The sequence below is a fragment of the Drosophila hydei genome, unplaced genomic scaffold (genome assembly GCF_003285905.1).
Source record: "Drosophila hydei strain 15085-1641.00,03,60 unplaced genomic scaffold, DhydRS2 tig00008119-arrow-pilon, whole genome shotgun sequence".
Taxonomy (NCBI): Eukaryota; Metazoa; Arthropoda; class Insecta; order Diptera; family Drosophilidae; genus Drosophila; species Drosophila hydei.
Genome location: NW_022045830.1, coordinates 5,709,319 through 5,781,407, shown reverse-complemented (window position 1 = coordinate 5,781,407; position 72,089 = coordinate 5,709,319). Strand labels below are relative to the sequence as shown.

The 72,089-nt window shown below is 42.9% G+C and overlaps 2 protein-coding genes across 3 annotated transcripts; both read left to right on the top strand.

The window, feature by feature from the left end:
- Positions 1 to 51,391: 51,391 nt before the first annotated feature.
- Positions 51,392 to 59,350, top strand: LOC111597888. Its single transcript, XM_030224872.1, has 7 exons — positions 51,392 to 51,777; positions 52,514 to 52,674; positions 53,297 to 53,498; positions 54,361 to 54,612; positions 54,671 to 55,614; positions 55,708 to 55,926; positions 59,079 to 59,350. The coding sequence occupies exons 1-7, from the start codon at positions 51,392 to 51,394 to the stop codon at positions 59,348 to 59,350; spliced, it is 2,436 nt and encodes an 811-aa protein (XP_030080732.1).
- A 7,853-nt stretch (positions 59,351 to 67,203) lies between these two features.
- Positions 67,204 to 70,313, top strand: LOC111596172 (tetraspanin-13). Of its 2 annotated transcripts, none has more exons than XM_023310270.2 (4): positions 67,204 to 67,478; positions 67,594 to 67,761; positions 68,155 to 68,532; positions 68,615 to 68,924. In XM_023310270.2, the coding sequence occupies exons 1-4, from the start codon at positions 67,419 to 67,421 to the stop codon at positions 68,687 to 68,689; spliced, it is 681 nt and encodes a 226-aa protein (XP_023166038.1). In that variant the 5' UTR covers positions 67,204 to 67,418; the 3' UTR covers positions 68,690 to 68,924. The 2 variants fall into 2 exon arrangements, with proteins under 2 accessions (XP_023166038.1, XP_023166036.1); XM_023310268.2 differs by lacking the exon at positions 68,615 to 68,924 and adding an exon at positions 69,705 to 70,313 and having other exon boundaries at positions 67,215 to 67,478.
- The last annotated feature ends 1,776 nt before the right edge of the window (positions 70,314 to 72,089 follow it).

Below are 72,089 nucleotides of genomic sequence, written 5' to 3'. Positions count from 1 at the left end.
GGCGTTCCAGATACCCACACGTAAAGCCATTATTTGTAGGCAAGCTTGGTTATGATGGCCATTAAACTGTTTAGCATGGTTGCTTGTTGGGATTGTACTTCTCGCATCGCTTTGAGCTCGGCATTAATTGCGTCAAACTGACGTTGTTGTTGCTGAAGCATTTCAGTGAACAAAGTGTCACTTGTGGTATTCTTATTTGACGGTCCACCTCTAGCGGCCTGTGCGTAAGAAACACCACTAATAGGCGTTGCAAAGCTCGTGGCTTGGGTAATGCTCCGGGGCCTTGTAATTTCGGAAGCAGTACTCGGACCCGTAGACGGTGTTTGTGTGGGACTCCTTTTTTGTGCTGGGGATTGCAATTTGCGCAACCGCTTGTATACTTGGCAGCCCTTATAGTTGGCTGGGTGCTGTAACTCACAGTGCACACAAGTTGGTGCCTGGTCCTTTTCGCGGGTGCAGTCTTTGGATGCGTGTTTCCCGGCGCAACGCACACATCTGGGAGCTTTGTGGCAGTAGCGTTGTGTGTGTCCAAATTCTTGACAGCGATGGCATTGTGTCAGGTCGTTGTATCTTCTTGGCAGTTCCACTGTGCAGCGTTGCCTGCAGACAACTCGAATGTCCAAAATTTCTTTGTTGTTGGGGGCCTGAGCCACGTCAACAAAAAATATATTTAGCGGTGTTTTGTCCATACGGCTCAGTGGGTTGTGCACATTTGTAATTGTGTGGCCTTTGGTTTCCAATTCCTTTTTAATTAGTGTTGTATCAGTGCTGGAGTGAAGCCCTTTGAACACGACTCTATATGGTTTGTCCTCCTTAAGCTGGTAGCAGTGGAACTCCAATTCCAGCTTAGTAAAGTGGTCTATAACTCTGCGATAGTCCTCACTGCATTGGGTTAATACACCTATGTTATTCTTCTTTGGCTTAATTACGTATGATTTAGCATCAATTACTTTATCTATTATCTGTTGAAGTAGGGCCACAGACTTGATGTTTGGACACCATATGGGGGGCGGACGAGGTTTCGGTGTAGTTTGCTGGTCGGTCAATACTGGGGCTTCTGGAGCTACAGGTGATTCGCTGTAGTCTTCATCTTCTTCTACGAGCAGTGAAAATCGATTTTCTGATATTAATGCTGCATTGCTGGTGCTTGGTTCGTCGAAGATGAGCCTTTTCTTGATGGTTTTTGGTGAATTTGGCTGTTTACGTTTCGTGTTTTTGTTGTTAGTGATGCCTTGCACGGAGGCGATATCTATTTTTGAGTTTATTGGCATGATGGAGGCTTGCCTATTTGCCATCACAACGTTAAGCTGGGCTTGCATTTCTGCATTTACCTTTACAGCTGTAGCGAGGTTATTGACATTAGATGTCATCGCGGATTGTGCTTTTGAGTGCAGGCGCACTCGCGCCAAGCGACGAAATTTCGTAAATTGCAATTAAAGCAATTGAGTTACGCGGAAGCAAGCGATAAGAAAACGCTGCGTGTGCGGTTTTTGTTGCTGTTGCGTTGAAGAATGCACCGCAAAGTTCTATTTTTAGAACTCTGCAGCAGTAGAGCTTAAGCGAAGGCTGTTCGAATTCACGTCTTTACAGGTCGAACGACTGATCGCGATTGTGTCATGCATTTTAGTTACACTTGCAATTGCATTCAGTTACTCCCATTCGTCGGTTCGACACTTCGATTCTCTGGCGATAAATGACGATGACGATGAGGATGAAGATGACGACGATGGCGATGGCGATGGCGATGGGGATGGCGACGTCATCAGCTTTTGTCGCATTGTGCGGATAATTGACGCCTCGGCCGTTCAATCATCGCTGTGAAGAGAATTATACAATTTGCTCAACAATAAGCGATGAACCTGATAAAGAAATTACATAAATTTTGTCTTTCGGAAAAGCTTTTGGAGCAGGAAGTCTGCGATCGCCATCCGTTTGCCGTGTGAATGAAAATTCCTCTAGTTCTGTTTCGGCTTCCAATCCCCATTCCGCAATCCCAATTCTATCTTCTCTGTTCTGTATTCTGAATTATGGGCTGGGCAATGAATGGTTGTAGATTGATTAAGCAATAGAAAGCCAGACACGAAGCTTTGTGCCTCTGTCTCTGAGTCTGTCTCTGTCCATGACTGTGTCTGTGTCTACGTCTATTTCTTATTCTTCGTGATTGAGTAATTGCTGTTCGCAAAAGCTGTGCTCTAATTGTAATCTGTTCCCCGATCGCTGCCAAAATTATGTTGTTCCCAAGAATTAATTAAGTCTAGTCCCAAACATTTGCCAAATTATGTTGGGCATATTTCGCGCTATCACAATTCCCAGGTCGTGTGGGTCAACTGACGAGTTTATTGCACTTTCTTATCGGTCTGAAGCGCCAGACCGTTATGAGGAAGTCAATAAGTGATTTCAATAGGCCAACGTTGGCGCTGCCTTTGGCTTTGTCTATGGCTTTTTGGTGTCATTTCGATATTCAAATATTTGTTGCCATTCTAAAACTCGGGAACTGGGCCAAGCTTTTCGCTGAAAGTGACGCCAACAACAATATCTTCGACTCGTTTGTAGTGCAAACAGACCCCAAAACTCTCCAGATAGATTTGTGTCGCTCTGTTCTCGTTGATTTGGTCAATTGAGTGACATGCAAATTTCCTTTCGATTTTCACACATTCTCCGCCGGCTTCACGCTGATTGCCGCCCCTGAGAAGGTCGAGCGGGAGCAGCGGGAGCGGGGACAAAAAAGAGTCGAAGGAGGAGGAGTTATGTGCAGGTTGTTCACTGTTTATATTTCCGGCAATCAATCGGCTCAACTGAAACTCTCGTTCATTGTTGCAATTGTTTGCAAATTGATCGACTCCGTCTGTTTGTTTGCCTCGCTTCGGGCTCGTTTGGATCGTTTCTGGATTGTTGCTGATTTGTTCATTAGAAGTATAACGAACCACGGCGGCGACGAACGACAGACAACAGACGACACTGGCACGGGCGGCTGACAGAGTACTTTCGCTTGGAATACATCGGAAGAATTTCCAGAGAAAGGAAGCAAGCTGGTATAAGTCACTGCAGGCACTGAGTCAAGAGAAGATTTCGCCTTAATGGATGCGTGGTTGGATTTGGATTTGGGATACATGTAAAAGGAATCTCCGACACAAATCGAGGCCTAATTGCTGATAAGCATCGCACACATGATGAAAGTTGCCATCAAAGGCGCCAACACAGTTGAAAGTGCAGCGCAGACTTGACCCACTTCCGAGGGACGAACTAACAATGAAAGACTGAGGCGACGAACTTGATTACTAGAACTGTAACAACCTTTCGCTTGATTGCACCGCTTTTGATTTGTTTTATTTCACTTTTCGATGGGCCCCTTTCCCCAAGGGCCACCACTAATTGCAGCAAAGGCATTTCTTAGATTCAGCTTTCCATGCAAAACAAAAACTCATTCTAGCCACGGCAACAAGAATTTTCACTCTTAATAAGTTTCTCGTTTGGTGTGTGCCACTGACTGACTATCGTCAACGCTTTGTGGTCTGTCGTGGCCCTGCCGCAGGTTGACGTCTCTTGTCTCAGCATAAAACTGTCAACGAGCGTTTAACCCAGTTAACGCCCTTACCCAAAGACAGCGGCTACACCACTGCGTACTCGCCTCTCGATTCTCAGCTTTGAGTACTCGATGTATTCGACATGGGCGTTGCAAGCCCAAACAACAGCAAAAAGCGAGCAAGGTGTAAGAACCACAACCAGCTGAAGACTCGAACGAGCTACAGCTACACATGAGCAATGAGTAGATAAGAAAAGCCACAAGCCAAAATGCCAGTAAGGTGCACTCGCGCAGCCGCCGCTGCGGAGGCTGCTGCTGAAGCTGAGTGATGGCTCCAGCTTATAGGAAAGAGGTGGGTGGCGCAGAGCTGTTGGATGCGACCAGCGGATATTGAAGCTGCTCAAAGGGGGAGACAGCTTAGCAGATTGACCGATGTCTGAGTGAGACCACGCTTGCAGAAAAGAATTCTGAGCGCGGTGAAAGTAGTCATCTCCATCTCCATCTCCATCTCCAACCTCAACTCCAACTCCAACACCAACACCAACAGCATCTCGAGCTTCATCTTCATTCGAAGGCACGACAACGGCAGCGACTTGTTGAGATTCTGGTCCCAATAATGACACTTAAACGATGCAGTTTTTTCGTAATATGAATTTTCCTGTTTGTTGTCTGTTGCTCGCTGCAGAGGAGCGTCTCGCCATCAATTAGAACCGGGACCGCGGACTAGAGCCACCTGAGCTGCAACTCAATCACCAGCCAACGGCCATCGGCAGCTTCTTCTTCGTCTTCGCCTTCATCTTCTAATTGCCGCTGTTTTTGCAGTGCCTGCGTCTTTCCTTAGTCCGATTCGCGGTCCTGGCCCGAGAGGAACCTTATGAGTTATGAGTATGCAAGGTGTCGTGTGCAATGGATGTCGCCTAAGTCGTTTGATCCAAACGTAGATAGAGTAGAAAGCTTCTCTCCTTTTAGGGTGCCTCGATTCGAATGTGCTCCTTTCTTTCATAACCGCATTAAAGCAGGCAAATTGGCACTCATCACCAATTGGCCATCATCCGAATGCAATGCCGGACATATTCGCAAATTGGTGCCATTGCATTGCCAGCTTCGGTGATGCAATCTCTTTATCATCCACTCTTTTACTCTTCCTATTACAAATTTGCAAGACAAGACCCTGCTATTAGCAGCATCGTCGCAGCGATTTATGCTCGAGATGGGGTCTCAGAGGGAGGGACAGGGATAAATCAAGCAATGTTTGCTTTGGGCGTTGGCAGACTGAGTCGACAACGCGACGATTCCTTTGCCACAGCCAGTGCCCAAAATGCAGTTGTCTTCTTGAAAGGGGCGTGTCCGCTACATGTTGCCGCCAGGTAGAGAACTCTTTGGCCACTTGGAAAGCGGGCATACGACTTGCCGCATACCACACAAGCCAATCGTCAACAGCAAACACCTGCAGCAAGTGTGTTCTTCCACTCTATTCTCGGCAGGTGCGACCTTGAGTCCCAGATAGTTCTAACAATAACTTAAGTTTTCATTACTTTTAGATCAAGCTTCATGTGAACTGCGCTGCGCCCTTATTAGGATCTGTGTGGATCTGTGTCTTGGCTGTTAACAGGTTCGTTCCATCTGATTCTACCCATCTTAACCCCGTTAAAAATCTGCTCCAATTTGCTGCAACATAAAAGGGGTATTGGCTGTTTAATTTATGTTCTCCTCGCGTTCAGCATGCAGTGCAAATGGAACGAGGAAGAGAATACAAACACCACACAACAAACGAACTATTATTGGAAACTTTTGCACTGAACTAATTGATTTATGGGCAAATGGTATATGAGGTATTTGTAGAAACGCGAAACGCGATCGAAATAGAATTTGGATAGTTCAGGCGAGGCCACTTCGATGGAGCCAGCGACTACTTGTGGTGGGTGCAGCCTTCATGGAGAGCAGCCATAAAATGGCCAGGCAACATGACGTGGAACATGGCCACTGCAGCGGAGCAACTGAGCAACTGAGCAACTAAGCAACAGAGCAACTGAACAACTGAGCAACTGAACTGAAATGCATCTAGAATGAAACAACTTTTCAAGTAGTTCCCACAGGAAGTGTTCGCTGCCGAACGCATGCCAAAAATGGCTCCCCGAGGACAGGACAACCTCGGACGGACGACTGACCAATGCGCAAAGCGCGAGGCCCGAAAACGATCACGATTATGATGATCATTTCGGCGATTATGGCTGCGGCAGTGCCAGGCTCTGGACGGTGGCAATGTCCCCACACAGTTCTCTACAACCCACTCAGTGCATGCCTCAAAAACATTTGCCGAATACAGCTTCAGGTTCAGCTCCAGCTCCAGCTCCAACTTTAACTTCGACTTCGACTACGATTCTGAGTCTTAGTTGGTGGCGATCAGTGCGATCGTAGCTTGATCGTAGCCGGCATTAGCAGCTGTTGTATATTGTTTCTGCATTGTAACTGTCACCTGGTGGCACTTGGCAAAGCTGCCAGAAATAATAGAAATTATATGAAATGGGCATTTGGGGAGTGTGCTTCGACTTCCGTGTTTGGTTCTGGCTGGACAATGGGCCATTTGGAGCGAAGGCAAACAGGAATGTCACCGGTCACGCTATGATGCAATCTCCCGCGCCTTCAACAGCCTAATTTGGCAAGTTATTACAACATTTCGTTGAATTCTCCACACATTAGCACCGCTCAACCACCTCCCCCACAGGAAGAACTCCCATTTAAAATGATGGACACGTGCCAAGTTCATTTTTACATTCTGTAGAGTAGAGTAAAGATATCTTCTATGCAATGATGGATCACTGAGGATGACAAGACACTTAATAGTCGCTTTGTTGTTGTTGGTTCTTTTGTTGACGATATTGCTGTTGTACGTAGCTCTGCCAGCTGTTCGTGCCCTGCAATTTAACTGGAGAGTACGAGTATTTAATGCCTCTGCCACTGCCATTGCCTCTGCCTCTGCCTTACCTTTCGCAAGTTGAAGCAACTTGAGGGAACTCGAAGCTGGCGACTGATTTATGACAGCGCGAAAGATTCCACTGAGGATCGCTGGAGCACTGCATGCATCCGAGGGCAATTTGGCACTGCCAACTGACCAAAGACGGGCGTGGCGCCGATGCTGATGCTATGGCTGAGATTGAGGTAGAGACGAGGCCTATTACGTGATGATGTAATAATTCTTTAAGACGATGGCATTTTTATTGCGGAAAATGTTGCATAAATCAAGGCAGCAATAAAACGGAGCCCCCGTCGATCGGCCCAATGCAAACAGGATGCTCCCAATACGAGACTATTTCATTCCTATTCAACGCTAATAATTTGCACCAAGAAAATCGACGTTGACTGAGGCTGGCTTACAAAGCTTTTCGAGGTTCGCGAATTCGACGGCGTCATGCGCTACAATGGGGATAGCGGCATAATTTGGAGTAGTTCTGGCCAAAGATCATTTCCGAGGCTGCTCTAATCAAGCACTCTCAGAGATAATCAGCGACTTGTTGCCACAACATTGTTGCATCAACACTCAACAGCCCACGCGATCTCTGAGTGTGCTTCGCACATTAGCAAGCGATCCGCTCGCCAGGTCGCACAACACAGCTTAGATCGCAGCGGCAGATGCACCACAGGCGTGAGAGATGATGGCGAGATCTGAGAGCGTCTGCTGGAGGAACGTGTTTGCCATTGCAATTGGAAGTAGATTTGCGCTGAGCCTACGCAAATGCGGATCACATCAAAAGACAGGGATCATAAAAGGACTTTCGTCAGTTTGTCAGCAGGAGAGGAACGTTTAAAATACGCTCCTTAACGAGAGAAAGGAAATATATTTGATATTTGATTTGATTTACATGACATGTGTTTTATGGATCAGTGGGATATCGTTAATAGCAGAAATACATAATTGACTTGACTCGATCTAACATTCATTTGCTGCTCATTATCACTACAAATGTGTCATAATAATAACAATCGAGTATTATTGAACAAACGGTTTGCCTCCATCAGCAAGCAGCAAACACATTCTTCCCTCGATTATATATGCAGAGGAATATTTAGTCACTTACTTCACATCACTTAATATTATGACTACATTGTCTCATTTCCAATTGTCGACCAAACCGACACCACCTATCTGTCACGCTTTGTTGTTCTGCTGATTCGGGAAGAAGAATAGCCGAACACCTCGTAAATAGGCCACTGACTGACGTGATTACAATGTCAAAGTGGCCCTGGGAGGGGAGCGTGTTGTGTAACTCTCTTTATTTATTATACCCAATATAATTAAATTAATTTCGGTTCATAACGTACCTTTCCAACCAATTCTGGTAAGGGGCGTGGCACTTGGCCGAAACAGTATCGAAGCGTGAGCCACGAAAGATCTTGAAGAGCATTTGCATTTCCTTCACTCAGACCGCGGACCTGAGACATTGCGTGATTCGGCAAAAGATTCTTAACATTTCGAACACCTTTTTGGGTGTCCAATGGGTCTGCCGATCGGTCGTTAGAACAAAGGGTTCGAGGGGCTGGCAGACTTCTAAAAGTACAAACAAAGTCACACAAAGTCAGAGAGCAAATTATTAGGCAGGCAAACCGGGCAGACCAGCTGAGGGAAACTGCTTTTTGATGTTCGGTAATTGGCGGTTTGGCAGCACGCGAGGCGGCCACCACAGTAACTGGACTAGGGACTAGGTATAGGTATAGGTATAGGGGATTGGGAGTTGAGCACTGGGAAACAGACAAACTAACAGAACAGCGCCCAAAAGACACAGACTATTCTTCCGATTGCCGGCGCTCAGAATTCGGAATGGTAACGAGCCAGCGGATTTCGGCGTGACGCGTTTTTCGATTTCGAAGCACAGAGCTCAGAAATGAGATTTGAGACCTAAGAGCTAAGAGAAAAAGCAGAGTTCTGCTCAGTCACAGTCTCAGTCTCAGTCTCATACTGAGACTTTTGCAGTTCTGGGCTCGAATGTCGCTGTTGTTGCTTTTGCTGCCGTTGCTGCTGTCTGTTCGTTTCATAATAATTGGCAGCTTACAAATGTTCTTTCGGTTTTGATTTTGCTTCCATTTCCACTTATAATGTCTCGTATCTGAATTGTCGCGGTTTTCCAAAAGGAAAGGCAATGGGAAAGCAAGGGGAGTTCATAGCGGTACTTTGTTCCGTTGAACTTTTGAGCTACGCCTGGCAGACGAAACAGTTCCGACATTTTTGTGGCTGATCTCTGGGTGTTGGGAGAGGAGTTCAGAGCTGGCATCCGCTGCACCGCAAATATAGTTGGCACTTTATAGGCGTGAACATTAATTAGACAGCCAAACAGCAAAGGCAGGCTGCCTGAGTACCGTCACAAGTTGGACAGGAGCCGCATCACACAATAAATAAAACACCATGAAGGGCACGTTACGCTGGCTCTGTTCCCAGTTGGACAATTCTTTGGGCTGAAACACTTTTCGGTAGATATTCCTACAACTAATGAGCAAATGAGCTTGCTTCTATATGCAGCTTCTTTCGTCGCCCTCTAACCAGCTTGCATAGTATCCACCCTCACTTGGAGCGACTTCGTAGCCAAGTCAGGGCGGAGTTGTTTGCGCATGCGCCGCGGCTGTATGCGCCAACCGCCGACCGCCGACCGCCAACAGATGCCAGATTAGCATTTAAATTGTAGTTACATTTGGCCAAACTCAAAGTAAAGCCAAACACAAGCACAAACTCAAGCTCTGCGCTAACTTTAGATTATTTTTCATTCCGTTTAATTTTTTTCTTCCGCAGAAAACTTCTTGGCGTTGTATTTTCCCGCCCTCTTCTGTGGCGCTGTTCAAAGCAAACGTTTACCAAATGGAATTGTTGTCTTTGTTCTGTTTGGTTGGTCTGTAGTGGGAGCTGGAATTCCCCGCTTGCACCCCGTCACTCAAGCACTTCAACTGATGTTATCAAAGCCTGGCCTCGGGCAGAAGCTTTCCTCAGAGTTGGGTGTTTGAAGTTTTGTGTGTGTTGTGCTCTGCTGTGCTGTGCTCTGCTGTGCTATGCCAAGGTAGCAATTTCAATATCAAAATTCGCCTGGCCTTTGGTCCGCTGCGGAAACCACGGTTCGCTCAGGTGAGTCCAGAAAACGGTAAACCGCCAACGCCTTCTTCGGCATATCAGGCAACTCCCTTACCTTTTCGTAACATTTTAATCCAAATTAATTAAAATCCAACTTCAACTGACCCATTTTCAGAAACTCCTATTGACATCTGTATCTGACTTTATATTTCTCTCACTCTCCTCCTTCTGTTCTCCTAGTTGACGATCAGAAAAATTGCTCGAATAGAACGCGATGATAAATAGTGAAACATTTAAAAAGAGACTTTAAAAGTGTGGCAGCCCCACGGCCACGGACTGCCAACCGGCTAACTCGCAATCGCAGTCTTAGTCTCAGTCTCAGTCTTAGTCTCAGTCTTAGCCGCAGTTTGTTCTCTCTGGTTCGGAACTGTCATTATTCCGAGACGCTGCACAGGCCGATTAATTTGCGGCCGCCGTCTTAGTCGAGGAACCGAGAAAGTACCGTAAGCGTAGGTGGCTTGATGAGCTCTGCTGCCGTTTGGTGGATAGCTCGTTGGGTCACTTGGCGGCTTCTCCTCGCTTCAGCAGCCCACAGACTGCCCCTCGGCCAGGGCCACTAATTAATTGCGTGCTTTGACTCGGTCACACTCCAAGCGCCCCACCGCCAGTCGGGAAGAAGGCTGGCCCCTGGGCAGGCCTTCAGATTGGAGTTGGCCATGGTCTCAGTTGTTGCTCTGATTGACAGGAAATTGTTATGAAGCCAGCCAATCGCCATCTAACTGTTCGCAGACAGTTCTTTAGTTCTTCTATTTTTAGCCAAATTCGATTAAGAGCTCGAAATTTGACAACGAACTCAGTTTGCGCAGTTGTTGGATGGGTTCAATGGTTTGCTTGGCTTACAACATCCCTTTTCATGCTGTTGACCTGAAACCCGATGCATATCTCGAGTATAATCGAAAGTTTGCTTGTCTCGCTGCAGGCCTGAGTCACTCTGCCACGTGCAAATGTTTTGTGTCTAATCATCTGACACTCGAGACATTCGAGAGTGTGCAGAATCCAAGAAAATCAAATCGAGTCAAACTCTCACTACAGTCATCCGTGAATTCGATGCGGGGGCGGTTGTATACTGTGGACTGTGGTCCATGGACAGGCGAGAGCAGATGCCAGTGATAGCACTCGAGACTATGTCGACTAATTGCGGTTATAATATCAAAGTCGACATAACGCCTAACGCCTAACGCCTCGACTTGCCTTCATCGTCTCAAGTGGAGGCCGTTAGCGGCCAGTGGATGCAATTGGAGGCCACTGGAAGCCCCAACACGAAACCGAAATGAGCCGAGAAATATGAAGCACACGCAAGCGCATTGGCCGATGGTCAAGTGCCTCTTGTGCGTTCACTACGAACCAAACGACCGAAGTGAACCTGGCCGGACTGGACCGGACCGGGTGTCAGGATAATTTGCAGCCGCCGACGCCGATGCCGATGCCGACGCCGACGCCACGCAAATGATCCGCATGAAAAGATCGGTAGACTTAATAAACTTTCTCGCTTTTGGGGCGCATTTGCAGTGGCTTTTGCTTGCAGTGCGATATGTTTGGTCTGGTGGGTCTCGTGGATCTGGTGGGAAAGAGGCAATCAGAACTAAGTGGACCAAGAAAACTGCAGCCGCAGCCATCGTAGAAACAATTATGCAGAATTTGGGTCATCTCTCGAGCATCTGAAGGGGGAAATTCGTCTGTGTTCTGCGGCTCAGTTGTAGATGCGATGAGATCTCTATTTTTAAATTTTTAGTTTCTCAGCAGAAACAAAGCGAACCACTTGCGGAGGGGTCAGAATAAATGCGAATTAAGTTCTGATTTCATTTATGATTCAGTTTCGTATTCTGATTTCATGCTGTGGGACTGCAAAGTGCTGAAAATCGTTTCGTTTTAACGGCATTTAAGAAAAATGCAGGAATTTGTTGATGCTCCAGAAGTGGGTAACAACTGAGGAACGGGACACTCATCACGATCCAAAGAATTCAGTGGCACTCTTCCCTCCTCTCCTCTTGACTGTTTACCAATAAGGCACCGTCGTGCTCATCTCCATCACCATCACCGTCCAAGTGTCACGCTCTTAACCAGGCAGATGCGACTACTCTGGTTGCCGTCGCTTCCCCATCCTTGTCAGCTAATTGATCGTGCGCCATCGTCTTCAGCTACTGATATAAGGTTTGAGAAACAGTTTTGTGGAGATTATGTCGCAGTCCTTTGGGACTGTGCTGATCTTTGATCAATGATCACAGATCGCTCATCGCTCATCGTTCATCTTTGATGTGTCCACGTTTTTATCTTTTTGTCTCCTGCTTTGGTTGTCAAATGCCACGCAAGGTTAAGTCGTTCACTGCGCGTTCCAATGCGCGTGACTATTTTGAGTCTCTGTCTCTCTCTAATGGTGATTATTCCCATAGTGCAAATTTCTGATGACAGAAACCGTTAGGCAGGGCATTATAATGATCATACATATCCCCAATGGGTGGCCACAGGCAAGTGTGAAGGAGGATCACATTAAGGCTGAAGAGAGGCTTCATCAGATTCGCTTGACTCGAACCTAATAGCCCACTCATCTGCATTGCTATAAAGGAGAGGAGTGTAGTGCAGCCAGTTTGTTACCTTAAGCACCCCATTGCGGAGCTGGAACCCCGGCTCAGCTCGTGTGGAACACATTCCTATTTGCTGAGTCCGGCTCCTGGACCACCTAGCTGGATTATGAGGGGCCTGCCTGAATTGAAGGCATACCAAGCACTCCACGGCTGCTGTAAATTTGCGTTAACCAAATCGCAAACAAATCGAGGCACATTGTGTTGCCAGCGCTACCTTATAAGCCTTGAGATTGTAGGCAGGCCTCTAAGTCGAAGTCCAGTTCCAGATCTGCCTCGTTTTCCCCTGGCGAGTGCGTGAGCCGAGTGCCTCCCACTGGCTGCCTTGTATTTTCTTGGCTGCCAATGCGTCGCGCATGTCCGATTGGCTTCCATTGATACCGTCCTGCACTTGGATAGTCTCCAGTTCGTTAGCGGCTGCCTCACCTACTTTTCGCTGCTGCCATGTCGCATATCTCCCAACTTGGCCCCTGTGCGTACTCCGTCACCGCTTTGCCCCGCGCCGTGGTTTTCAATTTCCAATTTCGAGGCGCTGTCATCGCCTACATTGTCGTCGTGTTACTGCTACTCAGATGTTGAGATGTTGAGATGTTCGGCTGTTCGGCTGTTCTCCTGTTGGAGATCTCTTGCCAACGCCCATTAGAGCCAAGAGACGGTAATGCGTTTCAATTACAAGCCCGAATTTCAATGGGCTGCTCTGATCTTTACGAGATAAGGAAAACTGCGCTAGCAACGTGTACTTTGTGGTTTTCTTTTGTCTGGGGCAGGGAAAGTGTTGGAAATTGCTCCACAAAGTAATTGCACATCCAGACCGAAAACGATCAAATGCAATCCTTCTAAGTAGTTGCTTGACTGGCACACATTTGCATTTCCACATACATGAGAGAAGCTCAATTAAAAGACCAGGGATCAGAGACAATAGCAAGAACACTGACAACAACAGCAACTGTTGCTGCTGTTGCTGCTGTTCCATGGCCATGTTTCACTTGACTTTAATTGGATTTTGTTTATTTTTGGGCACATTTCGGGGCCCGCAACTGGCGACGGCTCGCGGAATGCAACACGGCACACGATGACAAATGTTGATATTCAAATGACACCGTTGGGGGCGGTGGATGCGGTATATGTGGCAAATGCGGGCTGGCTGTAGGGAGTGGAGAGTGGGCGGCCGCCACTTGTTGCAATTTTGTCACAGCTTTGGCCAAAGTTAAAGCAGCCACAGCTACAGCTACAGCTACAGCCCGATCCCAACGACACCCGCTACTGACATTCCAATCGATTGTTGGCCATGTTGCTGGATGACTGTGGTCGACTCTTGTCGTGGTTGGGTGAGAAAAGTAAACCGTTTGAGCTGTTGCAGCCGTCTGAGCTGTTCTTGCTACTGCTGCCTCAATCTATTCCTTCAGCTTTCAACGCTACCAGGCAGCAGATGTTTGAAATGTTTGCGCGACTTTGTCAACGTTCCAGTGCCCCCTCTGCGGCTTCCCAATCGCTTCAATTGAATAGAGTGAAAAATGTCCATGGCACCTGTCAGCTGATGCGAATGCGTGTTTGAATGGGGAAGCCAAACACTTCTGGTACCGTTACAAATAAGACAGAGGGATCCACTATAGCATCTTAACAGATTAATCTCCCCACATAATTAGCTATCCGAAGCGTCTGGTAAGAGTCTTACCGCATGCAACTCACTCCTAGCTGGGATGCAGCTCATGTGTAAAGCGGCTGAAGACTTTTTCGATCTTCTCTGTATGTCAGTGGGTGAATATATTCCACAAATTGGGTTAAAATTTCAATTTCCATAACATTAGCAAAGTTGTAGGAGCAGCTGCTGCGCCTTAGAAAGTGCATTTCCATATGCATTGCAGCTCAGCTATCCTGAGCCCACCAAATTTGCTCTGCTCCAAACGTTGCTCACGTTTTCGGTTATCTTTGGGCAAGCTCCGAACTGAGCTCAGAGCACGCTTGGAATGAATTCCAACGAAATGTGTCAATAATTAATTGTATTCAATTAAAACACGTTGCCCACCCCTGATCCTGTTCAGGATCCCCTGATCCGGTTGCTGGGTTAATTAAGATGCATCCGTGTCGCTGACTGACAACGAGAGGTCGCAGAGCAACTGGCTCTATCCGACTGAAAGACATGTTATACCCATTAGTGGAGTGGAGTTGTTGTTTTCTTCGAACCCTTGGATATGGATCTACAGAAGTCTCATTTGCTGCAGTTGGCAGTTGTGTAAACGGTTTTGGGTAAAAGTGCAACTAAACATCAATTAGCCCAATTCCCAGGCCGTTGCCACTTTGGCTCTGCCCCACACTCGCTCGGTTTCTGTTTCCAACTCGCTTTCATGTTGCATGTGGCTCACGTTGCATTTTGGCAATGTTTTCAGTTGCTGTTGTCTTCAGCCAGTTGCCAGTTGCCAGTTGCCAGTTGCCCTTGCCTTGGCTAGAGTCTCTGATTAGAGCCGCTCGTCTTCACACAAGAGTGAAATTTATTGCAATTTCATTTTATTTATTTGCGTTGTCTTTGCTTTGCTGCCCGCCAATTGCCAACTTGCAACTTGCAGCTGCCTCATCTCGACCCCTGTCCAAGGGCCTTTCCCATATTATTTCATTGTTCGGCAATAAAATGTTCCACATCGTTCCATCGCCGGCGATTCTTTCAGTGGTTCATGTGAGTCCGGTCATCTGGTCATCTTCTTTGATCTGCTCACCTCCTGCCCGACTCTCGGTGCTTCTTTTCAGTGCAGTCTCACGTGCCATCGAGAGTGCGTTTTCACTGCGCAGCCAACTCGAAAGTGATTCTAATCACCTGAATTTAATGAAATAATGGCAATCGAAAAGGAGAATGTAACCAGAATCTCTCAGCATGCTCGCTGTCGGTGTCTCGATGGCGACTTGGCCATGCCATGCGCCATCCGAGTAAACATTTCACTCATGTCCAGTGTCAATCGGACGAGGCTCTGAGGTAAATCAAATGCCAACATCTACACACTAAATGTGTGTCAGTCTCCAAGGCCTCTCCTCTATGGCAACATCCAACAGTGGCAACATCCTTGGCACTCGCCACTGATTCCAATGTTCCCATTCTGCGCATTCACGTCACGATTTTGACCAGAGAGTCAGCGGATGAAAGATTTACCTCGTCAGCTTCAACAATGCATCATCTGCAAGTAAATTCGATGATATTGGTGAAACATCGCATCTCTTTAAATAAAGTCACAAATAAATTCGATCAATCCGAGTCTTTTGTTCAAAGTGAAACCGCAAAAAGGCCACTATCATCTACAGCTTAATGAATTTTTGTGGCACGAGTTTCAGCCAAAGATCATGAGCAGCGCATCGCATCGCATCGAAGAGCATCATTAACACCCCAAATTGTCATTTACTATTGGCCACTTTCGACCCGGCGCTTTCAACAGGTTAAGAGTGTTTCTCCGCACAGCTGCCAACAAATTCCAGTTCACGCACCAAGTTGATGCTCTCCACTGGCTGTCAAGATCTATGCAAATATTCATAAAATTTCCGCGAAACGGCAGCAGTTCAAATTGCTTTGGCCTACAATGACCCACAGTTACGGGGTGAAAGAAACATTTTGGCCGAGAACTTTTGCTTTCTTTTTGCACAAATCGCTCGCTTCAATTAGCTGCATAATGATTTATGACAAACGAAGTAAATAATAAGTGAGTGGCACGATACGCATCGATCTCAGCTAAATGAAAGTGGAACTCTGTCAAAGGGAATCGCATCGAATGGCAGCAAACGGGGCGTATGCGCAACGCAGCCTCAAATTAACTTCCAACTGGGTCTTTACTGCAGCGGCCAACAATTAAATAAACGAAAGGTCTCGTTCGTTTGTTGCAAGATTAATGATGTGTACACCAAGAATGCTCACAATCAGCTTACACAAATTTGCTAATCTTGCATCTTCCAGCAAGAGAACATCATACAAGCACAATTTACAACAAAGCTGCTTCACTCGGACACGCAGACGGAGACGGAGACGGACAGAAAAGTGTCGTGAACTATGTGCCCCGTTGGGAGCTGCCTGGTTGACTGTCTGACTGTCTGGCTGTCTAGTTGACTGGCTGGTTGCACAATGTCAATACCGCCAACGCTGCATGACCCAAGCGCAGAATCCAGAACCCAGAATCCCGGCAAGCGTCAGCTATCAGTGCTGACATCGTCTAAACAGAAACAGGCAACAACATGCAACAAATGATGGAGAGCAGTAACAAGACTTGATCCTGGTGCTCCTGTTAGATGTGCCCATGCCCCATTGCTGCTTTACACTACTGGCACAATTTCCAAAGCACAGACGGCAGGCGTATAGAGAGACAGATATACAGCAACGGTGTTCCCGTTGCTTTTGCTGTTTTTAGTGCAGTTGTCTTCATAGTTGCGCATTTAAATGGACGGCAGGCCACGCGCAGCCGCCCAAATGCTAGACCCTAGTCTGAGTACATCAGATTTTTGTTTTGGGTGTTATTCAACTCTTACGAACCAGTTGCAACGGGCGTAAGATGCACACTTTCGATAACATTTAGCAAATTTATGCAAGTCAAGGAACGAAACAAAATATTCGGTGAAGATTTGGCAAGACAACATCAATTGGAGCGCGGGTGGGGAGGTGGACAAAATGCAAATCGCATTGGGCATGGCCAACGGCTTAAAGGGCCACCGATGATTTAGCAATTTGTAGTTTTTTTTTTTTGGTTAGCTTTGTAGCTTTGCTGACAATACAAGCAACGAATTTAATGCGATTCGTTGAATTTTTTTGTGCACATAACTTCCTAAGCGGATTTTGGTAATTGCCAGGTCTGGGCTTAAGAATAACTTCAGTTGTCGGACCACCCGTGTGGCTCTAACGACAAAATGAATGTCAGGGGCATGGTAAAGGGTCAGCAATTAAGCAATTCACAATGTTCTACCCACACAGCAACTAACGGTGCTCCCAAGAACATGCAAAACAGTCATAGAATGGCCAACAATTTATGTCCGACTGTGGACTATCTGTGAGCCAGCCAACTGGCAAGCAATTAAAGCCTCGCCAATTGCTTTACATTCAGCGACCATTTGCGCGACTAAGTAGCCATGTGCTTTGCTAGCAATAAAAGAAACGCCGCTGCTCTTTGGCTTAGATATGAATTGCATTTGTTTGTCCAATTAGAACTGCCAACATGCTAATTGAATCTGTGACAGTCCGAGGCCAAATGACTTAGCTGTAAATTTAACAGGCGAAAAGCTGGCCAACATATGTCTCCCCATGTATTTATAAACTCAGGCATGTTACCAAGTGAAAAAATTTCACCATTTTGTCAGCACTAAATTGTAGTTAAATTATAGAGAATAAACAATCGTATAACGAGCTCAGTGGCATGATAATAAAACAAAAGAAAACTACGTGATATAGATTCTATAAAAAAGATATTTTTAATAATGCTTAACAAATGTTTTTAAAATATTGCAAAACTTGTTTCTGCATTAGCTTTTATTTATAATAGCTCGGATATAAATAATAGCTATTTCAATTAGTTCTAAAATTGTAAATATTTTATACATTCTTTTTTCTGCAAGAAACTCGATTAAGCGATTTATTTTGTCATAATAATTTTCACCATATCTACAAATCGAAATCTTTAGCTAAAAAATCCCATTAATGTCTCATTGTAATTTTTTAGTAAAATAATTATATTTTGTTTTTGGCTTTAATATTCGCTCATACAAAATAATTCTTTTAGCATTTACTCAGAATTTCTTTCAGACAATTCCTAATCGCTTTATACGAGTATTAATTTACAGAGGCCCAGCCATCTAAAGTGGCAACAACATGTTTTCATGTTCGCCGCCTGCGCAGAGCTCTATGCGGGCTTTTGTCTCCTCATTAGAAGTCACTCGGGGTGGTCGAATGGAGAAACACACAAAAGCCCAGTAATTAAAATTGCATTTGTAATAGTTGCCAAAAATAAAAAATAAGAAGACAAAAAGTATGACTAAAATTAAATAATTCGTGTGAAGTTCCCGAAGCTGCCTGTGTAGAATTCGTAACGCTAGCCTAGCCAACTCCATTGAGGTGGCAAAGTGCTTGACGACTTGTCTGGGTCCTCGGTTTCAGTAAGCGCGTAAAAATTGTGCCATAAACTTGAGTAGGATGCTGGAAGACGATCGCTTAAAGTCAGGCAGCGACTATAAATGGCATTGAATCGATCTTTACTGTCCATCTGGGCAATGAAGTTGCCGTTGCCGTTGCTGTTGCCGTTCTTGTTGTTGTTGTTTTTGTTGTTGCCAGCAATCGACAAGACCTGCGAGATGCCGCCGTAGCCGTTGCTCACCGATAAGACTTGAAATATGTATTTGATGATGTTGACAATCGATCAATAGATCTTCAGTTGGGAGCACATAAAGAAGTACTGCTCTGCACGTGTACTGGGCCATCAATTTGAAAGGCGGTCGTTCAGTCAGATGAGAATCAATAACAATTTGTTTAATGCGGCTTTGGGGCCTGAAGACCTACTTAAGTGTGTTGCGCCCCAAACGGAAGTGAGCCTCATTTAAATGAGTTGCACAAATAACTAAATCAGTGAACGACATGTTTACAGTTAGGCGATCGAATGAAAATATCACTCACCGCTCATTACTCCAAAAGTCCTCAGCCAACTGTGAAATAAGAGATAAGTGCGTAGAACATTAGCGAGGTGATGACACTAATGAGTCTTATTTGAGTTTTAGCTTTCATTTTCATAATTAAATGTTAAAAATAGTTAACTGTGGGAAAGGCTACAAAACACTTTCCAACTTTCAATTTTTGGCAAGAAATTATTCTAGTTTTCTAATAGAAAACCGGAAAAAAAAATATTCTTATGAGTCTACGCATAAAATGAGAATATTAGAGTAGGTTGAGCCGAGTCGCTTGACAAGTCACAACTGGTAACTTGTCCACTAAGACTAGATACGATGCGAGTAGTGACCTTCAGTGACTTCTTGTTGGCCAAAATATGAAAAATGAAAGTTTTCTAAGGCTAAGCATTTGTAGATACGAAACGTTAAGTTATGCAATGAAAGAAAAGTGTAAGCAAGTTATATTATTCTAAGGGAACAAAGCTCGATGCTAACCGTACAAATGAAAGTTACGCTGCCAGTTGAAAGTCTTCGACTATACAAACTGCCTAACCAGCTGCATTCATATTCAAATCAATGCGCATTTATAGCATTTCAAAGCTGGCGGCTATCTTGGCTGCTTTTGTTAATTTCTCGAACTCTCACTTTCATCGATGTGCACCAGCATTGAACTCTCGTCGAACTAATATGAGTGCTTGTTAATGTGGCGGCTTGTAGCAGCTTCGGTTGCACATTTTCCCGCAACCAGCTGTTAACGGGTTCAAATTATTTTGTTCAAAAGCAAAGCTCACAACTTTGAAAGACCATGGCTCTTTTCTTCAATGATTGATGAGTTATGATAAACAAATTGGAATACATGCTGTCAAAATGCCAAGTACATCAAGTGGAGGCAAAAGCCCCAGTCAGCTATTTAGCTGAACATCTATGAGTTAATCAAGATGCAGCAGACAAATGGACATCAATTGCATCACTCAACACTCTCAAAAGCGAGGTATTTACTGTTGATTACTTCTTCTGACTATTGACACATATTGTCGGAGACAAGGCATCGATTGATTAACCGATAAGTGGATACTCTGCAAATAGTTGAATAATTTAGTCTATACAGCTTTTACAATAAGCTATATGAGCTGCTCACGATTCTGACTGCTGCTCTTTCGAAAGTCAATAATAACAACAATTCTAAGCATCCAGCAATCTACTTATAGGCAAATAGTCAGCTTAAATAGTTTCAGATTCTTTATTGTGTTGTTAGGCTTGTCCATAAAGCTCTGGAAAGTGGCATGGCTTTATTTTCTAATTACTTGGCTAAGTACACATTGTCAACAGGCTGCATAACAAAACTATTATGCTCTATAGTTGGCAAAACTGCAAAAATAATATGCAAAGTCATGAAGTGCTCATCTGCAACGTGTGCGAAGATGAGTTGCACTCGAGAAATTGGCGTAGGCAACACTGCCAGCACCACCAGCCCCAACGACAATAACAACATTATGAACAACCAACTAGCATCTGGTATTGGGCATTGGGCAGAATCGTGAGTGGCAATGCTCGTACAGTTATGCAAATGAATTGTATATTGACAAGAGTGTCACTTGCAGCATGTTGCATAAACATTGCACAATAATTTTGACTAATTGCAAGACAAATTGGCAAAGCAACACAGCAAAGCAAAATAAATAAAAGAAATACCAGCACAGGCACAGAATCAAGCTGAGCACCCGGCTGGACAACGCCGAAAGACCGAACAAACTGGCCAACGAGTTCGAACCGCTATACGGTTGCAGGCTGCACTTCTTTTATGGTGGGCGTTGTGGACTGCAAAATTTGTTGGCTACTTTTTTATTTGAATTATTGAACGTATCAATGCCTGCGGTTACAGCTAACTGTGCGCAGTGCTCTGAACTGCTTGCAAAATATTATAATCTTAATGCATAAATTCACACACCGACTGGGGCAAGTTCGCTGCTTGAGTCTTTTGTTTGCGCTCAACGGCTATAAATAGCCATGGACCATTGAATTTGGTGCACCAGAAACCCAATTTTTCGTAATGCTCAAATAGCTTTAATGGACCGTTTAATTAACCATAGATTTCAGTCTCTTTCATTTACGCAAAAATCTATATAAAGCCGGGCAAACTCTGCCTGCATGTGGCCCAAAGATCCAACACAACATGCTGTGAATGGAGGTGTTTTATAAAAATAACTTCAAATATGCTCCAGATTGCTCAGCCAAACATCCAGTTAAATTTAGCGAATGTTTCTGATTGACCTAAAAAGCTGAAAGATATGCAGACTACAAAATGTGACTCTCTAATCAAAACTAAAGACCTTAAACATTTGCTTTCATTCATTCATACAATATTATGTCAAGCGATCGATTATTATACTAACCATCATTAAAGCAAGATATCACGAAAGATTGGACACGGCTGAAGCGCATTGCATACATTTGAGTTTGTTGACTCCACTTAAGTGTAATACAGTTTGCATTCGACTTGGAATTACTCCGCAATCGCCATTGGGCGATTCTATTGCGAATTATCTAAAACTGGATTAAAGATCATTAATAAAATAGCGATAACCTCTAGCTGCAGCAGCGCTTCCGCTGGCTGATGCACTTTTGCTGTCCTGATCTCTAAGCTGACCTACTTGCTGTAGATATACAGAGCGAAATCTGTGGGCGGGCTGTGCCTGTAAATATGACAAACATCCGTTAATATGGTAGCGATCTAGCGCCTTATAAGCAGCAGCACAAGGTGACAGAGCCCACTCAGAGTATGGAAATTTCGGGTTTTCCTTTTAACTGACCACGTTCAAGTTTCAATTTTGGCCAAAAGAAGATTTGCCTCTAAAATGGTTGGGCGGTTTGGCCAGAAAGGCAAAAACAGGCACGAAATTCAAATGACAAACCAAATGGCAGCAGCTCAAGAGATCGCAACTGGTATGGAACGGGGATTGGAGATGGGACTGGGGCTGGGACTTGTGCTGGTGCTGGTGCTGGGGCTGCGACTTGCAGACATTTAGACACTGGGCGATCTCACCCAAATACGCGACAGCTCAATCAGTTGGCCATGACTGCGTGCTGGATCTGGGAGCATTTTGGCCAATTTGATTTATGGCCAGCAAGTTTTCTTCCTTGTTGCATTTTCATGTTGGAATTCATGCATAAACATAAAAGCAGCCGAAATTTTTCCAGCCATTGCCATAGTCATTGAACAATAGAACAGCGACATTTGTTGGCCTGCCCCAAGTCGCAACGCTCCATTGTATTTTATGGTATCCAGAACGTGAGGTTCAACTCGGGAACATCTTCTCGCTCAGCGCACGGGCCGGTAAATATATTGTAATAAACATAGTTACTTATGTATATCCCATCGATTCTTCAAGTTGTCACTCGCTGATTATTTTAGATACTCTGGCTGCCAAACAAATCGAATTCCTAAAGCGCAGCTCGTAATCTCTTCGGCCCATGAAATTCTTAGCGAATCTTCCGCTTTCATTTTGACTGTCTTAAACTATTCTTTAATAGTTGGCGGTGCGTAGAACTCGCGTATTTTGCCAGGCAGTTGTGAAAGCTGTCACAGCAAAAGCGAAAGATTTTATTTATTGACAATGCGAATGACTGACTGGGAGACGCCGGGACTGACAGACTGAGCGAAAGAGCGTGTGCCTCTAGGTATGGCTCTGATTAGTTAAGGTGCTCGCATTGACCCAAAGAACTACATTTCTCCAGCTATGGGCTGAAGTGCGAGACAGACTTTTAATAGCTCTTTGAGTGTGAGATCCGCTCTCCAATGCTAAATGAGTAATTAAAGTGGGGGAGGCAGGCAGCACCGGAGTCTGGATGCTGTAGAATCCGTTAGTTATTCAGTCAGTCAGTCAGTCAGTCAGTCGACGAACGGTTAACTTGCCCAGAGACGAGACACGAGCAGCTCGCGTTTGTCTAGTTGATAAATAGCCCTTTGTCGTCGTCTTGGCCTCTCCTCGCAACTTCCATCTTTCAGCTGCGACTAATCGCCGCTACTTGGCCACAGATTCCGCCACAGTCGGACTGGTCTTGTCCGTCTTAGTCAGTGTCTTAGTTGGCTAAATAGTCTCACACCTCGACAAGGCGGTTGCTAATATTTTGGCCTTTTCGCTGCCAGTTGCCAGTTGCCAGCTGCCAGCCGCAGTCAACTCAATTAGGATGCTTGCAAATGATTCATTCTAATCTAAAGTCGGGTATCTGTAGTCATGAGCGGACCTCAATCCGTCGAAGTCAGACTCCGACTCAGTCCGAGCTTGAGTCTGGCCATTAGTCCGATTTACCGTTGCGCCGTGCGGCGGCAGCCCCCGCGGCGGCTTGTAACCGTTTGTTGTGTCTAGAATTTTGCATGGCCATTTCTTTATTGATTCGCATCTGGGCAGCTCGCAAATGTCTTCATTTTGTTGCTCTTTCGGACAATATATTTTAAAAAATCCGCAGAAATTTATGACAATTTAAAGGGCCTGGGGTCAGGACGTTTCAGATAAGCAGATTATATATAATAGCATACGCTCTGCTCTGTATACGCAAAGTGAGAGCTGTCCCGTATTATTGTATGTACTCGAGTGAACGACTAATTGATGAGTTCAACGAGTGACCTGTGTGTGCCTGGGATGGCATCATTAAGCAGGTCCAATCTCGAATCACTTGGCTAACAATGTGCGATGAAAGTGAAAAGTAAAGTAGGTAAAGAAATCAAGGCAACTCTCTGCACTTTCTTTGCATTTGCAGCATCTGCTGAGAGACGGATAAATTTGAAATGTTTTTTCAGCTGATAGCTTAACGAAGAGCTTATCGGGTTCATCGATTGTTAATTGAGTTTTTATTGCGAATTAGTGCAAACTATTGAAACCAGTCTCAGCTAGACGTTTTAGTGTTGCAATTAATTTACTCATTAGACCATTTGTGGCGCACTCATGAGCTACAAACGGCACCTGGCCAAAGTAGTCAAGAGCGCGGCACGTAGCCTTTATGTCCAATGCAGGCGATTCTAGGAAATACTCAGAAACTCGTTGCAATAAGACGACCCAGAATCCGCAGCGAAATTCCCAGGAGTTTGTTTGCCTCTCTAAAGGTTTGGTCATTCAAATGGTCTACAGTGAACATGCAAGTCTCATAACTCAATTAAAACTTGAGCCGACCATGACAAATATACATAAGTCTAACTGTATCTGCCTCGCCGGGCTCATCTTTCTCATCCTCGCAGTGTCTGTATGTCACCTGTTTGCTGTTGATCTGCCGCTAAACGCCAATATCCAATCCCCGCTACCCCTGCTTCCGCTGGCAGTTAACTCAAATGCAGTCGGACACTGCGCTAATGAACAAGTGGACAGTGGCACATCGTCAGTTGGGCGGTGCAACAGATAGCCGCATTTCGCACCACATACCCAAGTAAGTCGCCGCCATATCCATGTCCATGTACATGTCCATATCTGCGCTCATGAGTGTGCAATTGATTGCGCGACAACATGTGTTAATTACGCTGTTAAATGGCGTTGATGCAACGTCAAACGGTAGCAGCTCGCTTCACTCGACTGGTTATCAAATGGAAATGCTTATGAAATAGGAGATGGGTGGAGTGTGTCTGTGCGTGTGCTTTAATCTATTGAAAGGAATCAGTGACGTTATGTGAACTGACAGCACAACGACAAGTATCCTTAGCAATCTTTAAAGTTATGCCAGTTGACTATATAGAAATGTATGCAAACTACAAGACGAAATATATAGATATTGTACCACTTCAAACACCACTGTCACATAAATTTTATATTTTCATAAATCCAAATAATTTGAGAGCTACAAAAAAATATGTCACCTCATGTTGAACATTTGGTCTAACCTTGAAAATCGACACACGAAACCTGGCACAGTTTATGGTGTGGACAGTGCGCCAAAAAGGTCCAATAAAAATAAATCAAGCAATTCGCATTGCTTTTGGCACACGAAAGAGAAACTTGGGCGCATTTTGTTGTTTATTTGGCAAAAGCCACCAAAAGCGAAAAGAAAGCCACAACAACAAATTAGTTACAATTTCTGGCTTAGGCTTTGCTTTAGTTCTACGCTACTTTAATTTCGCGTCGTGTACTCTACGACAATTTCAGTGCCAACAGAAAATTTGAAAATAATTGTGCTATCGAGTGTCATTTGTAAGGGAAAAATCATGTCGCACATATCACACATATCCATTATGGCCTTTAGCGAAATGCGCTGAATCATCGTCGCTGCGCTCGGTAGCCAGAGATCTTCATGAATACCAAACTGAAATCATATTAGACGAAGAGCTGCCGAAAGTAAAATATCCATTAGTTCGAACAAAAGAATTTTAATTGCGATAGTCGAGAGAAGACGCTATTCTAAACGGCTTACAAGCTGATCTGTTGATGGCTATGATATGTGATATGCTACAGTTTCACGAATCGGCTAATTTCGCATGCGCTGATAACTTTCATTTCATTCACTTTCGTTCACACTTTGTTATTTTTGGCATTAGTAAAAATCTTATTTATTACCGTTAAACAGCGCCATTAATTATTCATGACGTTTACTACAGTTGCGGAGCTGCCAATCTGATGAGATCACATGAAAAATGTCTTTCACACATGCTACGCTAGCTTTGCATGACGATCACTTTTGGAAGTTCAGAACTACCACGAAAATAAATGCGAGTCAACATACTCATTTTCATGTTCAGATCTAACAAATTGTCCGCTTCGGTTGTATTACGCTTGTGCTGCTCTCAGCATTCTATTCAAATTGAATTTCCGGTCTTGTTCTGTTAACATGTGTAAAACATTTTCACTTTTGCTTCATTGCTGGCCACTTGAGCTCCTAACGAGATACCCTACAATGATGCTTCAGAACCTTACAGTTGCAGCGGTAAATTGTGTTTGCCTTTGACAGCTGTCAAGTTGTATTGTAATGTAATTTACATATGCATTATAAATACTTTCATTTACATAAGCACATGCATGCGTACGACTATATGAGACTTCTTCTACTTTTTGGATACGTGAGAGAATTTTCGAAAATAAATTTGGCTTAATTGTTATAGAGTGCCCCTTGCTGGCACCCGATTGGGACTGGCCTCGCTGCATATTACAATGTGTTAACGGATATCTGACCACAGGTCTCACCTGACTACAATAATTACAACAACTACAATCTATGCTTTGCAGCTCCTCTGTCAATAAAACAGTTCACTTTCTGATTTGGCGTTAGGTTAGCAGCATTGCTGAAAACCACTGAGCTACACATGTTACAAATTTACTTAATCTCTGAATATTCTATAAGCAGCTAACTCACGGGTATAACAAGTTTGATTACCAGATCAACATAACAACTTGACTGATTGCCCACAATGGTAACAGCTCATTTGGATGCGAGTATCTATTTAAATTGGCCTTATAATTTAAGTGGGCACTTATATTCCGAAATGCGCCAAAATGATTCAGCGATTCCTTTGAGTTACTAGTGTGCGCAGAGATTTGATGAACGTAAGAAATATTTGAAGCTATTAAAAGAAATTAAGACATCATTCAATTGAAGCTCAAAGCTCAATTTCCGAAATCGACACAAATTAAGTGCTTGAAAAATGTTTACTATTAACACGTTTAAAATACTTTTCGCAGTTGCACAACAATTTTTACATGGCTTACATAACCGCAAGTCTAAAATATAAAAAGTTTAGCTTTTTCACAATAATAAATTTAATGCTCAGCAAAAGTAAAAGACAAAAACAATAAGTAAGTGAAACATATTTTCTACAAAATGAGTTTAGTTTCATTGCTTTACGAGATGGTTGAACGGTCGGTCCGACGTATTTAAGCCAAATTGCGTGTGCAGGCCAACGGCTGTCTTTAAATCTTTTATGGCAAAGCGACATGGCCAACCGAGTCGGGCTAATTGCAGCTGCCATTTCGTTTAGTTTTGTTTTAGCGATTGACGCAGCGCTCGAGAAGAAAGTGCACAATTTCGACTAAAGCAAATAATGTCAGCCAATGACCATATAAACAAGTGTCTAAAACCTCTCCATATGCATGTGTATGCGTTAACAGTTCACAGTTATACTACTATGGATTCGAAACCCTTTTTGCCATGGTCTTTGCATTTGGCCGCGTGCCATGACGCGCCGGCGTTTAATAATCGTAAATAAATTTTGTGTATTATTTTGTTTACTTTCTTTTGACTGACGTGAGAAATGGCCCCGACTTTGAACGATCGTGTGCATGTCTGTGTGACTCTCGTTGCTCTTTAATAATTTCACAGATATCCAACAGCTACAGGGACAAAGGCAAAGGCAACAGCATTCGCTGCAGCGTGAAATCTCTTTAATCATTGACCAAACATTTAGCTTGTAAACTTTTGGTACTGATGAAACATATAGATTTCGATGTGAAAGTTTAATGACAGGCCTACAAAATCCCCACACACACACACACACACACAAACACGCATCTGTACACACTTGGTGAGATTATGATTATCGCCTTGATGTCTGGCCAAGGCAGCAGCTAAAATGCAGCATCTAATCCAGATGCAGCTGTGAGCTGCCAACTTGTTAGCTGTTAATGCTCTACCTTTTGATGAGGTCCATACAGTATCTGACTACGCACTGACATCTATTCAAATAACAAAAGAGTCTCCATTATGTTAGCTTAAAGAATCGGTAAATATATTTATAGTTGATGCTCGATTTTTCAGCCTGAATTCTAAGTGCAAATGATTAAATTACATTTATGGAATAATTTCCATGTTTTCATATTTACAGCTACTTAATGTTGTTCAAAAGAATATTTTAAATTGGTTACTTTGCTCGGCTGCTGGGTATCAGAAAGTCGATCACATTTAAATTTAGCCTCCATAGTTTCATACTTGCTTTTTAATTGAAAAATGTTAGCGGCTGTTGGCCACTTTGCACATAACTGACAAAACACCGCGGGTCTGGTGCGAGTCTGGCATGGGGTATGAGGAGGTCTGGATGTTGTTGCTGCGCTGTGGCTCCTGCTTCTAATCTTAATCGCTGCTAATCACAGGCGATCAATTTTTTCTAGTTTGTGTTTCTTCTGTTTTGCCAAGGCATGTCGAGATGTGTTTGTAATTTGAAAAACGATAGAATAGTGCCTTCTGCTCCATTTCGAGGTGAGAAGCATTCAATTCGGAGGCTGCCGCCGCTGTTGCCGCCGTTGCATGTTGCAGTTGCAAGCATCATGTCTGGGGCGAGGCACCTTGCAGTTGTTCGCTGGCTGCTGCGGCAGTTGTTCTTGATTGCTGCTAGTTGATTTGATGCATGCGAGGCACAAACTGACCTTGACTATGACTGCCATTGACTTTGGCCATGGCTGAGGTGGCATGTAATGCCACTGTCTTTCATTTAACCATGCCCAGAAGCCACACACGACACGCCAAAATTCTGACATTTGCATGGCACGCAGAGCAATCTACCGCTTGGCCAATCAGATTTGCTGCAGCGCTCTACGACTTTTTGATTTATGTGCCACAAGTGTGACTGCCGTTAGCTGGGGCGTTGCACTGCTGCTGTTGCTGTTACTGTTGCTGTTGCTGCACCGCCCAGATTATGCAATATTGATTGCACAATAATTGGCGAAAGGGCGCAATCGCATACCCCTACAAGGTGTTGATGCACTAACGAGCTGTGAGCCAAATATCGGCAAACAAATGCTGCCATAAACATCATAGGAATCGCTGGCGATTATGCACAACTACTCGACTCAATACTTTTATAACTTCCGCCATTGTGAGCTGAAAAAAGAATAAAAATAAAAATCGGACCGCACTGCAACTGTAACTGTGACTGTGACTGTGACGGTGATGGTGACTCTGGACTCGATCTCTTCCTGTTGCACTTTAATATGATAACAAATTATGGACAGAAACACTGCACTATGTAGTAGAGTGTGCGGCGCTTTTAATACTCATACTCATGTAGTCGCATGTGTCCAGTTGGCTGCAGATGGTCCCGAACCAGCCACATATGGGGAGAGCCAACAAGCTGCTTGGCTTTTATGATTATCATGATATACGAGTGCCCATTGTTTTCGGGAGCAGGCTACTAAGAAAGACTCACCAAAAATGGCCAGGCGAAGCGCTGCTCTGCTGTGTAAAATTTAAATGAGCAGCAAGCAGTAAGCAGTAACAGTTTCACACAACTTGGCAGCCAATAATTTGTTGCCTGCCACATGCAGCGCTCAGCGCTTAGCGCTCAGCTCTGCGCCAATAAGCCGAATAGACAGACCATTGCACATTCCATTACACTGCGCTTATCAGACCACATTAGGTGAGAATTGTGTCACCTAATTAGCGTAAATGAATCAAAATGGCAGCAGCTCTAGTACCAGCTACAGTAGGCTGGCACTTTGCCAGCCAGAGCGCCTAATCCACCAATCTCTGGTGGCGAAAACGTGACGATCCGTTCACAAAACTGAACCACAAATGTTGCAAGCTGCCTCTTTTGGGCTAATTTCGTGCGTCACTTGTGCTGCACAGCGAATTGTTACCAGGCAGCTGAATAAACGTGATTTGAGTCAAAATCAAGTTGACAGCCAATGCTCGGACATGAATCGCCGCCATGAATGCCCAACTCATAGACTTAAATGCCTCTTCTTTGCATCAAAAAAAGGCCTAAGACACGCTGCCGCTGTCAGAACTTACAAGTGATTTATAGAATAATTCTATCAAAAGTTGCCTAAAAAACTTGACACTTACGCACTGTGAAAAATTGCTCGGAAATGGCGAATATTTTAATATGAACAAGAACATGCTAACTGCTCGCTCATAGATCTTCGAGAAGAGCCTGTCCAAGATACTGCCAAGCGAGCTGAAACTACAAGCAAAACTGTGTAACTTAGCTTAGAGCCCAAAAGAAAACAAATAATAGTATCTGTGGCTAGCTGAAATCTTAAATACTCTTCTATATAAATGAAGTATTATTTTTTTTTAATAAAAAGGTTATGTGGCTAATTTATGATGATTAGTATGATTATAAAGTTTGTTTCATAATATATTCAAAAACAATTTCCAATTAGGGTATAAGTGTAGAATATTTCAACATCAAATTCTTTTTGTATGCGAACTTTTTTGGCATAGCTAAAGTGCCCGAAGTATGTGTATAAAGAGTGCAGAAATTATTTTATTTTTATTGTCATTCTTGGATTTTTCTTCTTTATAAGTGCCGAAGTACCGATTATTGTCTATTATTATTATTATCATTTCTGTGTTAAGCTATGCTGCGCTGCGGCAAGTCTCGCACATGCCACACTGTACTTAAATACACGTGCGATGCTCAACGAAGCTAATGATGATTCCCGAGCTGATCATGATGATCGTGATGATCAGCGATGAAGTGCTATGGACCAGTAGCATTTGTCGCAGCATTGAGCACAAAAGTTCTTGTCATTGGCAAAACGACTTTCACCGAGCTTAGAATGCTGTGCTGTGACATCTTTTAGCCGCAAAAGTTTCTTTTATGAATAGTTATGGTTTGTGCAGCCCAAAATATGTACGCTAGTGTGGCAAAGGGCAGCGAAAGAATTTCTAATTTAAGTTTGTTCAAATTGAGTGGCTCGTTTAGAGGCCCTCGGGCCAAGAATCTGGCTATATCTTCAGCTTAAGCAAACCGAAATTAGACAATTAAGAGACCCTGCCCCAACGATCCGACAGTTAACAAAATTGCATCATTTATCTGGATAAAATTTCACTTGAAAAACGGGCCAACTTGCATGTATTTCCGGGTCACACTCGCGTCAAGCAGGAAAAAAGCAAAGCATTCATACGCCCCGCACACACACTAGCACAACAAATATGTACGTATTCAATTTCACGTCGGCCACGACAATAATATTTTGCAGCGCTGCCAAAGGCAAAGAATGCAGCAACACTTAAAGGGCCGCACTGGCCCGTAGGACACAAACAAATTACATACAATAATCAGCTTTAATTAACGCATCGTTTTATCTCTGGCATATAAACCCGAAAGGGCCCAGCTTCACCATCATTGCTGCCTCTTCTGCTTCAACTTGTTTTAAACGGTTTTGCCAGGGGCGTTGAACTTATTTGGCAAAAGGCGTTGCGATTGCCACACCATCCAAATGGAATCTCCACACTTTAGAGAATTTATGAACGACCCAAAGATTCCAATCTTCAATTATGAATACAACGGCAACAACAAATGCTGGCGGCCTTTGATGGTTAAAGGCCATCTCAGACAAAATATTTGTGCTAAATGCTTAAACAATTATAAATGCTCTCAATTATTATTAGATGCTCAGACCGCCACACAATGCACATTGTCCATAAGTATGTGAAGTATAGCAAATATTTGATATGGTATAGTCAACGCAGAGTCTATAGCAAAACGATTTCATGCCTCTCAAACAAGTGATATAGGCAACAATTGTTAATCAAGATCAAATGATCTTTCACAAAATTATAACAAAGCTCTATCATCCTATATGCTTTGATAAATGCCGGCCAAAATGAAAATGAAAAATATGAATTTGCAAGAGATATAAACGAAAAATAATATATAAAATTGTAAAGTATGAATTGAATTGAACGGATCTTACTCGAAATTCTAAGTCTAAATAGATTTCGCATTACCTTGGACTTAGTTTACGAGTGAACCAAACGTGAACGTGTTGAAAGAACCAAAAAAGAATAAACTAAAAAAAAAAATAAAAAAAACCTGGTTTACATACACGGCCATAACACTTAAGAATCAGGCTCTCAGGGTTCGCGCTGCACATTTAAAATTCAATGGTGGCACACAAAACAAAGCAGAAATAAAATTTTCTCAGCTCATATTTCACCCAGCCTGGGCATAATATTACGCCCAATTTGGCGCTGGCAACGGTGCTGGACCTAGAACACGTCTTGGGCTGGGGCCCCTTGTTAACAACAGGCAGTTACAATGGGACAACGTTAGCTGTTTTTGTTTGTTATACCCTACAATGATGCATAAGCGGGTTTTATTAACTATTACATTCAATATAACGGTAAACAGTGGACGAAACATACAAGTTATGCAAAACTAATCATTTAAAATATTGATTAAATTTGATAATTAATATATTATTTTTGAAAGGGAGAGTAAGGCAGACAGAGAGAGAGAGACTAATCTTTGAATAAACATGCTCATTATATATGATAGCAGACTAGGCTAATGTCAGTAAACAAAATTCTTTATCAAAATATTTTGTAAATATATGATATTTATTAAAAAAAAATAAAATTATAGCTTGAAAAAATTAAACATTTTTTAGCCTTTAGGATAAATCATAACATATATCAAAATTCTCACAAATAAAGGGTACCGATTGGTCGATGCTAAGAGGCTAAGCAGGCTGTCTCAGTTTGTATGTTTTTGGCAACTTAATCAGCAGGCAAAGGTAAACGTTAACGGATGCTTTTAGAATTCACAGACTCGGCCAGAAGAAGCACAGGCATGGAAACACGACGCTGCTCAACGCTTGCGGTCCACGATCCGACCACAGCCAGTTAGGCAGTTAGGCAGGCTGTCAGGCAGGCAATCGGGGAGGAAGGAAGTCAACAATTCACATCTTGCAGCCAGAGAGTTATTGGAAGCTTTTCTTTTTTTGCGGCTTTATTTTTGGCAGAACGTTAATTGCATAAAGCAAAAACAAGCAAATTTAACATAATTAAATCTATTTTTGTGGTTCATTAATTTGCAAAGCGTAGAAGAAAACAAATGACTTAGGCAACAAACTCACATCAAATGAGCACACTTATCGACCATGCAATTTGCAGCTGCTAACGAAAGCATCGCAATTTTCATTTTCACCCCAAATGGAAAGTGGGCAGCGATTCTTTTTTGGAAATAACAAACAGCCAAATAATGCACCTGCCGTTGGCAAATCGCTTGTCAAATCTTTAAAGCTCATCAACGGAATCGTCGTTGCCTTTTTGTCATTGTCACAGAAATGGCGGTGAAATGCAAATTGCCTTTCCCAAACACAAGCTCAAGCACAGTCAAATATTTGTAAATGAATTCGGACATGTTTGATGCTTAGTATTTCCGCTAGCACTAAATATTGGAGTGCCAATACTTAGGCAACATTTGCACTTCCTTGCGCGACATTTTCATTTTGATTTCCACTGCCAGAGCCATTCTCATTTCTGTTTCATTCAGCAATTCTCGCCTTTACGCTGCTGCTGCTTTCACCAAATCGTGATGATCATCTGGGCTATACCTGAGCGGACCAGCTCATCAGTATGCGGGGGCCATTGTCGCCGTCATTCATTGAAAGCGAAAGGTCGTCGTGTGATGGCAGCAGCAGCAACAGATCTCGCATCAAATTCAAATTGATTCATTTGGACTTTATGATGAGGGTTCTCTTGATTTGATGCTTTTGATGTTTGTTTACATTTGAAATAGACGAGTTTGTTGCATTAAGCGCTTAATCGTTAAATTTATTAGCTGAATATGCTAATGTGTAAATTGAATTGTTCAATAAAAAATAAATAAACTGCTATCCCACACAATTGAACTTTCGTTTTCACACAGGAACCAATGTATATCAACTTTCTTCAGCATTGGCATCTCACTTAGCATCCCCATTTAGAATGCATTGTGAACCAATTTATGTGTTTGCGTTTCAGCCGTTACCTTTCTCCCCAAGCAACTGACTTCGTTTTGGGCTCCTAATTCAGTTAAACTGTACATTACTACAGCCGGACAGTATCTTTATGCAGTTTTGTAACTTTGTGGAGCATAAAACGCACGACAACCAACGCCGCCTTTGGCAGACCACAACTTCATGGAGACCAACAGAATATGTGCAAAAAATACACACAGAAATATGGAAAATGTGTAACAAAAAAAATGCATAATTATAATTTTCATGTACCAATAACTCAGCTAAGTGCACGGTGTCCAACTTGAGAAATTGATTTTCTTCTACAAGTTCTCGATTCTCGGTTCTCAAGCCGACCATGCACTGGTCTCAATTTAATTAATGATTTTGAACGTCGTGTGCCCGTTTTGAACTTTTCCAAAGTGGATTTTGTAATAGTTAGATGGGCTCTGAAATTATGAATGAAATCAGGCATATGAAAAAAAGAGAGAGTACTCCCAGCAAACACACATATGCTCAAGCTAGATAGAGAGAGAGCTAGAGAGAGAGAGTGGGAGAGCGCGCACGCGAGCTCAAAAGAACGAAGCAAACAGCTTTTTCTGCCCGCGAAGATGAGTGAAAAGCTGCACGGAGCAAAGGCAAAGGCAAACGCAAAGGCCGACTTTTCCTCACTCACTCGAAACGTAAAAGCAAACTCAAACTCGAAAGCAAACACAAAATGCAGCTCAAACTCAAAGCAATTGAGTGGTTTGCGTGTGCGCGCGCTCATTTCTTTGGCTTTCTTTGTTTGGTTTGTTTTGTGGCTTTCTTTCGCTGCGGCCAAAAGCAACGATCGCCGCTGAGCAACGACTCACAACCATTGCCATTGTCAAGGCGAGCGCACGGCCAGCCGGAGCAACTATCAACAACAGCAGCAGCAACACCAGCAGCAGCAACATTAGCAGCAGCAGCAACTGCATCAAAGTCTTCAAACTTATATAACGACCGATTAGCCTGACGTTTACTTTAGTTATTCGGTTAACTCTAGACGGTCAAGTTCGCAACACAACTCGGCTGGTTCGCAAAATAAACCAAAACACAAAAATATTAATTTAATTTAATGCATGCACATATTTGCCAGGAAGTGTGTCTGAACTTACAAGTGCAATTGTAACAGCAACAAATCCTAACTAAAGTGCAAAGTGAACCAAACTGTGCAAAAGCTATCAAAGATACAAATCAAGCAGTGCTACGTTTATTGCAAAATAAATAAACAAATTTCAACACAGAATTCTTTGTCGAATATCCTGAGGATATTTGGCGCTGGTGACTTCTTACAACCTGCAAGAATTCTTGCAACTATCAAGTGAGTGTCTACAAATATGATCCATATAGAAGATCAATATATGAAATTAAATTATTTTTTTGATGAAACTGAAAACAAAATTTATTCATCTAATTGAATCATCATTTTTTTTTTGCAATTGTGAATATGAATATGTAAAAAAAATTGATTATATTTAAGATTTCAGCGCTGAGAAAATATTTAAAAAAAAACCCAATTATTAGAACTATTTGCTAATATATTCAAATAGTTATAGTTAGACAAACTTTAAATTTCTCAAGATTTACCTATATAATATACTTGATTTAGAGACATCTGCAGCGTCAATCCATTAAGCTTGAAATTGAAAAAGTTGACTAAAATCTTAGACAAATTCAGTATCAGTTACAATACAATTCCCGATGAGTAATAGATGTCATCTTAGACAAATGAACATTGAAGATTTGTCGAATACAAGTATTTCAATAAAACATTGATTTCTAATTTGTATTCTTCTACTCATTAGTTATAACAAGAGTATATCAAATATCATATGAAAGCCACTTCGAAACACTTCTTTTACACTTCTTATAGCAGCGACAGGTTCATTAGTCGAACAAATTATAGTTAAGAATCTTTTCTCTTTGTCTTAAGACATCCCTTATCCCTGTTGCAGATGCCCTTGAGAACAGCAGCATTTTAATGCCAATTATCAGCTCATCTTTGAGCACCCTCTGGATAATTACGTATATGGCATATAGATAATCTTGATTTTCCCAGGGCTCTATAATTATTGTAGCCCAACCAGCGGCCAATTAAAATAATTTAGACCTGTGCAATTTTGATGTGGTGTGAAATCTGCAATGAAATGTGTCAAAATGCTAGAGCTCTTGTCTTTGGTGCAAGAGATGGGCACAGACCACCAGCCGAAATGATGCATTGAATGTCAGATTGAAGCAGCTACTGTCTTAGCTAGGGTTCCATTACCATTACACTATTACCCAGTGCCTGCCACTGTCATGAAGATGCCACCACAAAAACAACAGCAACAGCAGCAGCAACAACCTGCGTTGGTATTTAAATTTGCTCACATAATTGCACTGGCCATGACTGGGCTGAGCCGCAATCGCAGTTGCTGCTGGAGTTGGAGTTGGAGAGCTAAGACTAGAGTCGCATCATCGTCATGATGACATGACAGTTACAACACAAAACCGATGGGTAATCTTATCTGCCGGGTGGGTTGCCTGTTGGCTGTTAGCTATTTGCTGGGTTCCTGGGTTAGCCGGCTGGCTGACTAGCTGACTAGCTGGCTGGCTGGCTGGGTTGCCTGCCTGGCAGCTATTAATTTACGCAACCTGCCAGTCGCTGTTGATTAGACGAAGCGTGCGCTTTAATTGCCGCCAAATGGGCAAATCTGCAACACGCTCTTTGCTGGGCTCTCGGCTTGCAATTTGTCATGTGCATTTAATATTTGCCCAGCTCAAAGGCCCCCCAATGTAGCCGACATAGTGCAAAACAATTTGCGTTTGTTTGTCCAGCTTGTTTGTTGCAGTTAGCGTTGATTAGCGTGCAGAGAGGCTCAATCGCAGTGCAGGTTTCATTGCAATTACAGCAATAGCAACAGTTGCAACAACGGCAGCAACAACAGTTGCAGCTGCGCTTTCTTGCGGTGGACAGTGGCACGCCTCTTGGGCAGCGTTTAACGCAGCAGCTGTCAGTCAGCAAAACAATTTCAAATGTCTAAACACACACACGCACACTCACACTCACACACACACACACTCCCATTAGAATGGACCCACCGCATTTAGGCGTTCTGCTGTGAAATTGAATGATTTGACATTTGGCGCAAGTCTTCTTTTAGCATCGACTCACCAAGGCAGCCGGAGTTGGACTTCTCATTTTTTTAAAACCGCTTTTCAATAATAATTCTGACATTCTGTAATTTACTTTTGCGGCTGCTGAGCTGCTGTGCTGCTGCTGTCGCCAGCCAACTAATAATGCTCATAATGACAATCGACGGGCTAATCAAGTTGTCGTCAAAGAAATCGGCATCGATTCTGAGTAAGAGCCGCAAAATAGTGAAGTGTACGGAGTGTGGCAATTGTCATGATTGATCAAATTATGTTGCAAAAACCGCTTCCGTTTCAGTTTATAAAAGAAAATTGATTGAGTCGCCAGCACTGTAGGAAAAAGAATCAGCCAATCGTTGCGATCTCTACTTGACTAATGTTGCCTTAGGCCATTCTTCTTTATCTATCTAAACTGTGTTTTTTACATTTTTTGGAGTTCTTAAGTTCTCGTTTTTTAACCGTTTGCCTCGTTTGACGTGCGCCCAATTTCCGTTTCGTTTATTTAAATAGTTATTCCAGTTTTAGGTCACTTGATACAACGGTTGCTGTTTTCTTTTGGCAATTAGCAATCTCTGCCCGAGACCTAACTGTCCAGATTAGGGCAATCTTTTGAATTTTTGTCGCCAAATGGGTTAATGCTAATTTCGACCATAGCCCAGGGCCAGCTATCGCTTTGTTTTCTTTATTTTTCGGCAGCTAATTTATGCCCAAGTGGCCAATAGTGGGAACAATTTTGATAGATAGGAAATTGATAGACGATGCGAAATTGTAGTTCATTTATATGCAAAAACTTTCGTTTTGCGCAGGAAGCGCATCAGACAACAGTTTTACTCTGCTCGATGATGCAAGTGAAAGCCAGGAAGCTTCAAATAGTTCAACGAACACAAAGCACAGTCCAAAGATGATTGAGTATAAGAAAACTTGTAATTCCCAAATTGTTTCGGCGTCTTGACAGAAGTCAGCCAAAAGCCTATAAAACATGATTACATTCGAGTAACTGCACTTTGTGTATGATTCATAAGTCAAATATGCAAAATGCATGCCCCCCAATGAGGTCACGCGGGTTCGTTGCCGCCGCTTAAGGCCAATCAGATGGTCCGGCCGTGAAACCAACCCACATTTCAGCTGTCATCCCAGACACGGAGCAGGCAGGAGTTACAGCTAAGAAGCTGAGAGTGGGGCTGAGACCGAAACTGAGACTCTTGCTGAAACTAAAACTGCGGCTAGCTGCTTGTTTGCCACTTGATTGGTTGGCTTCGCTTTCATTGCGAAATGTCTGCGAGCTGCAGCTTCACTTGCTCGGCTTGACATGCAGTTTGGCTAATTCATCCAGAAGTGCTGCCCGAAATAATTTGCGGCTGTGTGAAAGTATTTTTTGTTTGTTTGCTTATATCAGCATTTTGCTTTAGCTTTCGTTTTGCCATTGCTCTCTAGTATAGTATTTTAATTGAATATTAATTGAAAAATAAAAGTTTTGCCACATGCAGAAGCAACAGCAGCAACAGCAGTAGCAGCAGCAGCATCTGCACAGCTGGCGGCCAAATACAAATACCATATATCCAGGTTCATATCTGGATGCTGCTTTCAAGAGTTTCACTTTTCAAATATCAATGAACTTTTGCCAGCTGAACTTCTCCTCGGGCAAGCTTACACACAATGGCAGCTGTGTCGCCTCCAAAACGCCCAACTCAACGGCAGTGACACAAGCAGCATCACGACAATTTTTTGGGCAGAAGCTGCTGCAGCCGTCGACAGAAATTACAAAGAAATAATCGTTGAAGAATTTGACTTTCGCTTGTTGGTCTTCTCTGCAGCCGGGCCATAAATAAAAAGGCCCCCTAAAAGATTTGTGATTGTCGCCGATTAAATGCGCGAAAAATTGCCAACAAAAAACGCTTTGGGTGCAACTGACAATTGCCACGACGCGGCATCGGCAGCGGCATTGGCATTGGCATTGGCAAATGGGGAAGGTAGAAGCATGGATTAATGGTAATAATGACGCCGTTTGTATGTGCTTAAACTTTGACATTTGCCAGCTGCAGCCGCATATATCGCTTCGAATTGCCAACGAAAAAGGAAAAGTCCAGTCAGGATAGCATGTGAATTAGCGAACAGTTGGCCAGGCTTGGAAAAGATAAAACCTGCTCAAAATGTAAATCCATTGAAAGCTATAAGCGATGTCATTGAGAGATATATATTCACAGATATGATTACCAGGATGACACGCCTTAGATTACTCGAAATTCCATATATTTATGTTGAGTAGAACCAACAGTTGATCATAGGCCTCCTCTCAGCTCCTTCAGCAACATCTTTTATCTATATCTAAATTTACTAACTGGCATATTCAAAACTGGTAGCAGCCATTTATATTTAACCTCTGACTCATATTTTCGCTCGGCTTGGGTAGCCCTATTCAAAAAGGTTTCACCTCATTCAATGACATTCAATTTCGCTTTCAAAATGCTGACATTTTATATCTATTTTTTTTTTGCGCTTCTTATTAAATTGACAATAATCCAATAAACGTTAAATGCGCCTGGGTCGTGACAAAAATTCGATGCCGTGGCGTGAAAGCGCCAGCTAAAGACAGCGATTCGAGCTCAAAGTCTTCCCGCCTGCCCCATCTGTTGCAGCTGCCCCCGCTGATGGTATTGCATTTAGGCGCCGTTAACATTTTGACATCGACGCGTTCCATTACAAACTTCTCTTGCGACTGACCCCCGAGAGCACATTAAGAGGCTCGATTTTTATATATATTTAGGCGAAGCGTTTAGTGCGCTTGCTTTGGCTGCTCCGCTGGGCCGTTAGTTGGAGATGCTTCTTCTTCATTTTGAATGCCGCTTGGAATTCGGTTGGCGTTGCCGGCTGCTCGTGGCTGGGGCAGCTGCTGGCAACGTGCCAGCCGCTTGAGACTTCTATTTGTATTGTGGTCTGCTTTGCGGTACCCATGCATGTTGGCACTTGGCCGCCTTTACGACTTTGGCTTTGACTTTGGCTTTGGCTTTGCCTTTGGCTTTGGCTGTGAGCCACACAACGCACAAGTATTTTTTTCTCTATGCTTGCGCCTCATTCTACGCCCATTCAATGGCATTTTTTAAGTAGTCTTCTACTTTTTTATTACTTCTTTTTTTTGACCTTAATAGAAAGTGTTACAGTTCAATGTTTGTAGCTTCCGTTGCTGCAAGAATTCAGTTGATTTTAACAAGCAGATGGCTTAACTAAAAGACAATCTACAGTCAGATCTGAGTGCTTCAAGAACACGTGTATGAATGCCTTTTCTCTGCTCGCGACTTGCTTTTCTCATAGATATAGTGGAGATTGGCTTATGTCAGGAGTCTATGAGCTTTATAAGACCATTATCTCTCCTTTTTCAACACTTTCCATTAGATACAGGGTATATAATCACGCTCAGCGCCCCAGCTGGGACTTTGATGTGTCTATCAGAAAAGCAAAAGTGCAAATCTTGCTGAAAGCAGCTCGTTAGAATGCCCGACACTCGATTTTGGTCAATTTGCATTTGCACAGCTCAGAAAGAAAGTTGCTAAAAATAAACTGAAAAAAAACCCAACCAAATGAAAAAAAAAGAGTTAAGAAAACACTAAAATCATGGGAGACATTCGAATTGCTAACGGCGCGTGCGTTGCATCTTTAATTGTATATATTTTAAGTTATTTAGCTCGATTGAGCTGCGCGAGTTGGCCAAGTGAAACTGGCCAAGTGTATAAGTCATTGTGCCGAGTCCTCGCGACTTAAAGCTGCAAATGTGTTAAAATTGGCAGCCTTTTAAGGCAATCGCTGCTGCTGCTGCTGCTGCTGTGCCTGCTGCTGCTGCTGTTGGCCATATTTAATTTCGTTATTTATAAGCAAATTTGTTGCGCTGAGTTATGCCCCGACCAAAGCCTAGCGACACTGTCGACTAGGTCAACTTTCGCTAGCATGGAATGCGAAATGCAACAGCAGCAGCAGCAGAAGCAAAAACGAAGCTACAACTGCAGCAGCAACAACAACAACAACAACAGCAACATTTGCAACAAACAGCGACATTGCCAGCCAATAATAAAGCAAAAGAAGTGCTCTGGCTGACTGACATTGTCTGACTTGGCTGACTTTGGCTTGACTTGGCTGAGATGCTGCCACAGGGAGCTAATAATACGCCAGTCGGGCCTTTTTTGTCCGGCACGAACTCAAAAAGCGGGTTTGCTTGAATTTCTTTACCTGCTTCGTTTAAATAGTTGCAAATAAATTGTGTGGGTAGCGACGAGAGATGTGCAACAGCAACTGCAAAAGCAAATGCAACAAAAACAGCAAAAGCAACAGCAACAGCAACAGCATCTGCAACAGCAGCAAGTAAATTACTTCAATGTCACCTGCTGATGATTCAAAGTTGAGATAAGCGCTCTAAAAGAAAGAACCTCGTCGTCGTCGTCACCGACGTTGTCTTTGGTTCCGTCGCTGTTGTCGTCGTCGTCATGACGGATATTTTCAGCATTGCAATTGCCTTAAGTTTTCTCTTATAATGAAATTATCGCTGCATCTCATTGTTTGACTGTTGTTGTTCTGGTTGCTGTTGTTGTTGCTGTGGCGTTGTACTATCTGAGATTTTGTCTGTTGCAGCAGTGGTAAAATTATTTATTTAGTTCTCGTTTTCACGTTAAACGTTGTCACACTAAACTCAATTGCTGAACTACAGATGCCTATCGTCAGCCGGGCCACTGATAAGGCCAGACACTGAAAAACCTCACTGCCCCGCTCACTCCCACATTGTTTTGTTCCCCTCTCTGTCGTGTTTTTTCTTTCTGTTGTTTTTTTTTCGTGCAGCTGAAAAATCTTAAGTGGGTTTCTGGCCCAGAACGTAGCCACCGAGCCCGTACTCTAACTGACTTCCAGCTAATATTTATACAATTTTCATTTGTTTGCTTACAGATCGCACAGCATACATAAACGAATTCTCAGTTACGGCGTCGTAGTGGGGAGCATTAGATTCCAGCTACGTTTATTTGGCCAACACTAACAATAGCTAAGGTATGTGGAGAGCGAAGATAAAAGGTTATGCTAAGTTCAAAATCTGTTGCATTCCCAACATAATAAAAGTCAAGAAAGCAACTGCTCACAGATCCAAAAGGCAATTTTCGACTCATTTGAAGCTTGCCTTGTGCAATTGATATTAAAAATCGAAATCAGAAAGCTCGTAATTCAAGCGCATCTTATGCTTTTCCATAAAAGGGTAAATTAGTCTTCAGACATTTACAGTTATGCTATCAAATCTGTAGAAATTTTTCAATTTGCAAATATATTAAGCAATAAACAAAAGAAAAAATAATTTCGAAAGCAATAAACAACTGTAGGCGTATCTAATAACTGTTTACGTTTGCCATTGAAAGCGAATCACTAGACAAAATGCTGCACTACGTGCAGACTTAATAAAAATTTGAAAAAAATCATATTTTAGGATACTTCATACCCAATTTTATGATCAATAACAACTTACTCTAAGAGTCGTTCTGGTAGCATTTAATAGTTAGCCGTTAACCATTTTTATGCTAGTCCATAAATATTTAACAATTTGCCAAACTCAAATTAATAAAGAAAGGCGAGCTGACCCACGGACCATAGCGCAAAGCTAGCCAAAGTACACACAGACACACACACACACACCCACCTTGAAGCTAATCCCGAATGCAAATTGAGATCTGAGCAGATGCCAGACAAGCTGGTAATTCAAGCTCAGCTCAAAACGTTTTTAGCCAATCTGTGGGCCATCGATAATGTTTATTAAATGCAAACAAAGTGAAATCCGTTTTGGTTAACTTCTTTATTCAGACAGGAAATGTGCGCCGGCTGCTTCTACTGCTGCTGCTTCTGCCACGGCATCTTGCAGCATTCCAGCCGGCTACAATACCCGGTGCATATCATCGACCCAGTTTTAGCATTTTCCTATCCAACTTGAGTGCAGCAAGCAGCGTGCTAACTGGGCGCTGAGCACAGTGTTTAGTTAAATAGAAAATAATTTGGCGTGGGTTGCTCTAAGATACAGATACAAGAGCAACAAACAAGAACTGAAGCCGCCGTTGCCGCTGCTGCCAGAAACTAAAATAATTTCTTTTAAAACTATTTTCATATACCCTGTAGCTATCGCGAAACGAGGTATTAAAACGGACTTATGTGTCTAGCAGGCAGGAGATGCTAAGACTTCAAGAGTAGCAGAGCGTATCTTGTATATATGCTATCATATAGTATACCTAAATGCTGCAAATCCAGGGGACGGCCAAGTAACATGTTCTACTTATGCTGAGAATGAAGGGAACTAGGAATATAAAGTGGCTGGTTTTGCAGGCTATGTTTGGGTCGAGCATTGTCGCATTTATCTACCTAACGCTTTTTTACCAGCGCTCTTTTCACACAATTCGCACACAAACACTGAATAAATTAGCGTGCTATATAAACAATATGTATATTGTACGTACGTATATAGACGGGCAGGCGTAATTGTGCAATGAATATCAACAGAAATGGAGAACTCTGAGGCAGGCAGTAGAAACTGCAGCAACTGCAGGTTGAGTGCAGCCTCTGCCTCTTGGAGAAGATTGCATGCGCCTTCACAGCCGTTTGTTGTCCCACTTGTGTGCGGCCTTCAATGGTTTAGCTGGTTGCTGGTGCTCCAGAGCCGCCGTCTCGTATTCCACAATAAACGGCACGCAGAGCAGTGACTTTAATATTTATTGCGTTTTAAGAGACGCATTGGCTTTTGGTGCCCAGAAATGGGCAGCTCTTGCCTGCTGCCTGTTGCCTATTGCCTGCTGCATGCTGCCTGCTGCCTGCCAGTTGCCCATAAATCTCAGACAGCTTGGCTTTTTATGTGCAAATTATTTAATGAGTGCTGCACTTATGCGGGCTACTGAAATTGGGCTACTGGCCATTTTTGGCCAAAGTGTTTTCTGTCTGCTGTTCCAGTTGACCAAATTGTTACGATTTTGGCCATGACATTTATCTCTTCCGTTGGCAACACCTGAACCGGAAGTGCGCAAGAAAAACACAAAATAAATAGATATCAGCTTCGACTGATATATTGATTTTGATTGCTTTGAGAGAGAGGGATGACGGCTGTGACGTGTGTACATGTATGTAATGATGGCTAATAAATCAACAGAGATTGCCTGGAATCTGGAATTTCTGTGAACGCTGGCCACGTCGTCTTCGTCGTCGTCGGCATCTTTTGTGTGGCATGCAGCGCCTGCATTTCCTGCGCTGCGTTGCCAATGCCAACAAATTAGCGCAACGGCGTCGGCAAAGGCAAAATCATAAGGCTAAATCCCCAGTCAGAACAGCAGACTACAGACCGGGCAAGCAACAGTTGGCAAAGCGCATAGCACTCGGCACTCAGTCTATCAATCAGTCAATGCAACTGGCTAACAAACAAATGCAAGAGCTTTTGTTGTTATTGCAGTCGTTGCGCTGGCTTTTTACCTGTTTGGCGGAGCCAATCTTAATGTTTGTTCAACCAAGTGGATGCGAACAGAAAAAAACTTGTTGCACTTCTTGTTTGAGCTGCCGAATGCCGCTTAACCCATCGAATGTCACAAAAAGCAACAGCCACAAAAAATTAAACAAATACAAAATACTTTTTTTTGTCAAATGCCAGCTGTTTGGGCCATAATTGATCTTCAGTTGAACAGATGCTCAATCCGAAAGTTGGAAGTACATGTGTTTGTACAAAATGTTTGCTTTTACCCAAGACTTAGAGCCCAAGTGGTGTCCAGAGCCAGAAGAGCCCAAGCAAGTGTACTCTATTCAAGATTACTTCACTGCCAGATACCACCTGTTCAAAGTTCTAGTATTTACATGCATTTCTAAAAACACACACACACACACACGTGTGTTTGCTTTGTTATTGATGCAAAAAACTTTCTTGGTTCTTCAATAAATGCAGCACAAAATAACATTCTTTTAGTATATCACTCATATAACTTTTCATTTATATATGCATAAGCTTCTGTCAATGTTAGTTAATTGCTTATGAAACTGCTAATTGCTGCTGTATTGAATTATTATCTTGTTTGCATACAAGTTGCTGAAATTCTTTTCATTTGTATTTGAGGAGGATTCTCGGTTGTCGAACGGTTAAGGCCGAAAACAAAACTTGTATGCAGTTTGAAAGTTTTGTCGCCTGTTTGTTTTGTTTTTTTTTTTTTATTTTTTTCGTTTTCGTACATGCTGTGTGCATCTGCCGTGCCACGGCATGCCATGCTTTGGCCAGGCCAGGCCAGTTGAAAATGGGTTAATGGCACATTCTAATAGTCAGGCCAGGAAAGTAGGCAGGCCGTCATTTGAGCTAACAAATTTATTAGTCAGCTCGTATGCAGCTACTCAGCTTCAACGTTCAAGTGTTCGGCGTTGAGAATATTGTTTGCCATGAATATTGCGCTCAAATTGGCTTAAATGCCAAGCGTTGGCAATTAGCTGCGCAGCCGATGGGTGGGTGGTACAGTGCAACAGTTTACAGTTAGTTTGCGCCATGTTGACAGTTACGTGCACCGCTGCTCAGCAGCCACCTGCGCGTTGCCACCGAAGCGATGGCGTTGCATAAATTAGCCAACAATGTGGAGCACCGTGAGGCAGCCGCATTGTTGTGGTTCTTCTGGATTGCGGGCGGCGGTGATGCCGCTGCCACAATTCACAGCCTTTTGTACTTGCGTAATGCATTTTCACGCAATTTATAACAGTTTGCAGAATTAGGTCAGCTACAGGTGGCCGCCGAAAGAAATGTGCTTAAAAATGCATTTGCATTTGCATTTGATTGAGTCGTGAATTGGCAACGCACACACACACATGCACACATGCACACACGCACACATGGCACAAGCAGGCATAAATCTTTGACTGTGGGAGTTGCCACCCGTTTCGTCGTTCTGAAAAACATTTATGACTGCAACTTTGCTGCTTCGACCTGGTTTCAGCAGCATCATTTCCAGAAACCGGAGCCAGCTGCTGCGCCTGCTGTTGCGGCTGCAGCTGATGATGATGCGGCTTTGGCGTGCGCTTTTCAATTTGTTAGCCGCCGTTTCCTTCTTCTATTAGCTTTTTTGTGAATATATGTGTTTGTGGTTGTGTGTGCAGCATTTGGATTTATGTGAGCTGTCAGCTTTTCGGCTTTTTAAGCTTTATGAATTTTACTTTTAGGCCAAGAATTTAAGAGCCGCAACAACTAATTATACGACACGTGCTAAGCCACTGCGCCACAGCGGGCGATTATGAATTGCATACAGTTAAGAAATTAAAAAAAAAGCACACTATTTTGCCAACAGTTTCCATTAATTTGTTCTCTAGCCGCTGGCTAGCTGTCAGCTTTCTAACTATACTTGGTGCTGTTTGATTTGAGCCAGTTTTCTAGAAGTTTTAATTGTGCTTAAACGTTTTTTTATTGACTCGAATTAGCGCTCAAGTAGAATTCGATGCCACGGCGAACGAAAGTGTCAGCGAAAGAACCGCCAGACACAAAGCGAAAAAAACTAGGCTGCAACTTTCATAAAGCTGACCGCGTCAGCGACGACCCCGACCCCCAGCCTGAGGGCCAACCTAAAGGAAAACGAAAAGTGTGTGGCACACGCTGCACAGCGATATGTTTTGAAGGAATGCAGGCCAAAGAACCGCAGCAGAGCCCGTTGTCATAAAGTTCTCTGTCACGTACCTCAAATAAAATGTGTTTTTATGACGCGATTAGTGCTGGATTTTATGGTGCCTAAAGCATATCACAAACAACAACAACGCATTACAAGAGCAACAAAAAGTGAAAAGAATGTCAAGTGTTAATTGCCTACCTATGGACGTGTCTCTGCTGTCTGTGCTGTCTTTGCTGCTTTGCTGCTTTGCTGCTATACTGTCTAGGCGGCTGATGAAGATTAAGTTGTAGCCAGTGTCTTTTTATGGTTTTCTAAGTGTTATGTTTATGGGCATGCGACTCGAACATGACCAAACCAGCAGCATCTCTCAACATTTTGTATGTCATTGCATTATAAATGATCATAAATGTTTTACAAATGGTAAACACAATTAGCCTAGCCAATTGGGCTGAAGAAATGAAGGGAAAAAGCGTAAATATATGTGAAAAGATTAATCTTCAAAGCATATTTATAGCGGGGATGTATTAATGGTATGCAGTTCGAAGGAAAACCATTAGGCATGGTTAAGAAAATCACCGCGACCGCAGTAAAAATATCTAAAGAGGATTTCTTTCAGCTCAGTATAAGCAACTAACAGGCAGACATAAAAATGCTTTACAGATTCGTTCATTCAAATGATTTCTACATTAAAATAGTTTTCACTTAAAGTCTCGGGTCTTAAGTTCATTTTATTTACTACACATAATCAATAAGACTATTAGATAAAGAATGCAAAAACAATCACTTTGAATATAGAAGAAAAAGTATTTATTCCATTCACTAGCTGAAATGCATCAAATGCTTAGTAGCTCAAGAGAAAATCACACAAAAGAACTAACTGGGGAAAATATAATGCTAGTATTTCATGTGCATGAGAAATTGATTTGCATGTAGCGCCCAAAGGCGCTTTCAATTTTTAATTAACATTAAATTGATGCCAAATGCTAATTGACTTTTAAGCCATAAAATCAGGTATTCAATATTGTAAGAAAAAACTACGCTCTCCCAAGGCTAACACAATTGCAGCCAAACGAACCCAATATGAGATATTGGGCAAAAGCTGAAAGTCCATGATAATAAATAGAAGCCTTTGTGACGCGCTGAAAAATGCACGGTCAGGCCAAGCTGGAAAGGAAGCAGCATATTAGCAAAGTTGAACGCTGCTGACCGGAGCGTTGCAGCATTCAAGTCGGCGGCATTATCATAAACTAAATATAGCAGCAAATATCAATTTGATTGTGCGCGGGGAATGCTGCGGTCTAGCCGGCAGCAGCAAATTGAGTGCAGTGCAGTGCAGTGCAGTGCAGTGCGGCAGTGCAGCAGTACAGCAGTGAGGCTGTGTGCATTGTTTGCGGCAAGTACCGTTGAGACCGTTGAAAAGTCTGGAGCAGTTCACGTGCATGTCCGGCTGCTGGCCAGTGATAAATTATCACTGTTGGCTGGCCATTAGTTTTCGGAAATGTACGAGGTGAGCAAAAAGCTTGCCGCAGTGGCCGCGTGCAGTCAGCGGGCCGTGTTACCAATTCACTTGACGCTAAAACTTATTGCCGGCAATGAGAATGCGCTTTACCCAGGGCTAGAGACAGCCCAGGCCAAGCCGAGCCAGGACAGGACGGGGCCATGAGCATGACCATGGCCATGGCCATGGCCACTGCCAAGGCGTTGGCGTTTATTATGCAAATATTTCAGCTTTAAGTTGCGCGAGGTAAATTAATATGCTGGGCCGATTTACCTGTTGGCTTTGACTTTGCTTTGGCTTCGCCTCGCTTGGCTACACAATGTCGCATTCATTTAACGGCACTTGGCTGATTGTTATTTAAAGTTCAGTTCATAACAATTGTTGCAGTTGCTGTTGCTGTTGCTAGCTGGCCGTTGCAATTTATTGCTTTGCATAGTTAACAACTTGATTGGTAGCGCTGGGCACTTGGCTGACATTGAAATGTAGGCCTGCCATTGATGCCCGCCAATGATTGTCCTCCATCGCTGTTGTCTTTCGTTGTCGTCGAGATGTTGCAGTTGTCATGCTGCATAAGTGGACTCCAGCTGTTAGCTGTTGCTGTTGCTGTTTGCTGTATGCTGTTCGCTGTTGTTGCATAACTAACAATGTATGCATCGCATAAATACATAGCGCGATTGGCCAGCAACAGCAGCAACAACTATTCAACTGAGCCAGCTAAAGTAACGGGAGCCCCACACAAATGTGCCTGACATGCAAAAGAATTTTAAAAATGCGCTGCGATTATGCGGGGTAAAGAGGTAAAGAGCGATCAAGAGGGAGTGAGAGATGCAGAACGGGTCCCCATTTAGCAATGCAAATGGCGCTGTTTAGTTTATAGATAATGTCATTCACAATGCAAGAAACTATCGCAAATATGGTTAAAGAACTCGAACATGTTTTCAACTGTGGAACTCAATTTCGGATGCTGCATTGATAAGAGACAATCGTTGAGTCAGACAGTTAACATGCAAAAACAATTAGTGAGTGCGTTTAAGCATGCTGCGCATAATTAAAGACCTTTTGATTAGTGGCTCATGTGCATGTTCGCTGCCTAAGTCATTTGTTTTAATGGTCGAATCCAATTGCATTTGATAGGCTTTTCGGTCGGCGAGTCTAATTGAATTTCAATTCAAATGAGTTTGACTCGGAGCCTCGCAAAAAGAAAAATGGATGGCCTGAAAATGGGTTAATGGCCGCACAAAATCCATTCACAATACAATTGCAAGGCCTAGATCAAATATCAATCACATCAAGTTCGTTGCCTAAGTCTTTTGTTTGTGCAAATCAAATGATTTTAGATTGGAGCAGAAACCATTAACCATGCAACCCTTCACTTATGATTACATCTAGGGTTAGATGCTTCGCTCAAGTTCTTTGGCCAGCACACATAACCCATCAAATAGTCCAAGTATATTAAGCAGCTCACGGGCAGCCATCGACATTAGGCCCCACCCCACAAGAAATACCTGTTTACAACATGATTGATAGATGCTCCGAACAGAATCCATAGCTGGGAGCTACCGGCTCCCAAGGCGAGCGGCTTGTTAACGTTCAATTAGTGAAATTGATAGACATATCTATGGAAAACATCAACGGAATACAAAATCCAGATACGCAAGATCCAAAACAGCCGAAACCCTAAACCCGAAATTACTTTAATGTTAATTAAAATGTTTTTCTGTTTTTGTTATTTTCACCTCGTTGGCGACTGTGATATGGTCACTCACATGGAAATTCTAATCTGAGGCAAGGCCTCCGGACTGAAGCGGCAGCAACCGCAAGATTCGATTCTAACCGCATGCCACACACATGCCGCCTGCGTGTGTACCGTTCGTTTTTTGGTTTTCATACAATTATATTTTTTTTTTAGTTTTTCCTTGTTTTTTGTCTTGTTTTTGTTTCTGTTTCTTGTAGCTATGCCCGCTTTACGGATCGTTCGGTCAATGGCTCATTATATTTGTGGGTTAGCAGGTGATGCTAGCAACAATGAAACTTTTACAAATCTTGCCCAAAATATAAGCACAGCCAGTGGGTTATTAAAAGCGTGTCGGTCGATGGGACGCCGCTTGGCTCGCAGCCTATAATTAGCATAAATTCATTCATAGAACTAATTGCAAGTGGAAGTGAGCGTTCCCGTAATGAACCGGGTGCCAGCTGAGTTTTACCAAAAGCCGCAGCCCGCACTTTTTTATCTATTTTTTTCTCTGACGTTTTTCTAGTCAAGTTTCTGTATGTATATGTATATATGCGATTCGGGGTGTGTGTGTGTGAGTGTTGTGTTTTAGTACTGGTATTAAGGCATGTTATTAACTTAACGGTACTCGCCGCTGTTGTTTGGCTTTTCATAATTTATGTGTGAGCGCGGCAGGCGGCGCACTTGTTTTGCATGCCACGCCGCTAGATGGCGCATCGAACGCACCCCCGTAATTAATTATGTAACACAGCAACATAATCTTGAAATTCTAGTAAAACATCTTTCTCACGCCACCCCCTTATTAACAGCAAAAGCTGCTGATGCTGGCGCTGCTCTTCTTGTTGTTGTTGCTGTTAACCGTGTCGATTGCCTGTTGCAAATAATGAGCAAAGATTATCTCACAGCTGTTGCTGCTGGTGCCGGCTAGAGGCGACTTACTAAATTTTTTGTGGCTCTTTGTTTTTCACTCAACTCACACACACACATACACAGTCTCGCACACAATGGGCAATTCACTGAGCACTGGTTATAAAACTTAACAAATTCAAAATTTAGCAACATGCATAAATATACATGCTACATGTGCCCAGCACTTGCTGTTGCCAAGCAATCAGAGTAAGCACTCTGCGCTTTTCACTTTCACGCAGTTAGGATTGGCCAAAATTAACGACGGCCATAAAAAACACAACTGCGGATTGTCAGCGCTTTAATGAAGACTTACATAAGCGAGAAAGCCGCAAGACATTAAATAGCCGAAGAACTTAATGCAGCTCCAGTTTAAGAAAAATTTTTAGAAATTTGCCGGTGCAGCCAGGGTGTTGCTGATGCGTTTTATATAGTCGTAAAATGGTTTTGAATTTGTGACGGGTGAAAATTGTGTCTCACAGCTTGATATGATTTCAAAACGCCTACACGCAGACTCCCCCGTGCGCTTGATGCCCTCGTTGCGGGTCAAAGCGATTCTCTGCCTTTCCCAGGCGTCAACACATTTCACACATTTCAACTTGCCCGCGGCGGCGGCCTTAAACATTTCTTTTTATTGTTGTACAATAACAAGCACAAACATTGCTAGCCAGCTGTTGCTTTAATTAAACTCTGTAAGACCTTACAAGCCAGGCAATTAATGCTCACTAGCTTCACGTGCAACATACGCCAGAGACAGGCAGGAACACAGCACAGCACAACAAAACAAAACCAAACAAGTAAAAAGTGCCGTTTGCCCAGTGTAGTTGTCGTTGTTGTTGCTGCTGCGCCACATGCAGCGTAACAGCCTAATATGCAACAACTAATAAAATGCACAACAGGAATTACATAAATTACGCGTAACGTGAAATTAGTTAGTCTAATTAACATTTTGCCAATTTCCCCCCCAACTAATCCGCTTTACTCTCCATTTTTGTGTGCTCTCTTCTAGGCAAAATGTTTCTACGCCGTTGCACTTTTCTGTTGTTGCTCTGCCTAATTGCGAGTGACGCCAACGCCGTGCGCAAAACGAAGCGTCCTGTCAAGCCGGCCAAGCAGACAATTCCACGCACCAATGTGACGCCACCGCCTGCAGCATTGGCTGCCACAACAAGCAGCAGTAGCAGCAGCACCAGCAGCTCCACAACAACAACCACCACCAGCGAACAGAGCGCTGAGGCAGCCCCACTGGCCAGCAGCACCAACAGCGCGATTAGCAACAGCGAGCTGCCCAAGCCGCTGCTGCCACAAACTGATGCACAGCCGGAGCCCAAGACGGACAAAGCGCCCGAAACGGACGATGAGTGCGATCCAGATATGATTGGCTTCGAGATAATTACCGGGTAAGTGTCATAAGCCCAAACATAAAACTTACCCAAACCCAATTTGCATTATTTTCCACATTTATTTATATTCCAAACGAGGGTCCAGCGAAGTTAATAAACTCTTTTCGAGTCTCAGGTTTTCAGTCAATTAGCCGATTTGCATAGAATTGAAGCTCAACGGTAATCAATGCCAAAGCTATTTGACTCCAAGTAGGTGGGGGGTCTGCAGAGGGGCGTGCCATATAGGAGAAACGAGGCTTATCTAATCGCATGGTGTGTTTTGATGTCAGGCAATAGACAAAGCACACAAGAGCGCGCCAACAGCTGACAGCAGCTGCTTATGAGCTTTCTTTCAACGGGCCAGCAGTTGACGCTGACAGCAGCAAGTTCGTTGCCTGAGTCTTTTGTTTAGAGGCCTACTCATAAGCCAGTTATGCGGGAGCCCCATGACGTTATATTTGGTTATTGTGCTTTAGGTACACTTTCAGTTTTCTTTTCGACACGCACAACCTGTTACTGACTAATCAAATTGGATTAGGAGAACTTATGAATTAATCAATGTAAATGAATGTTTCCACCTTGGATATTTACGAAATGTAGGATAGTCTGATTAGTGTAGGGTATGAAGAAGACATTATAATATAGACATTTATCTTCTTTGGGCCAACACAAACACAAATTCATTTGTCGCTTTCTTCACCTGCTTGGATTGTAGTTACACTATAATTTTGTTTTTTTCTTTTATCTTTTATAGCTACGTGTTGTCGGCACCCTCAAAAATGTTGGATACCCTACCCGGCACGCTGATGCTTACGGACTGCTTGGAGGCCTGTCAGAGCAATGAGTCCTGCAGTTCTGTCAACTATGAAACCGGCTTGTGTGTGCTGTTCAAGACGACCGCCGATAAATTGCCAGGTGAGTTAGAAAGTGTGAGAATCTGAATCTGAGGCTGTGGCCGCACAACTGTTGCCGTTGCAGCTTGTGCTGTTGCAGCTGCTGTTTTGTGTGCCAAAGAAAGTTCAATAATTTAGTTGGCCACTCGTTCATTCAATTATTGAGTTCTAGTTCGTGGTGGCCAAGCCGCTGGCGCATAAATCACCAGCGTCAGCGTCAGCTTCAGTGCGAAACACGCCTTTGGTTTTACGCATGATTCGGCAGGCAGCTAAACAGACGGGCAGTCAGGTGAGAGACGAGGACAAACGACAGACGACGGCTCCAAGTTGGCCTGGGCCCAAGCAAACTAGATTTTGCCTATTCTGCAAACTGGCTTTTGGCATTGGCGTTGCGCTAACGCATAATTTCAGGCCAGCCTTGTCGCTGTGGCCGTTGCCGTTGCAGTTGTCGTTGCCGTTGCCGTTGTCGTTGCCGTTGCTGTTGCCGTTGCCGTTGCATTTGCTGCTGCTGCGTTTCTCAACGCCTGTTACTTTGTAGTGAAGGGGCGTGTGCGTAAAACGCATCGCACGCACCACACGCACCACCTGCACCACAGCACACACTACTAGCACCATTTAATACTTTTGGTGTGGCTCTTTTGCAGGTTCACTTTCGCGCTCACAATTTCCGGTTTTCACGATCTACGCACAGAAATCGTGTTTGGGCGTGCGTCCTTGCTCCAAGGCCTGGTGCATTGATCGCGTTCAAGGTTACCGCCTACCCGAACATGTCAAATCTAGTCAGACGGTGCTGTCGCGTCGCGACTGCTTGGAGCTCTGCCTGGGCGAAACGGAATTTACATGCCGGTAAGATGAGCAGGATGCTGCCATCAGCTGTTCAGCTAACCATTACATAATCAACCATACAAGTTCATCCAGTTATGTTTATTAGGAAACAAGGTATCGTGTTACCATAGGTGTAACTAGGCTGCTAAACGAACACCTACAAAATTCAAAACTGGTTCAATGCAGATAGCTAATGAATATGAAGCCATTGATTTGTGATAAGCAATTTACTAGAAGAGTCTGCCAAATAGACTTCGATTTTTATTGAGATTATTTCTGCTTCTCTATTAGTGAAAACTGGATCATAAATTGTGCATAGCATAAAGATAAGGTGAACTGGTTTCACACCAGCCCTGGCCTTGAATAGATTCGAGTGTCAAGATGAAATTGAAAGATAATAATATAGTTTTAGCTGAAAGAAGAAAGAACTTGTTAACAAGCCTTAATAGACTTAGACTTTCAAATAAACTTGCATTGTAATCACAGAGTAAAGAGCGAAACCCTACAAAGCGCTAAGTTTAAGTGCAAAAGAAATAGAATTAGCATATTATTAGAACTAGTTTGGACTGAAGCCCCAAGGCAAGTACTCAGCTTGAGATCAACAGATACCAACTGTATATCTCTACTAATCGAATTAATTTCATAGTAGTAGTAATATAACCTTCAACATATAAGTATAGCTTAAAGATAAATCTTCACTTGCTTCGAGTAGCTATCTATGTACAACACTATGTAGCTCTATTCTATACACTGTATCTAATGCTATATCTTCACATTCTTTCTTTATCTCCGTCTTTCTGAAAAAAAAACAATACCTTCAACCTATTCTACTACCTGTCACAATGCGTACACCTCTGCCGCTCATAACTCTTGCCTTGCGCAGCTCGGCGAACTTCTATCGCCACTCTGGACTCTGTGAGCTCTCGGACATGGACCGCATCACGCTATCGGCAGGCAACAGCGTTGAGGCTTATGAAGGGGCCGACTATCTGGAGAATAATTGCGCTGAGGAACCCAGCAAACTATGCGAATTCAAGCGCATCTCGGGCAAGATTCTGAAGACAGTGGATTCCGTTTATCAGGACATTAACACCATTGATGAATGTCGCGATCTGTGCCTCAACTCGCCCTACAGGTAAAGCCAACGCACTTAGCGAGTAAATGAATAGTTCTCACAGTTGCAACTCTGACAGATGCCACTCGTATGACTACAATGACACTGGCGACATGGTCTGTCGTCTGTCGCATCACAGTCGCGCCACGTTGACGGACGTGATGGATCCCTATCTAGATGTGCCCGAAGCAGCCACCTATGAGCTGTCCGCCTGCTACAATGTGTCTATCGAGTGCCGTTCCGGTGAGATGATCACAAAGATACGCACCTCAAAACTGTTCGATGGCAAGGTCTATGCCAAGGGAGCACCAAAGTCGTGCTCTGTAAGCGTGGACAAATCGCTGGAGTTTGATTTCCGTATGGGCTACAACGATCTCGAGTGCAATGTGCGCCAGAGCGCCTATGGTCGTTATATGAACGATATTGTCATACAGCATCATTCAATGATTGTCACCTCCTCCGACCTGGGCCTGGCTGTCAGCTGTCAGTATGATTTGACCAACAAGACGGTGTTGAATGATGTTGACTTGGGTGTCACTGGCGAGATCGAATCGTCGCTTAGCGAGGAGATAACCATCGATTCACCGAATGTCATTATGAAGATCACGTCACGCGATGGTAGCGATATGAAGCGCATCGCCGAGGTCGGTGATCCCCTGGCACTTCGTTTCGAGATCGTTGAACAGAACAGTCCGTATGAGATATTTGTGCGCGAACTGGTAGCCATGGATGGCTCGGACAGTGCCGAGATTACATTGATTGATGCTAATGGCTGCCCTACCGATCAATATATCATGGGCACCATACAGAAGCTCTCGCACAATCGCAAGGTGCTGCTCTCTCAGTTCGATGCTTTCAAGTTCCCATCCAGCGAGGTGGTACAGTTCCGTGCCTTGGTAACGCCCTGCATTCCACGCTGCGAGCCTGTCATTTGCGATAGTGAGGATGGCGCCAGCGGCGAGCTGAAGTCCCTTGTCTCCTATGGCCGCAGGAAGCGTTCCGTGGTGAATGGCACCGATGGTGGTAAGTATGGCACAGCTGCTAACTAACTTTTGGCTTTTGGCTTTGGCTTCTGGCCGTGGCTCATTACGTTGCTAACTGCTTGCCAATTCACAGGCGAGTTCATGGTCAGCACACGCCAGCAACGCGAGCGCCGCGATGTTGGCTCAGCCCCAGCCGATGATAACATACTGCTCGTGCAGTCCATACAAATCACAGACAAGTTTGGGTTCCAGGCCGAGGATGGTAGCGACGCCAGCCTCAACTCAGGCGAGCCACACGAGAAGGCCTACGCGGGCGTTGCCCAGGACAAGCTCACTTGTCTTAATGGCTATGGTAAGTTTGGCTCCCTCTGTGAAAATGCCCAATCAAGAGCGAATCAAAACATCCAAAGTTGATGTTGCTCCCGCTTCAGCTGCTGCTGCTCCTGCTGCTGCTGCTGTTGCTGCTGCAGCACGCTGATTTGCATAGACAAGGCGGAGAACGTTGTTGACGTCGTGCTGCTGCAGCCAGCGGGTGGCGGATGGCTGTAACTGAGGATGCGAATGCGTTTTGCTGGCAGCCAGCAGCCAGCAGCCAGCTGTCCGCCTGCCAGTTGCCTGCTGCGTCGTGAGCCAGCGGCTTGTTTTGCCCATTGTTGGCTGCTCGCTAATTTTGATAATGAATCAATTTTTCATCATTGCCACTGACGACTGCATGAGAAATAAATTGGATTCTCTAGCTATGTGGCTCATGTCCAGAATGTGTACCGCATTCTGGCAGCAAGTTATGATGCAGATGCTAATGCCGATGCTGCTGCTGTTGTTGTTGCTGCTGCTGTGGCTGATGCCGCAGAGCCGCCGACTCACGACCAGGTCACTAGTTCAATAAGATGTGCCGCGCCAGCAGCTGTGCAGGATGAGATGCTGCTGTGCTAGTGGCAGCAGCTGCTGCCGCATTACTGCACGCCTCATTTTCGTGCGGCGCGAAAAGTTTGCACAGTTAGCTAAGCTCCTTGCCGCCGCCCCCTGCCCCACACAACACCAGTTGTCATTGTGGAGCTTTGTAGAGCAATTGCCATGCGCGTTCGACATGGCGCATTAATAACAAATGCAGCGTTGAAGCGTTAAATTTACAGCTTGTTAGCCGGCAGCAGCAAGTCCAGCTGCTGCTGCTGCTGCTCTTGCTGCTTATCCAGGTTCATTTGGTCCCCAGATACAGCAGCCACATCAATTTCTGTTGCAATTACGCGCTGCACCGCAAAGCGAAGCGCGTCGAGCTCATTGGCCGCAATTAGAGCAACGGTTTTCTCCTCAGTTAAAGCTCATTTGCCACACACATTGAAGATGGAGAGCGTGAGCGCGTGCAGCAATACGGTGCGTGTGGCATGTAGCATGTGGCAATCAATCTAGCGGCAAAGCTTCAGCTTTATCTCCATAATTTATACAAATTTATTTGAATTATGCATTTTTCATAACTCCATGGCAAGAATGCTGCCTATAATCTAACTGGCCATGGCTATAATCTCAGCCATAAGCTTAAACTGATCAATTTTGAAGACTTCAATTTAGAGTTTATAGAACGCGTCAATTATTTTGAAATTTGTTTTGTTTAAGCTATTCTATTTAATTAGGGTTCATGTGCCACCAGGCAACAAAAGTGTGAGAGAATTTATGAATTAAGAATTTATGAATTTCATGCAGCTGCATTATTTAAGCAACCAATTACAATAAACTGGACCAAATCCTGCTTGGATGTTAGCAAAAGTCATATTACAAATTAGTTAAAAGCTAAAGTTTCCAACTCTCATCAGCAATCCACATCAGAATCCACATTATTAAATATACTTATCAACATCATTATTAGGTCAATTCTAATTGCACACAATGCAATGCATTAGCTCGCATCACTTTCATTTAATATCCCTTTTCCTGCTTGGTTTCATTCACTTTCACAACGATAAATATATATCTAATGTTCGGCTCCTCAATATGTGTCCAATCAAGTTTTACTCGCTTTCATCTCAGATGCAACATGATGCACATCCGATTTGTGCACTGGTTCCCATAATGTAAAAGCCAAAAATGAGAAGATGACACGCAACAGCAGCAACAACCACTACGTGCTGATGCTGTTCATTGTTCTAAGTTGATGTTTGTATTTATTGCTATTGTTGTTGATTTTGAGTCTATTTTGAAAATGTTTACCATTTGATTGCTTTGGCGGCTGCCCCCTCAACGTTTATCATAATTGTAATAATTTCATGTAGTTTGTTGTTGTGCGGGTCATACGCACAGTCAGCCAGGCCAGCCGGCTAGGCTGGCAGAAAGAGACACAGATCATGAGGGCGAATGAGCAACAGAGAGAGAGAGAGCGATATTAGTAAAGAGAGATAGACAAACAGATAAAAGGTAAACCAAGCACATAAATAAAAGCTCAAGTGCGTGCGCTTTGTTATTGAAACTCGTTAAAGTCATTGCCAACAGACCACGACAACGATGACGACCACGACACCAACAACAACTACAACAATGACAACAACAACAGCAACAGCTACAACAGCGTTGTTATTTGTTGTTGCTCTTGTAAGTTTGGGTTAGTTTTGGTTGTTTGTTGGTTTTAAGACGTCGGCGCTTACTTTTTATGGGCATTTGATGTACAACAGCAACAACAACAACAGCAAAACCAACAATAACAACAAAGCCGAATGCATATGTAAGCTATAATCTGTGATAGTCATCAGCCAATGCCATCATCATCATCATCGTCATCGTCATCGTCGTCATCGTCGTTGCTCTTAAATTCTGAAAAATTCGTGAACTGGACGACAACGCATGCGAGCTAAGCGAACGGCTTGCTCTGCACTTTGGCGGCACTTTCACCCGATTTCTACCATTGGCATTGGCATTTCGAATTTCCTCTGTCCATTGGCCGTTGGTTTTTAACTCCAATCTACCATCTCCGGTCTCTCGTTGGCGGCTTATTTATGTGGCATGTTGCACAGTTGAGTGTAGAACCAAGTGCATGCCCCGCGTGTAGGAGCATGAAAAGTGAAGATCGACTCGAAACGTAAAAAAAAACAAATAAAAAAAGATATATATATAAATGTTTATATATATATATATATATATATATATATATATACAAGAGAAATATGCAACTCATGCACTAAATTGTCGCCGCTTTATTTTCTCATTGTGCTGCTGTTGTTGTTGTTGTTGTTGGTCTTCAACTTGTTGCTGTCAAAAGTTGGTCACTTGGCCGGTCATTGGTATAGCCCCAAGGCAACTGTTGCGAGTGAACTGGGTCAAGCGGCATACACTTTTGTTTTCTTTGATAACTAAGCAAGTTGGTTTCGTTGTTCGCTTCCTTGTTGCTGCGCTGGTTCCTCATTATCGGCCATTCGCTCTTTTCTCTCTTTCCTGTTTTGATAAGCATGCCGTTAATCTGAATCAAGTTTTCAGTTCTAATCTGTGTCCGCCTCTTTCCCCTTTTCCATTTCATCGCAGGTCTGATCTTTGCCGGCTCACTGTTTCTGCTCGCCCAGCTGAGCATCTTTGGCATTTGGAAGACCGTGCAGCGACGCACACGCAAGGAGCGCTATCTGTATCAGCAGGATCCCACGCCCACCATCACATATGGCGCGCCCACAATATTGTACGGACCGCCGCCAGCAGCCACGGGCAGCATGGCCGGGGCGTCGCACGCGAACAGCGCCAAGGATACGCTGAGCAAGCTGTATGACAGCGGCATCAATGGACGCTATGGACAGCAGTACTAAGATGGGTATCGGATAGCTCTCACAGTTAGCTGGGAACAAACGCAATATGCCTCGAAAGCTTCAAAAGATTCGATGAGACTTGAATAGCACATATATATCTATGTTCGCCAAGCAGCGATGCATTAAAATCATTTGAAAAATTCATAGTTTAATTCTACTTAAAAACAAAAAACGAAAAATTAGCATAAGCTTAATTTAGTTAACACGTAACTTTATCGAAAAAAAACGTATCGAAACGATTTCAATTCGAATGCGCGCTTCAAAATGCACTGGAAGATGTATCTAGGTATATCTATCTAAATATATCTATATATTCCAGCATTTTAAAACAGCGCATTGCATAGAAGCAAATCAAATATTTAGCATCGAAAATTGTAGTAAATTTTTAGAAGTTTTCTCTCTAGCGCAAATTAGGCTAATTTTTGTTTAGTAACACAAAATATATTTATATCTGTGTGTGTAGTGTAAATCTCTGGCATGCGAGTATCTAAAGTCTAAGTCTATAACTGAGGCAAACATTGAAGTGCATTTATAACTATTACCCCACTACTTTATTTATTGATTGTATTATTTATTGATGCATCGAGCTGCTTTTTACGTTTATAGGAAGCGTAGCCATAATATTTCCTGCAGATTTGCCAAATAATTTTGTATCAAAATGTTTGCGTCAAATTTCTTGCAATCGGCTGCGTTTCACACACTCGAATCAACTATATTTATTGTACTTAACTTACTATTTATTGCTAATTTATTTATTGCCAATTGCTAATCGCTAATCGATAATTGCTAATTTATTGCCGAACCGCAGAGAGGTGCTAAGTTATTAGGTGCTTAGCATGAGACTACACATCAGCAAGACATCAGCAAATAAAGGCTAAAGTTTAAGGATCTTAATTTTAAAGAGAACATCAATAATTATACACTTTTGCTAAACAAATTGTACTGATTAAGTAATGCAATAAACTCTACACATAATAAACTCTATAAATATCTATAAATGCCAACTGAGTTTTTATTTATGGGCAGATTTCTGAAGAGCAAAGGTATTATATGCTTACGGGCATAGGCGAATAGTATATTTATGTATGAAATATGGTCTTACAATATCAGATTTCATATAGACTAATAAATATTATAACACCTGCTGTTGTGTAGGCTAACCTAAACTTATTAATACATATATATCGAGTGTTCTTTCAGAGCTACACATGTTTAAGTCCTAATAAAATAAAGAAATAAATTTTTAATATCAATAAAATTTATTTTATTAGATAGTTGATTTAATGACATTAATGTTTAAGCATAATTTCGGATATATGTCATCATGACAAATCTGGAACACCATTTTTCACAATCAAGTTCAGCATTGCCTTTGAAATCATGTGTGGGTCATTGACTTCGCCAGCCCATAAAATGCACCAAACACTAATTTTCTATACGTGTAATGGATGGACTTAAGCTGATTGATTATCTGTACTGCAGATACGACAATTCTGTTTACCAATCAACCATAACTGGGATGTGCCCGATAAGTTTGACATAAAAACCATTATCTTGAACAAAATTTCTATCTAAATCTATTAATAATAAAATGTCAAGCTAAACTCAACAAAAAGTAGCTATTAAATATTTAAAAAATTTGCATATAAAACAGTGTTCCTAATTCAGATTTGTGAGCCTTTAAAAAACACCCTTTAAATATATCTAGAAGAAAGACTCGTTCATTGATTATTTATTTTTGGAACGGACTTAAAATTAAAAAACTATTATTCACACAAAACGTATGTATATATTATATTTCACATAACCACAATGATAAATGTTGTTTTCTCTTTTGCTATTGAATGATTTCTAAAAGACGAATCATCTTAATTAACATTCTGTGGCTGACAAATTGCTAGCTAATAAATTTATTAACTGATGTAGTTGCTGCTGCTTCGGGTGCTGTTGCTGCTGGCAATATGTCATTACAGCGATTGATGGATAGACAGAGTGCAGACAGTAGCGACCCTACCGAAGGCAACGAAGCAGCTGCTCGTTAGCGATTGCCCCAAGTTTTGTTTGTCAGAGCACTTAAGCTTGATATATGACAAGTGCGTTTGCAGGTTAAGTGAAATGCTAAAATGGCAACAAATTACAATAATTTCACGGCATTGTGAGCATTCAGGCACACACACACGCACACAGAGACGTGGACAAAAGTGTTAATCAAATTATGAAACATAGCAGCGAGTTAACCGAGCCGTTTTACGATCTCTTTAACGCTTCAGCTACGCACGCCATTAACAACGAGAGGCTGAGCTGCAAACTCGAGCGACGGCAGCTGATCACAAATTCAGAGTAGACCTGAAAAGCTCACGCTGAAACTGAAACCGAAACTGAAACTGTAGGTGAGGCTGATGAAGCTGTGGCTGAAGGTGAGGCGGCATCCATTAATCAAACGCACAGCGCACAACGATCTGTGCGAATTGTTGAGACGCGTGCCGCAACGCTCTCAGCGCTAAATAAAGACATCGTCTGGGAAGAACTCGAGAGACGAGAGCGGAAAGCGTGTCCAAGTAGGTGCCACAACGCATGTGTTGGCAGCGAACAACGTGCGTTGGCTTGAATAAAACGCCCCTATTAAAAAAGCATCAACAACGCGTCGAGCGTTGACAATTTTTATGGCCAACTCTGGTGCGTATTTGGTCTGCGCTTAGAGCCAGGCCAGCCGTACCTATGCATGCGTCACCGCATGTGGCTGGCTGGCCACAACAGCCGGCTGCACGACGTGGCCAAGTGTGGGCATTAGCGCTGACAGCTATGCAAATACCTGGCCATTAAGTCTTTGTCATTTAGCAATGTCTTTTAATTAGCGGTATGGCCTGTCGCCCTCTCTGGCCAGGAGCAGCTTTCTAAACACAATAGCGTCTGTGGCGGAGGTTGGCCAGCAACACCCACACTTCTTGACACTCGGCTCGAGTTGCATTGACAAACGTTTTGCTCGCCTTTTGGCCCACATCGCTGCATAAAGCTCGCATTGAACACCCTCACGCTTTATGGCCATTTGCATTTGCATTTAAATGTTTTTGACGGAGCTGATTTTGTTGCACAGCGCTTCCTGAGAGCGCATCCGCCAGCGCTTGCCATGTTGGCCACATCACGATTTCTTGGCCAGGCCGCCTGTTGTTTTTCGACGTTTTTTCTTGCATTTTTTTCCTTTTTTTTTTTGTTTGGTTTCTTCACAGTTTGCCGTTTGTTTACAGCTGCTCGCATTGATTGAAAAATTATGCACTTGCCATGACGATGGGCAATGTCAAATGCCAAATGCTAAAAAAGACCAACAGTGAAATTTTGCTCAATCGGCACACCGAACCTTATATGCCCAATCTGGCATAGATACATATATATAGGTGATCTGGGCATATGTATCCCAGGGAAGCCCAAACTTATTCAGGCCACATTGCTTCTGGCCAGTCATATTTTACGACAGCAATACACTGAAAGAAAAGCAGAGCTTGCAGTGAATTTGAACCCGATTTTGTTTACTTTTTTATTCTATATTATTCAGTTAGGCCAGCCCAAGGCATTTGTTTTGAAGCTGCTTCAGCTGCAACTCCCTCACTTCGTTCTGCTGCCAAACAAGCTCAATGACGAGCTGCTGATACCCTTTGGTACAGGGTATTACTTGAGCCGTTGGTAGCTAGGAATTCTAGCACTTCAAAACGAAAAACGTTTTCCATTTTGGCAACCTGAAAGCGAGGTTGAGCCTGCTTACTTTTCTTTTCGCCAGCTTGTCCTGCTCATTAGCAAACCTGGCAGCGGTGTCTTTTTGGCCCATGGGCAACGGCAACGGCAGCGACAACAGCAACAGCAACGGCAATGGCAATGGCAACGGCAACGGCAACGGCGACATTGCCGACAGCTGTTAGCCAGTTTTCACCTAATTAAGCAAACAAACGTGTGGGAAATCGCCTGCAAAGTCCCCTGCAACGCCCCTGATTACTTTCGCCTTGGGGCTGGGCCAAACTAATTGCCTTGAACATGGGGTTTAAATAGGCTCAAGGAATGCAACCAAAACATTTGTCTCTAATTGCAGCGCTGCCCAATTGGGCAGGCCAAATTAAATTAAATGCAGCTCGAACCCAGCAAGCTGCCTAAAAGGGGGGCACAGTTGCAGCAACGCAGCAACGTGCAACGTGCAACGGCAACTGGCAACGGCAGCCGCAGCCGCAGTCGCAGTCGCAGCAACAACAATTTGTTGCAAAAATACAAATTGGAACATTTTGTAGAAGCTGTGCGCAGGCGCAACGCTGTGAGAATTTATGGCCCTGCCGGGGTCACTGCCTAGTGGGGATAACATCTGTTGACGCGTCGTGCGCGCAATGCGCATGCAAGGCCCACCAAACCAAAGGACATTGACCAGACAGGGCCAAAGCTGAAGCCAAAGCCATAGCCATAGATACAGCCGCAGCCACAACCACAGCCCCAGTCCACAGTCGGTGGCAGTGGCACTGGCCAGAGCCAGCCAGCCGAACTGGCAGACAGATAAAACCGTTGCAGAGCGCGAAAGCAGTTGAAAAACCATTAGAAATTGTAAAATAGTTCAGTTACTCTGCAGCTCGCACTGGCGGCGATGTGGTTTTGGCCAAAATTGATCTTCAAATTCCATTGGCAGAAGATTAAGCAAGCGCTACATTGCCCAAGAATTTGAAGTCTTAATTTACAGGACAACAGTGTGGGAAAATCCTTATCAAAAGTTTCCACCCGAACGGACTATGCAAATGGTTTTTTCAGCCCAGAAATAATCGAGCTGAAATATGTTCTCTATAAAATATATATTGCAAAAGTTGACTTTCTATATAGTTCGAATATGACTGAAGATATAGTGGGAATTAGTTTCAGGAACTTGTCATAAGTAAAGCTAGGAAAAACTGCTTTCACAATCTCAATCTTCAAATCATTTAAATATTTAAAATTTATTCCCTTGATAAAGGATTTTTTTTGAAATTCCGATAGAGTTGATGCGTTGGGCCACAGGCTAATACCAAATCGGTTTTTTGAACTTGCAACGGATATTGTATATATAAAGCAAAAGTATAATAAATAATCATAATCGATATATTTAGCGAATGTTTTCCTCAAGTGCTGCTTTAATAAATCTTCAACTTTTTACAGTTAATGAATAATTGCATTTGTATCTTAAGGCAGTTGATGGGCTCTTTCATGCAACATCATGTTGCAACCCTGGGCAGAGTTACTTCCGCTGCCAGAGCTGGGCAGCAGTTGGCAACTGTGCGACCTTTTGGTTCGCTGCGTATTCAATTTGGGCCCGGCCTGGGATCTTCCTCGTGGCTTCATTGAGGGCGTGCGTGAAAACTGTTTGGCTGCACAAGGAAGGCCGCTGGCTTGGTGCATGGAACCTCGTCCAGGTCTTGGGTTCGGGTTCAGGACAACAATCGCAGTAAGTGATTACGTAACCAGTGCATTGTTCTTTGGCTGCGTTTTTATTTCATTGAACAACGCAATGGAGGAGCGTCTGGAGGCCGCTTATCAGCATCAAACGGCGCGAGGAAGCTGCAGCCAGCCAGGCTGCCAGGTATTCAGAGGCAGAGGCTAGCGAGCCAGAAAAATAATTTATTCACAGCCATTATGCGCTGCGAATTTATGCCACTTCCTGGTGGAACAACTACAAATAGCCATTTAAAATGCGATAAAAATAGCGCCAACGGGCGCAAAAGCAAAAGCAAAAGCAAAAGCCAGGCGAAGATGCTCTGCACAATGCGCTCACATCGTATCACACTCAAGCGGGGGGCGTGGCCAGGGCGTTTTGCGGCATTTTGCCGCAATGACTGCCAAGCATGAAACCGTAAAATGGGTTTTCAATAAACAGACCCACAGAACGTTTGCCAAGCTGGTGCCGAGCGAGAAACTTGATGCCGGCCAAAACAATGCGACAAATATTTGAATATGTTAATTAGTTTAGCAATGTTGCAGACGTTCTTGTTGTTGTTGCCAGTTGCCAGTTGCCAGTTGCCAGTTGCTTGTTGCTGTTGTTGCATTTAGCTGGGCACGATCAGTTCTATCGGCGGACGTGCATCGGGGCAGTCTAATTTCATGTGTTGCCATCTTGTTAGGACAGTTAGGAGCAGTTAGTGTTGCAGTTGCAGTTGCAGCCAAAGCGTTTTGCATCTTCGCACCACAAGACTAACGAGCTTAAACGCCTGCCTGCTGCATGCTGCCTGCCCCACAGTCGCCGCCTGCACTTGCATTGCGATTCATATTTACGAGTACGCCACATTCGAGTTCTGTGCACATTTTTATGATTGGTATGCACAGGCCAAGCAGGCAACGCTTGCATTTCGCTTTTCGCATTTACCTGGCTGTCATGCCCAGCGGCCGATGGCCACACACATACAGCCAGCTACCAATAAAGCTGCCAATGAGCCGGGCTAAAAACAACTGACAGGCCGACAGCAGCAGCCTTATAAAGTCACAGGCCAGACCAAACAGTCAAGCGACTCAGCATTTTCCCCAATTGCACGCAAAGCTGAGATGGAGATGCTTCACCTGATCTGTATGTGGGCGTGTGTGTGTGTGTGTGCGTTAGTGTTGCCAACTCTTGTGATGCAGCAAAAAAGGCTAGTTCAGCAGGGAAACAACATTTTATTATATAAAAAACTTTTTAAAGAAACAAAAAAAATATTTATAAAAAAGTAAAGCAAAATTATTTTACACAACATTTGCATATCTCACAATTTTCATAGAAAAATTTGCCTAATAAATAAAAGTGAAATTATTTCTGTAGATAAAAAATAATAATAAATAAGTTTTTTATTTATTATAATAGTAAAAATAAATGGGAGAAAAGAATCTTTCAAGCCAAAAAAAGCTAAGCTCTCCGAAGAGAACTTTCAAATGGGGAAACGCCATTTTGGTTTTATCGAAAGCTAGATTTGGCGGAAATTAAGTGGTAGTAGCAGCACTGATGTGCTTGTACATTCACCTGTGGCATTTTTTGCGTGCTAAGGCTGTAGGTGTTGCCCGGCACCAGCTGATGGCTTTGACAGCTACTAAATTTAGCTTTAAGAGCGCGAGACGCGCGTTCCTTGTCCAATTTTGGGCAGCAGCCAAATGGTTTGGCCGGCCGGCGCTTATCGCTTGACCATAAATTTATGTACGTCGTTGTTGTTTGCCAAATATTGCCAGCTTGGAGGTCCTAGGCCAATAACTTGTGCCAAGACAACACGCAATGAAGTTGTTTGCCTTTGAATGTTGCATTTAGCCTGTTGCCTGTTGCCTGTTGCCGGTTGCCGGTACGTGCGGAATTTTACCTGGCATAAAAATGCAATTAACGGCACTTGTTCGCCATCGCTTCAAATAGTTGTTCCTGTGTTCTGTTGTATTTTCACTGTGACACAACACGAATGAACACATAACGACTTACACAAAACAATTAAAGTCCCTATTAATTTACATATTGATTTCAGTTAAGTTTCATATTTCACACTTGTTTTACACTCTGCACAAAACACTTTATAACTTCATTCATAAAAATATTTACTATTGTTGCCAAATTCGGGTTTGTTTCTTTGCTAGATGTTAGCGTTGCCAGCCACTAAATGTTGCGTTACCAACCAAGCTTCAAGTTGGCTACGCTGTATTGAAAATATAAGCAACTAAAATTTTCTAAAAAAAACTAAAATTTTTTTATTTCATAAGAACTGGAATAATTTAATACAGTCTTAGTAAACTATGTTGCAATTAATTAAATCTATAAAAATAACTTAACAAGACGGCCGAATTATAATTCACAATGTTAAGCCATAGAGTTGCCAGATCAACAAAACACAGTTTCTTCTTCCGTAGTATCTATCCAACTGTCATACACTATTCTTATCTCTTCCTGGTTCATATTTCGGGTAATTTTTAGTCCATTTCTTAACAATTGCTGCGCAATATTTAGTACGTTTTGTGTGTGTATTACAGTGAAAGTGAAACCTGCGCCATAGCAAACAAAAAAATAATAGAAAATATTTTTGAAAATTTAAGAATTAAACATAAAATATAAATTAACAACCAAAGCAAAATGTGTGGGGGTTTTACCTGCTCGAAGAATGCGCTTATTGCGCTTAACATTTTATATGTGGTAAGTAGGAGCAGCAACAATATGAAAATTTAGCATTGCATACACAGAAAAAAAACATTTCTTAGTATCTATGCTGCAACTGTAATTTTTTTTGTTTCGCATAATTTGTATACAGATGATTGGTTTCTTGCTGATTGGCGTTGGGGTCTATGCACGGGCGGCCTCCGTTGTCACAAATCTGCCAATAGTTGGAGGAATCCTCGCCTGCGGCGTTATACTCATCTGTATTTCTTTGCTGGGGCTCGCTGGCGCCGTCAAGCATCATCAAGTGATGCTTTTCTTTGTATCCTTTTTACCAACAACAAAAACTATGCGTATGTGTGTGTATGCGAATGTGCAGGATGTATGCAGTGTGCTCCGCCAACCACAAATCTGAAGGTCAACGCATGTCGATGGGACTGACATTGTTCTAACCGTACAACAAATCCATATACACACATAAGTGTATATGTGTACGTGTCTGTGTGTGTGTATCACACGGCAGCTGCCATGAATCAAGTTACTCGACTAATTAGCTTGCCTCTGGCTTCCGCACATTTCGCAATTGCGTCAGCTGCAGCTTATCGTCCAAGCTGTTCATAATAACAATATTCACTAATAGCTTTTATGTTTGCTTTAATATTGAGATAACAATATCATGATTTGGTTTTGCCCTTAACCCAATGCACTCTCTCAGTACATGATAATTTTGTTCATGCTCTTCCTCATTCAGTTCTCCATTGCCAGCTCATGCCTGGCCGTCAATTCGGTGCAGCAGCAACAGTTCGCTGAGCACGGCTGGAAGACGGTGCCAACCAAGTTGCGCAAACAGGTGCAAGACAGTTTTCTTTGCTGCGGCTTCAATGCCACCACCACCACTACCACCAACACCATCAACAGCGACAGCAGCATCGATGACGAAGAGCCCAGCTGCGAGATAATCAACAGAGAATGTTGCGTGAACTCGAAGGATCCACTTTGCCACTGCGAACCCTGCGGCCCCCTATTGGAGAACAAAATTGATTATGCTTTCAAGCTGTGCGGCGGTCTGGGCATCTTCTTCAGCTTCACTGAGGTGAGTGTGTCTCATAGCTAACTTACGTTCGGCCTAATTTGTAATCTCTTGCAATTGTATTTTCTCAATGACATGCATTCAGTTCGTTGGTGTTTGGCTAACAGTGCGCTATCGCAATCAAAAGGATCCGCGCGGCTTGCCCAGCGCCTTCCTCTAAATTGCACAACTAACCCACAAAAATTTAAAAATATATATTCATTATAAACAAATACTAGTTGCAGGCGCACAAGCGCTCCAATCGCGTGTGTCGCTACACTAGAAAGTTGATGTCAATGTAAATGTAAATTTCATGTTCATGCAACAATCGTGGGTCTATTAGATCAACTCTGTGGTTAGCTGTTCTATTAGACAGACCACATACGTATACACACACACACACCAAATATAGACACACATTTATATTTATATACAAACACCTCTACCCTATACGCATACATAACCGCATGCATAAAACATATATATACATAAATTACTATAAAACTGAGTACGTAATGCGTTAGGCCATACCTACATACATTTACAACTCTAGTAATACTTCATATACATATATACTTCTATATACATATAAATATATATATATACAACTTATCGCAACTAAACACATACACATCCATATTTCCAATACACACACACTAACAAAATCTTTGGCGGCGTAAATTTGTTAAATATCTTAGAGAATATAAGTTCGGCAAACACATATGGTGAGACATTCATATATATCTTTTATATTCTGTCTTTGATTTCTAATTTCACTTAAATTTTCATTTTAATTTAGATGCTTTTGAGGACATTATCAGAAATTGTCTATTTCTATCAGCCAAGTGCCTCCTTAGTGCTGTCCGTTGCTATGTTTCTGTTTAAGCTAGTCTGTCAATGATATATATAAGTCAGAGATGATGGGCCTGAATATATATTTGTTCAATTAACTTTTTCCACATTTAACTTAGCGGACTACTGTACTAATTTTATTCTAAACAATGTGTAAGACCATATCAAACGGGATTTTAGTGTTCCATGGCTCCTACAAAAGTAACAGCTTCAGAATAGTCCTTTTCTATAATGGATCTCTGTGCTATTCAACTTTGGCATGCCAAAGATACTTAAGTTCTTTTTGTTTGGTTTTCATTTTCTATCAACTTATTTAATTTGGTTTTTTTTGCAATTTTCAATAGGTCTTGGCCGTTTTTCTCGCGCGTCGCTATCGCAACCAGCACGATCCCTGCTACTTGCCCGCACGCGCCGTTTTTCCACACAACTATCAGTACTGAGTGAAGATAGTGACGGAGCTGGAAGGAGATCAAAGAGCCGAGGCGCAGGCAACTTTTAGTCAAAGGGACGAAGGCTGATTTATCATATATTTTATACAAACCTCCTAGCCTAAACTGAAGACAACTAAAATTTCAGAGACATGCAATAGGTCTTTGAATAGGTGCATTAAGTGCTTGATTAGTTCCTCGTTTTAATTGTTATAGAGAGATTAAGTTTCCCACACTTGAGATTATAATTGGTTTGGTGTTCAATATGAAATCAATAATTGAACATGCTTATTTTAATTAGCTTATACATATTTTTAGTTCGCAACTGGCAACAATCATAAAACTCAACACAAACTGCTGTACCACAGAAAGTTATAAAAAGCGAAATTTAAAGAAAACAAAAACTATAAATCATTTCGAACCTGATATAAGAGTAGAACCAAGTCAAATGTAACTAACAACGGTAACTGTGTTTTAACAAAGCGTAATATATACATAAAGGCAACTTATATACATCTACATATACTATATATTTAAATATATAGATATATATATATATACATACGAAATATACAAATATTCAAAATAACAACTATAAAACCCAACTATAGATGTTAGATGTGTGTTAAAACTTTGAGATTTGCACTAATATTGCAACAGAAAAAATACAAAAAAAAAACCCAAATACATGTCAACAAATATTAAAGTCTTAAAATATCAAACACATTTCCAGTGAAAAACTACCCTAAGCTTTGCTTTTCCTCTGTTGCTTGCTCTGCTAATTTTCTTTTACCCACTGAGGAATATATCAATAAATTTTTCAATTACTCAGCGGCGCCTGCTGCTGCCTCCTTTGACTGCACCCACGCAGGCAATCAGAGAAATCCTTTCTCTACTTTTCTCACCACAAAACACACACACACACATACACATACACACTCACACACACACCACAACCAACAAGTTGAAATAGTTTTTCCTCTTGCTTTTCTTTTCGTATTTCCTTTCAAGCTACAAAGAAACCATTAAATAAAATTTCTCTGTATTCTGTGCTGTGATTGAAGTAAATATGATCTTTAAAAACCAAATAAACTCTCGAGTTTCATTTCCCAATTTATCTTGACGCTTAATTAAGAAACGACTGTCTACCATTAGTGAGCTGCGCATAAAGTTTCGTCTTCTAATTTGTTGCTAACGGGCAGCACAGTGGATGGCAACGTTGCAAGGACGCAAGGCTTACAAATTGAATCAGCTGAACGCAATTTTACTCACAAATTAAAACAAGCCTCAACTTGAACTGGTTTGTTTCCATTTAAAGTAAAAGACTTTGGAACTTCAGACACCTGACACCTCAAGAAAATGTTATGAAAATCAATTCATCAAAGTTATATATATTTGACTAATGGAGTCTCTCAGGTCAGCTTGCAAACTAAATTGCGAGATGTCATAATGAAGCCAATTCAGTTTAGTTCAGTTCTTAAAAGGATTCACAGCTTCAATTGAATTGATTTAATGACCAACTCTTAACTTATTCCAGTTGGTCCTTATGGCTAAGTCCATTATGGAAAAGAGTCCCACGGTGCGGTGCGCCTTGCCGCATGCCACAGGCCGCCTACCAGAAGATTAACGCACGCAGTTTGTTTGACACCTCCCCGGGGAACCAGCTGGGCTGTGTGGGTGACATTTTCACAGACTTAAGGGGGATGACACATTGGGCCCCAAACAAATACCCAACAAATTTTCGGTTGCCAAAACCGTTTCACTCAAACTTCTGAGCCAATTCGACTCAAACGAGGCCAAGTTCAACGCACTCGCGTCCAATGGAAGTGGTGGAGCGTTCTTTTAAAAAATACCGGAGCATAGAGAAGTATGTTCAGAGAGAGAGAAGCAGCAAAAGAGAGAGAAACGGCCAGCTGAGTGAGCGCAATTTTGGTGGGCCAACCAGGAACTGTTTGGGTTATGTAACGGATGCGCGGTCAGGTGGCCAACTAGGGTGGTGTAATCCCAGAGCACGAAAAGTGGTTGCGGTGGTAGCACATGGCATGTGCTTTTCCAGACGAATTTGTTGTTCGCCAAAGCAGCGGACGCCGCCGTTTGGGACAACATACGACCTAGCGCAAGTTCTCGATGTGTCAGGTTAACGGACAGGACACGACATGCACAGTTGCAAGTACGCATAAGACACATGTATTATGTAAATTGTATATTTATATATATATATATATATATATATATATATATATATATATATATATATATTTGTGCTCGCCTGGAGCCAGGCATGTCCATTGAGGACACATG

Bases quoted from the DNA above. Each gene is read 5' to 3' on its own strand.
- LOC111596172 (XM_023310268.2), top strand. From the start codon at position 67,419: ATGTGTGGGGGTTTTACCTGCTCGAAGAATGCGCTTATTGCGCTTAAC. The intron at 67,479-67,593 runs GTAAGTAGGAGC...ATTTGTATACAG, and splicing joins CGCTTAACATTTTATATGTG to ATGATTGGTTTCTTGCTGAT. The intron at 67,762-68,154 runs GTATCCTTTTTA...GCACTCTCTCAG, and splicing joins ATCAAGTGATGCTTTTCTTT to TACATGATAATTTTGTTCAT.
- LOC111597888 (XM_030224872.1), top strand. From the start codon at position 51,392: ATGTTTCTACGCCGTTGCACTTTTCTGTTGTTGCTCTGCCTAATTGCG. The intron at 53,499-54,360 runs GTAAGATGAGCA...TGCCTTGCGCAG, and splicing joins GAAACGGAATTTACATGCCG to CTCGGCGAACTTCTATCGCC. The intron at 54,613-54,670 runs GTAAAGCCAACG...CAACTCTGACAG, and splicing joins TGCCTCAACTCGCCCTACAG to ATGCCACTCGTATGACTACA.